At 41.0% G+C, this 72089-nt stretch overlaps 1 protein-coding gene across 2 annotated transcripts; it reads left to right on the plus strand.

Moving 5' to 3' along the window:
* Positions 1-8400: 8400 nt before the first annotated feature.
* Positions 8401-43809, plus strand: LOC139759484 (uncharacterized). Of its 2 annotated transcripts, none has more exons than XM_071681659.1 (7): positions 8401-8571; positions 33123-33335; positions 34585-34738; positions 36905-36983; positions 39840-39935; positions 40391-40563; positions 42806-43809. In XM_071681659.1, the coding sequence occupies exons 1-7, from the start codon at positions 8524-8526 to the stop codon at positions 42916-42918; spliced, it is 876 nt and encodes a 291-aa protein (XP_071537760.1). In that variant the 5' UTR covers positions 8401-8523; the 3' UTR covers positions 42919-43809. The 2 variants fall into 2 exon arrangements, with proteins under 2 accessions (XP_071537760.1, XP_071537761.1); XM_071681660.1 differs by having other exon boundaries at positions 8402-8703.
* Positions 43810-72089: the final 28280 nt, after the last annotated feature.

Raw genomic sequence — 72089 nt, forward strand, 5'->3', positions numbered from 1 at the left:
GAGAGAGAGAGAGAGAGAGAGAGAGAGAGAGAGAGAGATGTTCATGCTATTGCAGGTCTGAACTGAAGTGTTATGAATTTGGCTGTAGAAAATAAATTACATAAGCCAGAAGTTATACGTAGAAACTGCATTTTTGCGCTACCATATTCAGCGTGGTTACTGCTTTCCCATTCTGAGATCCTGCAAGAATTGTCCAAAGTGAAAAGAGGATATGTGCTCAGTGCGAGACAAAGTATGACCATCGGAATGATGAGGTAAGGAAAGAGAGTTAACGTAGATGGAATGGAATTGTAGATGTAAGAGTGAAGAGGGTTTGAGGCTGAGGAGGGATCATCTATGGAACGAGAGGGCAAGTAGTAGACATCTGTTTGTGTCTCCCACCTCAACAGAGCAACGTAAATACATATATATATATATATATATATATATATATATATATATATATATATATATATATATATATATATATATATTCATTTATCATAGATAATCGGTTTCCCGAGTCAGCGAGGTAGCGCCAGGAAACAGACGAAGAATGGCCCATCCACTCATATGCACATATATGTATGTACATAAACGCCCACATACGCACATATACATACACATACGCAGATATTACATACATACACATGCACGTATTCATACTTGCTTGCGTTCATCCATTCCTGTCGCTACCCCGCCCCACAAGGAAAACAGCAGTTTCCCCTCGTGAGCGTGGCAGCGTCAGGAACACATGAATGACTGGCTTTAATCACCTACGAGATCTTGATTGCGAACTTACCGATAACTGTGAGTAATGACAGACATAATGTTCCTCGACTAAAACAAAATGTCGGCGTAAGATACACACATCATAGATGTCAATTTACATGTTTCTCACCTCTTGTATCTTCACCCTATTTCATATTTACGTATCCGGAGTGTCTTTTGTCCTTATCTAAACTGATCATACTTTTTTTTTTACTTTTCTCTGGACTAAATCTCTCAGCTCTCATGACTAACACAGTCAAACAAGTGTGCATTTTGTGCCAAGGTTTTGGTTCACTTTGAGAGCAGGTGTTATACGAGGAAGGGATTGACCTGTTAGCTGCTCGTCGACGCTGTCACGTGCGGTACATATTTACATTTGTTCCTATTTTCAGAGAGAGAGAGAGAGAGAGAGAGAGAGAGAGAGAGAGAGAGAGAGAGAGAGAGAGAGGGAGGGTGGGAGGGACGGAGGAAGGAGAGAGGGAGGAGAGTTGAAAGCCATTAGATCAGCCCTTTAGACTATTGGCTTCTGTATGATTTATGTGACGTCTCACAACCAATCCCCCCCACCTGGGCATTAAAAGAGATCCTCCTTTGTCTCCACACAAACCTTCCTTTAAACTAGGACACCAGCCAATAGCGTAAAGCTGTTTAAACTAGGGCACCAACCAATAGCGTAAAGGTGCATCGTTGCCGCTGAGCGGTAGTGGACGTGTCGGTTCGGTGGTGGTGGTGGTGGCAGGAAGTGGAATAAGAGGAGTAAGTAGCAGAAGCAGTAGTAGTAATAATGACAACATCATCACTAATAGTTATCATAATAGGGGAATCTGTAGTACTAGTAGTAGCAGTAGTAGTAGTAGTAGTAGTAGTAGTAGTAGTAGTAGTAGTAGTAGTAGTAGAAGTAGAGAAGCAGATGCAGCAGCAGCAGAAGCCACAACAGCGAGCGAAGCTATTACCTATCCTTCTCCTCGACACAGTTCGCGTCGTTCTGTTTACAGTCCTTGACTTATTTTTCTATCTTATAACAAGGCGATCTTAAAATGATCTAAAAAAACCGGCTAATATCAATATTTTTTCTTTTTCTGGTCGCACAAGAGTAAAAAGGTAAAAATGAGATTGGAAGAGTGTCAATTAACGCTCACGAATCGTGGGTTCTATGAGGCAAGCCTAATGTTTACACTCATCTAGCAGCTGCATATCGAGTACGAATTGAAATTGAGGCAGAGTGTTTTCGCACGTGAAATATCATGAGAAACGACCTCTAGTTGAAGACCTTTTGTTTCGTCTGTAATCTGGATGGATTGATTATTCAGAATTATTTGCCACGTCAACACCAAAGGTCATAGGAGGCGGGTTTACCTTTGTCGAAGAGTAAAGATATTCAAACAACTCTTTAAAAAGAGAATACAATGGCTTTTGATATGGTGAAATAATAAAACCTTATATTTACAGTTAAAAGTATTTTGAATATATCGTTTAAAATATCGATTTCCACTAAAAAAAACAAAAACGTCATAATCTACTATTTATACACTCACGCAGAAAGAGTTGGGTTACAAATTTTGTGAGTTGCTTCCGTATCTAGACTTCACTTTGTAAAATTTAATCAAATATCATCTTAAAGACTTTAATCTTTACCGGTTGAAGACGACCAACCAATTTTCTACTTTATCAAAATGCTGTATATTTCCATTAAAGCCCCACTTGTCCTTTTTCTTCTCTTCTGATTGTCATTAGGTCTTTAACCTTCCCTTATAGGTTTTGTTTTGCAACCAGAAAGGCGAATTTGGCGGCTCTGTGTTTGATACATTCCAACTGAGTGACATCTCCCTTGCATAAAGTTGACTAGTGCCTGAACAAAGTGATTAAGGTGAGGATAGAGGCATGTTTCATGCTATATCAATTACTCTTTCTATCCGTTGACAAAAAGCTTTCGTTACACACCATAGAACTCTGTTCGCCATCCATTGTTCTTTTCTCTAGTATTTTCATTTTTTTCTTGTTATATCAATTTATCAAAATGTATTTGTGCTTCGTATTTCCTCCTAATATGCATATCCTTAATCGAATTCCTATGTCAACTTTCCAAAGTAAGTTTTTTGACCACTCACTTTACTTGTCTGAATGTTTGTGTAGCAGCATATCATCAATGATCATATTTTTATAATGATATCATTACTTACACAAGGGGCAAAATAGGTCCCAAAGTATCCTTGAGTAAGGGGAAAGAATGATTCGAACACAAAAAAATATGGCAATAGATGTAAAAGGACAGCCATCTGCATCATGTCTCACGGTGCCTAGGTGACAAGAGACGGAGACCCATGTGTATGGATCTATCTGTACACTTAGATAAATAAAAATGGGGAAAACTGATGAAGGTTAGGTCCCCCTATAACCTCACATCTCAAATGAAAATGAACCAACTCATACTCTATAGAAAACGAAATAGATAATCTAATGGATGACTTTATAGAAGTGGTGCCATATCCATTATTGCAAGATTCCTCCGAAACTCATACTCACAGTAAAGCCTTTAGGATATTTTATGTCTAAAGATATCAATAGAAATGCTTTTCTACCTCTTTGCAAGCTTCGGGAACAGATAATTTCTATATCCCTCTCATTCTTTCACTGGCATTCATGGGAAAATATTATGCCGCCTCTTTATCATAAGTGAAGAGTTTGTATACTTCAATCATATATCTACATAGCCGACCACAGGGCATGCTCCAGCATCTTCCAGTCTCCTGCTGTCGTCCATATTTCTAAGGTCTGACTCACGTGTTGTAGCCTATCTTTAGATATTTTCTATGGCTTTGATGTACTGTTTGAGGTGGGGCTTCAGACATCATGTGAAGTTGGGGTAAGACCGAACACACTTTGTGTGTCAACCTAATATCTTCATCCTGCCAGCCACACCATCCAACCACCCGCGCCACGCTGCCACCTACACCCTCCTTACCAACTATGCCATCCTAATAACCGACACCAACCATCCTAACACGTCCATCATCCTAACTCCCACACCATCCCATCCACTCTTACCACCCAAGCCGTCCTATTCCAATCACCACACTACCATCCCTTCCACCCACACTATCCTACGATCCTAACACCCATTGCACCCTCCAGCCTACACCATCCTATCACCAACACCACCCTACCATCCACACCACCTACGTAAACTGAACTTACAAAGTATTCACAACACCCTCTCAACCATCCACACTAACAAAATCTACACACCATCATGCTACACCCTCATCATCAGTCCTCTACCCAAGCCACCACTCCACCGCCTCCTGCCACCTCCCACGCTGCCACTCTCAGTACCCTTCCCCATCCCCTCCACCCCTCCCCGGCAGTGCTGTAACGAGAACCAAACTGCACCGGACAACCCAGCAGTTGACCTTGGGGCTGCCTACCATCAGGCTGCTATTTCACAACAAAAGAATCTAAATGAGCGGAGTAACCTAATTCAATGACTACATGTTGTGCCTGCTCTCCTTTGACTGGAAACAGTTGTAGACAAACGTTTCGTAGTTTAAACAAAATAAATCAGGCGACCTTGAACTTCACTCGACTGTCACTTAGTTACTGAGCTGCTGAACCAAGACAAAATTTGGTGCACGATGCAAAAAACAGAAGAGCCTCCTCAGAAAGAAAGTGAGTGTGTCAGAGACAAGACCATCCTACGGCGCTGGATGTTTTGGGCAGCGTGATGCAACCCCTGAATGCAGGTTAAAACCGGTTTAGGATCCACAGTTACTCCATAGTTGTGCTACGATTTCGTAATATATATATATATATATATATATATATATATATATATATATATATATATATATATATATATATATATAAGTATATATATATTATAAGGTACCGTATGCGTCACCAGTTAAAAATATGATTGACAAAGCCGTAGAAACAAGGATCATATTTGCTTCGAAGCCTCTCAGTTACTTATGTAAAGGGAGTTTATCAAGGACCTTTTTGCACACTCGTACTTGGGGAAAACATTTTTGTGCCACATATGTGTATAGCATCGACTAACGTGATGTTTTCACTGCAATGACATCATTTTTTTTTTTCAGGAGGTAACTCATCTGTTGACACTGAACACGCTCGGCGGTGAGGGCGCCACAGGACAAGCGAGAATCAGGAGCTATATTTAGTCCCGGGGGTCTCCGCACGCAACCTAGTTCAGTCTGTTGCAACTTGAATTGTCATTGTTCTCGGTAGTCTTTCTTTACCATATTTCTGTCCATTTGGATTCATATTCTTCATTTCTTTTTTTTGAATGCCTCCTTCACTTCGCTTGAGTTGATTCGTAAGTTACCACAGCATGACAGTATATATTTTCTCCCTTTCGTTTATCAAGTCTATCCTCATATTCCATCATGGAAATGATTCTGCGATGGAGTCTTCGATCAAAACATTTCACAAGAGGATTAATGTGTGAAATTAATGAGCCATGGGATGAGACCCATTGAGAAGGGCGTTGTTTGATTTAGGTCAGTCTCTTCGTTTAGCGTTCCTATACCGCAGCTGGCTGACTGATGCAAATGACGTAAGTTTCAAACTGAACTTCAGTTCAATATGTGCAAGTATTTCCTCCATGACACACACACACACACACACACACATACACATATATATATATATATATATATATATATATATATATATATATATATATATATATATATATAGTGACTGTGAATGTAATGCGCTCGTTCTTCTCTCTGTAACCCTAACAAGATGACAGCTTTACAATGAGCCTAGTCATGGAGAACAGTATTATCAAACAAGCAACATATGTGGTGAGCGGAACGAGTAAGACCCGCCTAACGACAAGCTCTCACTGGATGTACACACAAATGGGGATTCAGATTTCAGAATGTATATTCTCAAGAGGAAAAGGGATCAAACTCTCTTCACCCGCCATCACTTCATCACTCACTTATTTTCCACACACTTACACTTCCAAGAACCTGATACATCCGACTGCTTAGCTGCATTTATCTCGAGTTTGGACAGTAACTCGCTGCTTCACATGAACGTTGCAAAATCAGGTTCGTTGGAACTTATCGCAAGTTACAATCAGAAGCGTCTCCCCATGACAGATACTTTTAAGACTCAGTTACAAAAAAGAAAAAAAAAAGAAAACGGCCAGGAATAGCCAAGAGATTTGGTGACTATTAAGTGGTGATGTGTGTGTGTGTGTGTGTGTGTGTGTGTGTGTGTGTGTGTGTGTGTGTGAGGAATTTAGCGTTAATGTCAGTGGAAGGGTGTGTGGTGATAGGCGGAGTGGGGTAGTAAAGACGGTAGGTTTCTGTGGCATGGTGTTCGATGGCAGAGAGAGAGAGAGAGAGAGAGAGAGAGAGAGAGAGAGAGAGAGAGAGAGAGAGAGAGAGAGAGAGAGAGAGAGAGAGAATCTACCATGAAAAGACATGTGATAGAGGCGTAACACATCTATCCCAGAATAATGCTGGATGTGGACGTGGGTGTATATGGCAATGCTGCAGCAAACTACTGCCAAGTATGTGTTGGCCAGCTGTCTGTCTGTCTACCTAGCTAGCTGGCTGGCTGGCTGGATAGCTGGTAGGTAGGTAGGCCTTGCTGGACAGCCAGCCTCTGCTATTGGGCCTGTTAAAGTTGGGTGACGGAATGGTTCATTCGTTTACAAACTGTAAGATCGTTCGACAGCTTCAAGGTGGGGGATTGTAAGATTGGCCTTACAGACGATTATGAAATATAACCTTGAGCAAGGCTGGCGGAGTTGAATGAATATAGAAAATATGTAGTTAAGGCATGTGAGAAAATGTAATTGATGAAAGAAGAATGAAAATGAATCTTGATACTATGCTGCATCATTCATGACGACGATTTCAAAGAATAAAAAAAAAAGATCAGGTTCTAGCAACCATCTTTTTTTTTTTTCTTAATTTTCCAAAAGAAGGAACAGAGAAGGGGGGCAGGTGAGGATATTCCCTCAGAGGCCCAGTCCTCTGTTCTTAACGCTACCTTGCTAACGCGGGAAATGGCGAATAGTTTGAAAGAAAGAATATATATATATATATATATATATATATATATATATATATATATATATATATATATATATATATACATACATACATATATTACTTTATTGCCTTTTCCCGCGTCATTTTATCACAAGATTCTTTGAGACCCGTAAGTTCCATAATATGGAGCTTTTAAAAGTACATAAGAATGTCATCTGTAATGTTAGTCGTTACAATTATCAACAGATATCCGCCAGGAGGAAATATTCTAGTTGAGCGGTGTCTGAATGTCATAATTCTATTTCATCTAATTGCCATCCACTGTTTCCGAATAACGAGTTTAAGTACCTTTAGGAATTTGTAGAGCAGCACACACACACACACACACACACACACACACACATTTCCTTTGAACTTTCGTTTTCTGTTATGATTTTTCTGTTTTTAGCTCAAGTTTAAAACTCCTCTTCAGAGGTATGGTTTCCTAAGACAGCTTAGCTGAAATTCCTGACTTCATTTCGAAATCCTTCCATGAAGCTGGGCAAAGCATGTTGCTTCCTTGTAAGTCTTAAGCATCCCCAATGGTTTCCTAGAGAACACTGTCATGTTTTGTAAAGTTACCCCAGGTTTAGTCATCCGGTGAGCAGAGCTTACCGCTGTGGGAATGGGTGGGAGGAGGAAAGAATCGTAGAGTTTACAACTAGCATTTATATTGAATGACTTCTAGCAAAAACTGATGCTTTTTAGGTGTTATTTTGCGTGAAATGTTAGCCCTCAATAAAGCAATGATAAACTTTGGGATGTTCAAAGTCATTAGTTTAACCAGATTATCCAATTTAAGTGTTTAAAACGATTAGAACAATTAAAATGGCATTATTTTATGTTCGTATAAAAGCTGGTAATGACAGGCCAAGCTATTTTAAGATTGACAGTATTAAACTCGTATTACGTGCAAGTAAACAGGAGTAAAAGTTTCTTGAAGAAAATTATGAAAGTAATTGACCTGCACCAAATACCAGGTTGCCTAAAACTCCGTCTAACAACCCGTCAAGGTGGTTCAAAGCCCTGCCGGAAGATTTACTCAATACAGCTCTTACCTAACCTTATGAAAAAAATCTTCACGGCTTCCATATACAAACAAGCTGACAACACAGCCAGTCGCCATGGCACAAGTCCGGCTTGTTTGCCATTGGTTACTGACACATCACGTGTTGCCAGACTCACCGCCGTCTCCTTGTGGTAGGTCATTCCACATATTCAAAACCTATTCTTCTCGCATCATATAATATTTTCTTCTGATAACCTTCAAACTATTTCCATGATAAGAAATATGTAGCAAAGATCTAAGAGACATGTTCGGTACGCTTTTAAATACCTCAAAATGGACAGGGGGGGATTGAATCGTGCGTCCGGCAGCAGCGACATCCACACAATCAGACTTTGTTCAATGTATATCTCATATTCTACGATATGTCACTTCTTTAAGGCTGCGTATTTAAGGTTTATATGACTCTGGGGATGTATACATTTTGTTAGATCATCACATAACCTAATCTAAGGATAGAAAAGTTGTGAAAAGGAGCCCCACCCCGGCACCGACGGCTAAACTCTCCCACGCGACTGGTGGTTGGCTTGAGCAGTCCGGCCGTCGCCCACCTCAGACTTGGACTCGTACGATTTTTAACCTATTGGCAGTGTGTGAAATTTAATATTAGTGGTGTTTGAGAACAGCAGGAGCACCATGGCTGCGACCAACATTTTGTCTACGCTTCGCCGACGTGCTCCATCTGTACGTATTCGTGCTGGCAGGAAAATTGAACGTTGCCTTTTGATCTTTTTCATTTTATTTTCGCAACGAAAGGGTATTATGGATGTGTTATGACTTAGGACGTGGATAAGTGACGTGGTGGCATTATTACAGGTATGATTTTACTTTATGTTGAAAATTACACACTTCACAGTACAGTTACTAGTTAACAGGGGAGCAGCTATTTTCTCCATTTTTAAGAGAATTTTGTGTACTCTCCTTACATAAGGCTTCCGCTGTCACATTGTTCACGTTAGATCAATAACCTTAACTTGAAAATAAATGTTACCCATGAAAACTTCGGGACTGCACATCATCTGGTTCGAGTATTTGTGAATTTGTTCGAAATGTATAAACTGGATTTATTCGATCAGTCATTTGTTAACTTTTTGATAATTAACTTGTAATTCATCTGTATCATGTTTAACATCTTTGTTTTTTTTCATAATCAATGAACACTTTAGGATATACACTATATTGAGAGGCTCATATTGACTGTAGGACATATATTCATTGAGAAGCTGATATCGACAGTATTTGAAAACCGCAGTGGAGACTTCGTCATTAATGACATCTGAAATTATATAGGAAATTAAAGTGCAACCATGCAGAATGGACAGTAAAGGAGTGCTGTTTGAAGTAAATGTATAAAGGCAAGTGTAGCCAGAAAGTGGTAGACGATGTGAAACGTTGGCTCGTGAGGTAATGTACAGAACTAGTGACGTGGTGGGTTTGTCATGCGTTGCTAACGGTAAGTATAGCTGACTTTTTTCACAATTTAGTGTTTTCTTGAGTTTCTGAATAAAAGGCAGACTGCCAGCTATCAAAGTGCTGTTGAGAGAGGCAATGGTAAGACTCGAAACTAGTGAATAATTGATAATGATTTGTTTAAAGTTTCCATATAGTGTTTAAGAAATGAATAAAGAGAAAGCAGAGTAACTTACAAGAACGAGAATGGTATATGAACCAATATTCCATTACATGGTATGGTGTTGGGAGCAAGTGCCCGCACTTTTGATACTACTAGACTCTGCGCGAAGCAACACATTCTAGGTTAATCACCGTTTGACACTAGACAGCGAAAAGCACCACACTAGAGAAGACACCAGCTTAAACCAGGACAGGTGGCACCGCTCTAAGGGAAAGCGCAAACACTAGCCATAACAATAAGCACCACACGAGCAGGCATCTGATGACGCCATACAGAGGTAAACCACACTCGGGCAGACACCAGTCGACACCAGACACAACGAGATGCGCCACACCATGGCAGGCATCAGCTGATACCTTACATAATGGGAGGAACCACAATGGAGTAGGTACCAGTCGACACTAGACACGAAAGGCGCCACCACACCAGAACAGAACAACACTTGGCATTGACACAACGAGAGGCACCACAGTAAAGATACGTTTACTCGATAGTTAAGACGCGAGTCACAGCATAAGGGTAGGTACCTTTTGACACTAGAAACTGCAAAACTGGAATATATTTTTAAGTATTGAACATATAACTTTTTCATACATCCAAAAATATTGAAATGCAAACAGGAAAGATGAGTTTTATATACATGAACCATGAAACAGTGAAGGACGGGCCTGTTGCAAATCCTAACCTCCCTGTGAGACGTCATGCCTGCGGAACGAAAGATAAGTGCAGTATAAACGTTGATTGTTTACAGTATGTTGAGGGATTTAATGTCTGTGAAGTGATCTTTAAGCTTGAATCTGTTTCATATAGACTTACCTTCTATCAAGGAATAATGTAGGCCAAGTGATTTTGTAGATGGAGTGAATGTTGAAGGGGGACGACGAGACTGTGCTGAGGGAAGCATTCTGTTATACCACAACACAACACTTGATTCTGTTACAATAGTGACGTCTTCCACATTGTTAGCAAGGTCTTCCCATTGATTGAGCTGTTTTACAAGACGGGATCACCAGAAATTGAGGTTCCGGTACAGTAAACAGGTAGATTTAACTAGGTACGAGCATACAAGTTTGATGTTCATTCGCACTACGAATATACTTAAATGATTTCGAGTGAGAAAGTTTGGAGGGTGTTTATGCTGAAGATGTTCGTTCACGTAGCCGTATTATAGGGATGTTCAGTATATGATTAAAAAACTGTGGGGAAAGCACTTTGCCTTGAAAATTGATACGTGTATAGAATAGCTCTGCGAAGTCTGGTTGAACACTGATCCGCTTTAAGACACGCGAAACTGAAGTTTATCGACAACTGTTCGATGCAGTAGGTGTTTTCGATATGTGACGATTTTGATAGTGATTTTGACGACCAACATGAATTTGGTAAGATAAAAGATATGACTGATACTTCTGGATCGGTTGGCCATTAAGGTGTATGTAAATTATTCCATGTTTTACCTCGAATGAAATGAAGTGATTTTCTTAAACAGGATTGATAATATATTGAATGGTTTTTTCCATTCGAGTAGTTGAAAGTAGCACCATACATACTTTTAGGCATTGGCTTTATGAGTATTTTGCTTCAAATCCAAGACTGACAATATATGTACCTCTGGGCTTGTTAGTCCTGGTTACACACCTTAAATAACTGAAACCCCTTTCTCCTTTTAACATTTTTTCTGTTTACTCCCAAACCACCATAAACGAAGAAAAAGAACTGGCGTCCTTCCTGAATTAAGTCATTTGTGGCGTTTCAAGTCTCGTTTTCCGGGTTCCGTCATTCGCTTTCTCAGTTCAGTTATGACAGAATTCAAGCTGGAACAGACCAACGGGTCCTAACGAGGTTGTTTGTGATTAGTGGAAGAGGTCAGAGAGTCATTGGTTAATGTTGGAGGGGTAGATTTTATAGAGCTAAGGTGGTGCAAACAATGTTAGTCGCGAATTTGAAGCAAAATATTGATCAAGACTATGCTTGAACGTGTTTATGGTGTTCTTTTAAACCACTTCATTTGAATAGTCCCATATGTTGACAATCCTGTTGAAGAAGAAGCACTAAGCCTCATTTGAGGTAAAACGCTTGCCCACGAGTTTATATGCATTACTACGAGTGAAATCAGGCTATGTAGCACGTGAGATCAATGTTATCGAAATCTTTACCGATTTTAGATACTTTTATTAGGTCACTTCATCCTTTCTTTTTGCTTGATAAATTAGATTTTTTCATTCAGCTCTCATAGGATTTGTTTCTGAGGCCAGGAATCTTGGCAGGTCGCCTCTGTACTCTCTCCATTCTGGCTATGTCCTTCCTCAAGTAGGGTGACCAAAACTGGGCACAGTAAATTGCAGATGGGGATAAACCGGCGAGTTGTAGAGAGTTGGAATGATTTTTCTGAGACTTACAAGTTCGAATGCCCTACCTATGAATACAAGAATTATGTTCGCCCCTTTGGTTTTTCGTAGCTCGCAAGAATTCATAGTATAGGTTGTCTTCATTTTTACTACCGCCGTTTAAAACTATGCATTTGTCAATATTGAAATTCATTTGCCTCCTGTTAACCATGTCCATTAGTTTGTGTCAGTCAAAGGCTGCAGACGTCCAATTTCTGATGTAGATCAATTTCTCAACTTATTTTGGTCAACGAATTTAGATACCTTACAATGCAGCCCATTATCAATATCAGTAATATACATGAGAAAGAAACTGTCCTAAGATTATCCCTACGACACCCCACTTGTTACGTTTAACCATTTTGAGGCTTGGCCATTGATTAATGCTCTCTGTTTACGGCCAGTCAACCAGTTTCCTGAGCATCTAAGTACAACACCATCTACACCATTTGACAGCTTTTTGTTCTTCACGATTGATGTGGAAATTTATCGAATGCTTTTTTGAAACTCTTAACAGAAGACAAATTGTTTTTCTTTCGTCATCCATGTTGATTATTTCTTGATGAAAAGAAATCGAGCAGATTTGTCGAGCAAGCGATTCCGTCGGGAAAAATGCCATATTCTTTTATTAGGCAGTCTTTCTTGAAATGGTTTACATACAATTCTATCGCGAATGATGGCTTCCATCAGCTTGCCAACAACGGAAACTGTGCTTACTCTCGCTAATCTTCAATGATTCTTTGCCGGAGTAGGCTTCATCTTAGAACATGGTACAAAGGAGTACTAAAGTGATTTTTATCATGTAAAGCACACCGGTCTCAAAACCTTGACGTAAAACACGGCATAGGGTGTACTGAATAAAGAAACCTTTCTTATACTTTACGATGGTTTTAAAGGCTTTTTTGAACAATCGCTGCGTGTATCATTAATTCGAAATTTCAGAATGGAGGGTTTACCTACACTCACAATCCCATTCAGTTCAGGTATAGATATCCTGTAAATCTTATATGTTATGCAATGGAGGTTTGGATACGGATATATCCTCTTATATAGCCATGGTTTGTATACACACTGTTTGCCGTATACCGTCAATATAATTGCATCCACAAGACTGAAGAATCAGTTTAACATGCTCAAAATGTCGATATTTTGATATTATAGATGTGTCATTTTCGTCACACGTTTGCATGTACTACAGTGTATTAGTTTTGTTCAAGCTGGGCACGTAGAGACTGTGCAATGCCTAAGAATAGCAAGCTTTTTATAGTTTCTTTATGATGAATGAGTGAAACGAGACGGAACGCAGTGCCTTTAACAGACCGAGTAAACTAACTGCTGCTGATACCTCATGATACATTTTTTCTAGGCTGGTGTGGAGCAGGGAGGAGAAATGATAAAGAATATTAAGATGATATTCTATGCTTTTGTTTACAGAAGTGTTTTTTTTGTGCGAGCGACTTAGAAATGATTGGAACTTTGTTAAATGAATCGTTGAACTGCACCTCTGTTCAGCTCTGTTGTGTTAAAAGCACTGACTTAGAGAGAGAGAGAGAGAGAGAGAGAGAGAGAGAGAGAGAGAGAGAGAGAGAGAGAGAGAGAGAGTATTCTCGTTGAAGTAACATTGCTTAGTAAGCAAAAGTAGAGTTTCAACATAGTGTTTTTTCTTTCTTTTGCAAATTATTACAGCTTGAGTAAAGTCAGGTAAACACGGTACACGATTTTGGCATTACAAGATGAAAGACAGTAATCTGTTACTTGTATGTAAAGGAGTGCTAAAGTTTCATTTGTCTCGTAAAAGTAATGTGATGCTCAGGAATTACCCGAAAATACAGACGTTGCCTAAACAAAGAACATTGACGGTGGAAGTAAAAACTGACGTTGAAAATAAAAAAAAACTACATTCTCTACGAGGTTTTATTTCTGGGATTGAATCTTGTGGCTTAAGCCAGTGGCCAGGGGGACCTGTTCAGATTAAAGAACACCTACAGGACTGGTCACTATTCTCACCTCCCGGGAGCTGTTCATTATAAAGTAGAACACTCGTGATTATTCGCATGTCGGTATCTGTTCATTCGTAGGGCAGTGCACGAATTGGTTCGTTAAGTTCTCTTGCATAACGAAACACGGCATCGTGCTCTATTGGTTCACGTCACGCCATTCGTCAGCCTACGCTGATTGGCGAGTTTCAGTGTGACGTATTGGGCCATGGGATGAGTGCCTTATGTAACTATTTTGCAGTTGCCAGATGCGCTGGGATGTATATTCGCTCGACGCTGTGCCAAGTGTTCCTAGTAGGCTACTTGCATTCGGTATATTTAACCTACTCTAGTAGACTTTCGAATTGATTTTTCGACATAGGATCCCGGGTTCGATCCTGGCTGTTGGAGGTTTGTATGTTCTATGAAGGTGCGCGTTCCTATGCACTTTGTTCGTATATTTATATATTACCCCTAAGGATAGGGGAGAAAGATTACTTCCCACGTATTCCCCGAGTGTCGTAAAAGGGGAGGGAGCGGGGGGATGGAAATCCCTCTCTTTTTTGATTTTCCAAAAGAAGGAACAGAGAAGGGGCCAAGGAGGACATTCCCTCTAAGGCTCAGTCCTCTGTCCTTAGCGCTACCTCGCTAATGCGGAAAATGGCGAATATATATATATATATATATATATATATATATATATATATATATATATATATATATATATATATATATATATATATTCCTATGAGTCCACGGGGAAAATGAAACACGATAAGTTCCCAAGTGCACTTTCGTGTAATAATCACATCATCAGGGGAGACACGAGAGAAATATAACAGTCAGTTGACATACATCGAAGAGACGAAGCTAGGACGCCATTTGGTAAACATGCGATTGTCCAAGACAATCGCATGTTTACCAATTGAATAATAAATAAAAATCTCTAGTTTACCCGTCTACTTCCCCACTGATGATGGTGAAAGTCAAATCTAAAAATTTATCTACTTTGGGTTAACTGATCCCAAAATAAGTTTAACTTATCATCAATTGCATTGAATCCTGGACAATTTTATATTGAATAAATGACCAGGTATTTGTCACTGAATTTATACTTGTAACGGGTTCCCAGTAGAATTTAAAGTCACTCCTGTATGAGGTAAGCTACGGTGGACATAAATAGTGAACCCATGAACTTCCTCTCTACGGATAATAGTCCTCTAAAACATCACAGTCGTAGATTGGTCCCTTGTAAACAGATAAAGAATAAGCAATGCGTTGCAAGTAACAGTGATAATTATGCTTGCTTCTTCCTAATTCCTCTATAATTCCTCTTCCTAATTCCTCTATAATTCCTCTTCCTAATTCCTCTATAATTCCTCTTCCCTAACTCCTTTATAATTCCTCTTCTTAATTCCTCTATAATTCCTCTTCTTAATTCCTCTATAATTCCTCTTCCTAATTCCTCTATAATTCCTCTTCCTAATTCCTCTATAATTCCTCTTCCCTAACTCCTTTATAATTCCTCTTCTTAATTCCTCTATAATTCCTCTTCCTAATTCCTCTATAAATCCTCTTCCTAATTCCTCTATAATTCCTCTTCCCTAACTCCTTTATAATTCCTCTTCTTAATTCCTCTATAATTCCTCTTCTTAATTCCTCTATAATTCCTCTATAATTCCCCCTGAATGATACGGAATGTGTTGGTTTAAGAGTTATTTAACCGGCCAGTTTGATATAAACCCCCTAATTAATGTTGTTGTTGGTGCTTGGACTCCGGCGAGTACGAAGGGGAGTTTTGATCGTCCCCTGGAAGTGATGCCTACATTGTTGTACAATGGATTCCAGTGACTTCGCAGAGGAGGATTTATTCCAGGATTTATTCCATTTACTCTTCGCCGGAGCCACTGTGACCATGACGTGCGACGCGGAGTCTTTACGTAATTTACTTCAATTACTCCTGTCATCCACTTTAACGGTCATGCAGTGGACGAGGCCTTGGAAGAGGGTGCTTCTTTTACTTGGGTGTACTAAAGTTGTGTGGATTTTGAGATTCTGGAATCGCGTTAGTGTGTTTCATCTTATCGTCTGGGTGGCAGTAGTGGACATTACTGGCTTTATGTATCGCCGCAGAAGCATAGGCTTCGATTGGGCTTTTGATGTTTCTTAACACCCCTTAACTACTAGACCTTACTGCCCCATGTTAAGTGTATTGCACGGAGATGACCTCCTCCTCCTCAAACTTGAACCGGGTGACACTCCAAGTCCGCGAAAGCTTTGATACGCTTGCCGTACACACACACATACACACACACACACACACACACACACACACACACACACACACAAAGCTCGTTCACAAAACAGCTGTCAGCTGTGTGGACCCTTCGCCCGAACAGTTCCCACATCTTGCCGAAAGAAAGTACAGGATTTTACTGGACGACCATATTGCTGGTACTTCTTTGCAACGCAAGGGGGGGATGGATGTGGGATAAAGGATCTAGAACTGGACTTATCGTATAGCCAACTGCGACCGTGTCTGAAAAATTTGATTTCCCGAAAGTTAACGTAATCAAGAGGGGGGGGGGGGGGGGGGAGGGTCCTACTTCGCTAGCCATTTTCAAGTTTAGTGATGAATCGATTGGTAATGATTTCCCCCCGTGCGTGAGTTGCCTTACAAATGTCCTTGGTCGTATTCATGACACACATGTTCATATTCCTTGTGTTCCCTTCACGTGACTCCAGTAATCACTATGTGGAACTTGCGTCATCGAAATTGCAAGAAACTTGCCCTCGTTAGCTGTTTTCACAGAAAGTGTGTGTGTGTGTGTGTGTGTGTGTGTGTGTGTGAGAGAGAGAGAGAGAGAGAGAGAGAGAGAGAGAGAGAGTGGGCTTATTTCTCAGAATCACTTTTGGAATAACTGGATGCCACAGGTATATTCGTTACCACCTGTAATAGTCTATATATATATATATATATATATATATATATATATATATATATATATATATATATATATATATATATATAGGTATTAGACCATCATCGGCATTGAACATTTCCCTAAGGATAAACTGTCTCAACGTGGATAGACTAAAAACGTCAGGTACTTGTATGGGGTTGAGTGGCGAAGCACAGGATGACAACCTGGAAGTGCTGGCCCCAGCACTGAGTGGATGGCCAGGCACAGTGTGTGTGTGTGTGTGTGGGTGTGTGTGTGTGGAGAACGCTGCCGCTGATTCACTTACTGTTGGAGAGGAGTGGGGTAAGGAGTGAGGGGTGAGGACTCAACTTGAGGAGGAGGGAAGTTTTGTGATGGAAAGGATGGAGAAGGATGCCTTAAGGATGAAGGGGAAGAATGTGTGAATGTTCGATGCCAGGGAATCCTGTGGAGGTTATGTACCTTTACACACACACACACACACACACTCTCTCTCTCACGTGCCTCTGCGGAAACCAGACACTTGTTTCGGAGTTGACGAAGCGTTGCTTGTTTCAGTAGAGCTTATATCTTCGTCTGAGTCCTCACTACGTTATTATTATGTATCATATTATTGTTTATGATGGCTGGCTGTCAGGCTTCTTATTTCCATGGATGGGGTGCCAGACCATCGTCCTAGGGTAGGCTACTAGGGTGGGTTTCCGTTGTCTTAGGACGGAATGCCAGAACTCTTGTTATCCTTGGACGGGTCTCCTATTGTCCTATGAAGCGTTTCTAGGACTATTAGTGTTGTACAGTGGACGCCCAGGACTCTCCGTCCTATCGCTGGGTGTTGTTAAAAGGCTAATGGTCTGGTGACCCTAACTGATTGGTCTGATAAGCCTCCCAGAGGAATGTTCGTGTCCGGGTACAAATGTCCCTTCACTCAGGCCTAATGAGCCTAAAAGAATTATCCACATCCTGGGACATGTAAGTCTTATTCATAGGCCTACTGAGTTTGCTTGGAGCTGGTGCACATTGGCAACTTTTCGTAGCTGATGATATTGATTGCGGAAAATCGATACGTCTATTGCATCATTTTAGATTGACAGCAGTGTATAGTGTACGGGATCTCGATACGTTTGTGGTGGTAGCTTTGCTGCAGGGCTGTGGTTAAGGCTTTTTCGTGGGTGGTTCAACAGATTAAGTGGTGTAAGAGCCACGTTGATTGTTTCCCGTTTTGGTTAGGGTTGTTTATTTGGGCTTTAGAGTTTATAGTTAGCGAGGGTCAGTAAAGCCTTCAGCGTCAAGTTATAACAACCAATTGATGAAAAAAATAACTTCTGGTGTAGATACTGTTCACTTGACATGGAGAGTATTGGATTCCCTTATCCTGATGATGTCATGGGATTCTGTTGGGTTTTCCCACGTATACGTATCTCCTCTTTACTTTCTTGTCTCGGCAGTAAGGTTGTGATGTGCTTCTGTGGAGAAACTGTGAATTAATGATACGTTCTCGGTAGACAAGACCTTTGTTAATGGTTTTGTCGCGTGCCTGCTACAGTTTGCTGTACACAAGTGTTTACACTAAATGATTAAAGGAAGAGTTTAGTGTACTGTGTGAGCTTTTTTTTTTCACTGTCTTTCCTATGCCCTTCTTCCCTTGTAGATCATCTTATTCTTCGTCTTCTTCATACCGTTATTGCTATTGTAGGTAGGATACTTAGGCATGACCATTTCTGTTCATGGTCTCCATGTTCATTCAGTTCGAAGCTGATGTTTCGAGTCCTGTCCGAACCACTGCAGTGCTTTACTTCATTGTAATGAATAAATTTTCGAGTGTTGTTGTATGTTATCTTTATTATCATTATTGTTCATTCTTTTGTGACAGTCGTATGCCATAACTTGAGCATGACACTTGATAATTAACAGAAGTAGGATCAGATTATCATAACGTACCAAAGATGTTCGGATATATCGAAGCCGAGTAGTGATCGATCCAGTGCGAAATGTGATTAGAACATTCAGACGTTTCGGACAGTGATACTGTCCAGCGTCCGGCTCAAAAGACTTTGATGTAAAGTGAATATTCCAACCTCTTTGTCTCCTCGTCTTCCATCCGGTGGTAATGATGTCTGATTTGTTTTTTTATATTTCAACTTCTTTCTAGGTCAGCTTGTCCGAACCAGTCTTGTGTTCGCCACAGTGATCAGTGTAGATGTGTTTTTATCAAGAAAATATCGGTGAGGGAAACGTACCATTGTAGAGAAGCAGTTAATCCGCTCTGATTATTTCCTTTTTTGTATTGTAATTGTGTATAGAGATGGTGCGTGCGTGTGTGTGTGTGTGTGTGTGTGTGTGTCCATTTACTTACTGGTTCGGAGTTCCATCACTACATGCAGCTTTATGATTTACATATAAATGGATCAATGCACAGCTTTGTAACCTACATTGACGCACACATGACGCGACCCCGTCCCCCCTCTCTATTGTACTGAGGTAATCGAATTACGACGGTGAGTTGGTGGCGTTCATGGAATGTTGGTAGAAAACGGGGACTGTCGTCTGACGGAGAGACGGGACGTATTTATTGATCTGCCTTTACAGACCTCCACCACCATCACCCCTATCTGTGTTGAGCTCATCCCCATCCCTTTCCTCTGTTACCATCCACACTAAAAACCCAGCCCCACCACTACCACCACTCTCCTATACCTCTCCCTCCCACCTATTACCCTGAACACCCTCCCTCCCTCCTACCGCTGGCCAACACGGTAAGAACCACAGGTGAGGGAGGCAAGCGTAACAACAGGTTGAAGCGGTAGACAAGGGGTGGGCGAGTGAGTGAGGGAGGGAGGGAGGGAGGATGAGCGAGTAAGCAACAGTTGTGGGGGCGGTTTGGTTAGGCTGCCCTTGATGGCTAGTTGGTGACTAGGCTATGCATGAAAATTACCATCTTTCTCCCCTTAATTTCCTGTCAACGACATCTGCTTCATTTCCAGCGTCTTACTTTCTTCTCTGTTCTTGTTCCATTGTCGTCGACATCTTTACTCCCTCTGATCCCTTTTCATTTTGCTTCATCTTGATATCTAGCTTCCTTATTTCTTGATGATTTTAACTGTACTTTTGATTTTTATGTGATCCTTCTTGCATGAACTATATTATTGGAGACCTGACGAGTATTAGTAGTTTCAGTGAATAATAGTAAAAGAAAGAAATATATTTATGTATGGTTTACTCGGCCAGTTGGGAAGCTTAGCATGCCTTGGTACTTTGGTAGTGTAAGTAACCCATTGGAAACCATTCCCGTTGAAGCCCTAGTCCAAGATGGTGGTAGAACCTGCTCAGCGATACTGCTGCTTTTTTTTTTCTTCTTCTCCGGAGTCTGCTTGATGCGGGAAAACCACGGCAATCAGATTTGTCTGACAGGTTCTCCTGACCAGTCTGCTGTCTGCTTGCCCCCCAGCCTGCCTGCCTGGTGGCAAGAAATCCAATACCTCGGGTACCTGGAGGGAGGAGATAACCTTCTCGACTTGTGTACAAGGAGGGAGGGGATAACCTTCTCGGCTTGTGTACCTAGAGGGAGATAACCTTCACGGTTTGTGTACCTAGAGGGAGGAGATAACCTTAACGGCTTGTGCACCTAGAGGGAGGATATAACCTTCACGGCTTGTGTACCTAGAGGAAGGAGATAACCCTCTCGGCTTGTGTACCTAGAGGGAGGAGATAACCTTAACGGCTTGTGTACCTAGAGGGAGGAGATAACTCTTTCGGCTTGTGTACAAGGAGGGAGGGGATAACCCTCTCGGCTTGTGTAAGTGAAGGGAGGGGATAGCCTTGAGTGTCCTTGGTGGGATGAAGGTAACCTTCCAAAGGTCCTGGTGTGAAGGGGTCTAACCTTGAAATATCCCTGGAGGGAGGGAGATAACTAGTGTCCCTGAAGGGAAGGCGATAACCTACCATGGTCCTGGAGTTAAGTGGTTCATTTCCCTTGAGCGTAAACCTCGAAGGAGGGAGAGAGTCACCTCATCCATGGTTCTAGTATACCGATTCGGTATTGATTCCCCTGGTGGCTTGATGTTGGTCGTACCCCTGAAACTCGCCTATGTTAAAGGGAACACACTGCTACCCCCCAGCACTCCTCATACCTGTGCATGAGGCGCGCTCCTGAATAAAACCTCAGACATGAAGCTCTTGATCTTCACTTTAAGTAAAACTGTTTAATACCAGTTGGTGTCCGTGACCCACGTTGTAGGTTCCAGCTAAGCCAGGATCTTGACAGTGACCCCCGGCCTGAATAGAGAGGATGGCGAGAGAGCACGCGTCACTAGTCGACCCGTTCTGCAGAAAGACATGCGTGTGGCGGTCGTGTTCTCTCTCCTCCGCCTCTCTTGTCTACAGCGACGGCGGCATCAGTACACGCCACACTTCCTGATATAGAGATTTTGTTTCGGATACAAGAGAATATAATGTTATTATTTTCAGTTGCCACTGGAAGAGAATACGAGCTTACACACATATATATATTTTTTTTATTGAGACATTCCACGTAGGTAAGATCAGCAGCAGAGGTGGACGTCAAGTGTTAGCTGGTGGAGCAGTAGTTGGTAATGTGCAGGTGCCTCATTGATCGTTAGCGTGACAGTAACCTACTTTCGTAACAACCGCTCAAGGGTGGATGGTGTGTGTGTGGGGGAGAGGTTAACCTTAATAATAGATCTGTTTACATTTGGTTATTGTGACTTTCTACATGACGTCATTTTTATCCAATGCTGCTGCTGCTTTTGCTCGTTTAATATGTTGAACATCTGATCATGCGTCAGCGCCAGTGAGTGCCAGCGAGGGGTCAGTCTTGATACAAATTCTTCGCGTTGTTCTTAACTCCTTATTTCCTAGTGTGTAATGAACTGCATTTCCTCGAACTCCACCACACTTCACTGTGCCTTATAGCTACTGTGGAGTCTAGTTTATACTTGCCTAATTTAAGAATAAACTGCATTTGAGGGTTCTTCATATACCAATAGCTGAAAAAGTACTGCCTATATAGATGATTCATCTCGCGTAGACAGTTTTAAAAGCCATAGTGGAGGTAATATGTACAAGTGTGAGCGATGTTTGAGGATGATAATAGATGTGTTCCTGGATTTTATCAGCTGATCTGTTTGGTCTCAGCTCGAGAGCAGCAGCTTGGTCTTGTGTACTGACATTGATAGGCCCGGGGGGTCTCTGGACGTGGCCAAGCCAGGCCAGGCCAGGTCGGGCCAGTGGAAGACACACCCTATCGATAAATTGGCTTGTGCCTGCCACCGTACCTGGCCTGTGTGCAGTCTGATGACCTTGTTGCTTGATTTTTGTTGGTTGTGTTTCATCATAGCGTTGACCGTGTTATACGATTCATTTTCAGGTGTTAGTCAGCGTCGCTGGATGAGCGAGCTTTTAATACCGGTTAGTTGCCCGCCTGTGTTAGTTTCTCATGTAGTTAGTGTGTGTGTCTATATATTACCTAACGAAATGATCTCTGTTGACCAGTATACGAAATTATCTCTATTGACTAGTTTAGTCATGAGGTGGCAAGGTTTCAACATACAGTAGAATACATCACTTCCTTAAATTTTAGGTAATAACAGAGGATCTGACATAGAATCAATTTTTTTTTCCCTAAGATTATTCAAATTTAAGCCAATATTCTTCTTGACTGATTCACTCAAGGTTTACGAAACAACGTAAAGAGAAGTTGGCAGTATCATCTGTGTCATGATAGAGCCACAATGTTTTCCTGGTAGCGGGGGGTGAGGGTATTTCAACACCACGCCATGTCGAGTGACGTCGGTGCTTTTGTGACACCCCTGTTGTATTAGCAGCAGAAGAGGTGATCTCCACCCACACATGTTGCCGAAGTCTGGTCACGGCTCGACCCTCCGTGTCTGGACGGTCACCTTCGCCGAGTCAGGATGGTTTGTGCTTCACCTTCCCTCCGCAGCCTCGTCTGCCGCTTACCAAGGGCCTCGCCCCGTAAGAAGACACTCCCTCAACGCTGCTACCTCCTTCCCCCACACCCTATTGTAGCTCCCCTCCTCCTCGCATGGCCGCAGACAAAACATCTTTCCTCACGCTGACCGCCCTCCCATGCCCCCAAGCTTCTTAACTCCTTAACTTGATATCCTACGCTCTTCCCGTCACCTAACTTGATATCCTACGCTCTTCCCGTCACCCTCCTCCTCATCCTACGCCGATGCTTAGGGAGGCTGGGGGAAAGGAGATGTTGGAGAAAGAAGGTTAAATGGCTGAACGTAAAGGCAATTACCTTATTTAACCACTTTACTTACTTGCCTCCATATTACGGCGTGAGGACTTCTCTGCAGACACACGACAAGCGTGTGTGTGTGTGTGTGTGTAAAGTTTTACAAATGTGAGTGTATTTTATGCAGATGAGAGTTAAAGCTGGGGGTCCTTTGTATTCAGTACTTACACACCCTGTGCAGGGTTAACGATGATGCAGCCTCGCCTGTGGGGGATGACTCTTCGCTGGCGGAGTCTGGTAGCACCTGTCCATACATAGGGCACGAGAAGCACCGACTTCAATAAGTCTTCATAAGCATTATGGATACAGTTTGTTACTTCAATGAAATATTTACAAAATGTATAAATCCTAAGACTTGGAGGCAGTGAGTCAGTGAGGCAGTGTATTCGTAGCGTACACTACATATCTTGCACAAGAACGTTTGATTCTGCCTTATGTACATGTAAATCCCCTCTAATCTCGGCTGTTTACATTATCAGGGTGTGTCTTATGTCGCTGGTGTTGTGCGTGCTGCAGGAGTGCCATACAGTGCCATAATTCTTAATAAGAATGTTACCTGGTCTCATAATATCTCTGAATAAAGTTTTTGTTGAAGGTATCCCAAATTATTATGGACTTCGGAAAACCATTAATTCTACACCTGGCTTAAGACGCCTGTCTGGTCATTTTGTCAACATGATTATGATGCTTATCTGATCTGACACTTGTTTGGTCTCATGTCTTTGGTGGCATTAAGGGCATTAAGTAGGCTGTGTATGCGGTTAACAGTAATCTTACATACTGCCTAGGAATCAGGCACACAGGCTTGTGATAGGAGATGGGACATCAATGCCTTCTCGATCCTCCGTGAAGTCATTTTTGTGTTACGCTACCCAGCCCCTCGCTCAAAGTTGTTTCCAGACCAACGCTGGCGACATGCACACATCCGCCTCTTTTTACTAAGTATGACACACAACTGGATCTTCCATTCTAATATCAAGAGTTACTTAACAGTTCAGGGTCTTTGTAGGTGTTCGTGCTTTCTTATCATAATGATTTTTTTTTTTTTGAACTCTTCACCTTCGGCATAAGGTGATTTTTAAACTGTTAACTGACGTGATTCTCTTTTTGGGACACTTGAACTTAGTGTATCCTATGTTTAGTGGTTCATCAGGGTTTGATTTTGATGGAGAGGATCTATAGTTCTGCCAGGGTTGAAGTGTAGGCTAGGTTTAGTGGTTCATCAGGGTTTGATTTTGATGGAGAGGATCTATAGTTCTGCCAGGGTTGAAGTGTAGGCTAGGTTTAGTGGTTCATCAGGGTTTGATTTGAGTGAGGAGAGGATCTGTAGTTATGACATGTTTGGTAATGTTCTCGTTTGTTCTATCATAGGTACTCACCTTCCCTAGGTGGAACAGAGGCTGTTGCTAGGTCATGTGTGAAACGGGAGGCAAGGGTTGGTGTCATAAAATGGTAAGCCTCATGGCTTATCATGGCTACGCTATTGTAGTTAGTGACTCTTTTATGATTGTGGCATTACGTGATAGTCAATAATATCATCTGATGTATAGGATAGAGAGAGGTTTTTAAACTATGGTTTAGCTCACTGCATCATTTTTACCTACAAGCGCTTGCAGAGGTTAAAGACAGTGTAGGAGGCGTTCCTTCATAATTATAACATACACACCTGGGTGTATTACAGAGGTTGTTGCGACACTTTGGTTACTCACAGTTAAGGCATTGTTCACCTGGATTATCATGTGTAAGGCGGGGATTTCCGCCAGACTTACCGCAAATGTGTTACATATCAGTTGAGACGTCTAATCCGCTCCACAGTGAGGACGTGGTACCGTGTGAGGAGGTCTTGCAATCGTTGTGATGTCTACATAATTGATAGCTCTTTCCTCACGTCCTGGTGCTGCCTCCCTTTCGAGTTCATGCCTCAGTAAATCGATGAACGGCGCTGGGTACTGTGCACTGCTCTTTGGAATTCCAACTTTTAGATTATTTGTTGAATAGGTAGCCTTATTTACATATGTATATATACTTTGCCGCTGTCTACCGCGTTAACGAGGTAGCGCAAGGAAACAGACGAAAGAATGGTCCAACCCACCCACATACACGTGTATGTACATACACGTCCACACACGCACATATACATACCTATACATCTCAACGTATACAGATATATACACACAGACATATACATATATACACACGTACATAATTCATACTGTTTGCCCTTATTCATTCCCGTCGCCACCCCGCCACACATGAAATAACAACCCCCTCCCCCCGCATGTGCGCGAGGTAGCGCTAGGAAAAGACAACGAAAGCCACATTCGTTCACACTCAGTCTCTAGCTGTCCTGTATAATGCAACTAAACCACAGCTCCCTTTCCACATCCAGGCCCCACAGAACTTTCACATGCCCTGGTTCAATCCATTGACAGCACGTCGACCCCGGTATACCACATCGTTCCAATTCACTATTCCTTGCACGCCTTTCACCCTCCTGCATGTTCAGGCCCCGATCACTCAAAATCTTTTTCACTCCATCTTTCCACCCCCAAGGTGGAAGATGAAATCGCACTTCAGTGGGAGTCCATACAATTTTATTTAGCATTTCATTTTTCTATACATATGGCACGACATGTTTCGTTGAGGCAGTCCACCTCATCAGATACCAGTACTTAACAGAGTTATTTAGATTCCAGCTGAAGAGTTCCCAAGTAACATCAGAAGAGACAAAGTAGATAAACTACGATGTCTTTCATAGCACTGTCAAACGCACCCTTCAGGGCGGGTTGACGAATGGGCAAAGCAAAGTGTCGGATGCTTTTGTGTGGTACTGAACCACACAGATGTGAGGAGGATAGTTTAGGAGATACGTTTCGCACCTCTAGTGAGAAGAACGAGTGTTGAACATTTGCTAAAGCCAGACGTTATGATAGGATTGGTGAGGTTGTCACATTTTGGAAATAAAGCATATATTTGTTACGGGATGCCTAAATAGGCGATGAACTTCATAGAAACTGGTAATGTTGTAGTGCAGCATACTGTAAATGGGATCTTCGATTCTTTTGAGAATGAAACTTGTGAAATTGAACGCTACACCTAGCAGCCTCATATGTATATATATATATATATATATATACATATATATATATATATATATATATATATATATATGTATATATTTGAAAGGACCACAGTTTAGCGCGTGATCAAGTATATTCCTACGAGTCCACGGGGAAATGAAACGCGGTAAGTTCCCAAGTGCACTGCTGTGTAATAATCACATTTCTTCTACAGACAGCAAGATTATCTTCAACATATTGACGTGAGTGGACTCTTATTATAAACATTGGTGATGTGATTACAGATGATTACAACGAGTTACAGAGGTTCACGAGCTTGCAAACCTGGATCATAAGAAATGAAGAACGAATCGAAGTACCTTTCTGTTTCACTGAAGTAGTTACAACATTTATAGACCTAGGGAAAAATGTTATTTAAAGCGAGTTCAGACGGCACGGGGATCTGAATACCTTAATTAAGTCAATCCTATTAACGTTTGATTATATAGCCTAGACTGAGCTTAGTACTTTTATATACCAACCCCATGGGGAGGATAAACAGCTGAGTTAAGTGTGGACCAACTGCCACAACCAGGATTCGAACCTCTGCCCTCTGTTGTCTGTGTATTTAAGATTCGTCACATAACCTGCATTGTTTTGCCTCCTCTAAAACAAGTTTTGGCTCCAGACATAACTGTACCTTATTTTTTTCCTTCTTGGTGTTCGTCTCAATCATTATTTCCGGACTCATCTTTTATAAAAGGTTTCGTTCTCCTCATCTTCATGGTAGATTATCGTCATTTATCAGCAATGCACTAAGGTTAGGCCTACTTCTGGTAAACTTGTTATGCTTTCGTTGCCAATCTGGCATTTCTTAACCACACTCTCCTTCTTTCTCTCTTTTAGAAAATATAGATTTGCGTGCTTGTTTTATCGATGCATTTAATATTAACAGTACCTTCATTAGATTCAGCTGAGGTGTCTGAATCGCCGGCTGAAAATGTTTGAAAAGTTCTCGAGGTGAAGAGCAAGTGCCAGGCACTCTGTCATCCACAATGATAACATAGAGTAAAACCCTTGTATATCTTCGGCTTCTATGAGTTTTGAGTAACACTCAGGAGCAGTGTATTCCGGCTCTAGTCAGAGATTTCATTTCTCTTTGCACAATGTAACCTAACGTCGAACGTAAGACATGAAGTGCTTGCCACAGCAGAAAAGGTCAGTAATTGTGCAAACTGTGGGTTCCATATCCGTTTCGAGGAATTAGATTAAGAACTTGATTGCTACAGACGAGTCATGACGATAGTTTATCTTACTTAATGAGCCAATAAGAAAGCCTACTAACAGAAGCGAAAATTTATAAGTCGTGCAAAACGGCTGGTTGTGTAAATTGCATCACATTAACACAAAGCCAGACGTAAGTTCTGTACATCTATACCCAACTTTATCGCTTATATTATTGGAAAATGTAAGGTTTTAATGTCAGGTTAAGCATTGAAATATGGATCAGATCCTACATTGTTATATAAACCCCGTACGTTTGGCGCTCGTCGCCGTAGTAACAGCTGGCAGGGGTTTCATGCAGCGGATAAATATAAAATGTTCTCTATGTGGGAGTAGGGTTCTTACAGGAGATTTAGCTCTGTAAAGGTCAGTGTAATGATTACAGTGAGTTCAGAAGCCTTCAAGTGGAACATGAAGACATGTATATATATGTATTTGTGAAAGAATATGCATGTTACCCACCGAAAAAATAGTTTAACTGTTTGTTGAATGTTATCCATTGAAGAATTTGACGGCATTACTGGAAGTCACCTGTATGGGGTTGCCTTGCGAGGTGGTAACATCACCAGTGAGCGAAAAGGAGCACAGTTTGTTTTTTTTCAAGGAACTTCTCCCTGCAAAGAAGTCCACCATTTCCCTGCTACTGATTGTAGTGCAGCCAAGAAGCTGCAGAAGTACTATAAAAATGGGTCCTGGTGTTGTGTAATAAGGAGTTTGGCAGAGGTGGTGTTGGCAGATTCGCCAGGTGTTCGGCCTGGCACAGGTTCTTGTCTTTTCACCATCCAGCTCTAGTCGGTTCAGGAGGTTGGTGTGTGGCGGTGGGTCTTGGGTGGCAGGTGTGGATGTGGCCGGAGGGAGGGAGGGAGGGATGGTGTGAGTGCATGACGAGGCAAGCCCCGCCACCCACCTCTAGTAGGTCACGGTGAATAGTGCATGGCTGTTGCCGCTGCCTTTGTGTCGCTTTAGAAGTAAAATAGAACGAAGGTTACTTTGACAGATAAGTTGCTATAGGTAGTGGGTTGGAGGGGAATATAGAGGAAAGTAGGAAGCAAAGCTTTAAGAATAATTTAGAGATAGGAAAATACTGAAAATATACATGTATAAAAAAAAGAGCGCAAGAATGTTGCCACCTTCAATTGACATTTAAACGTGTACATTTTTTTTTTTCCTCCTGAAAGTGGCAGCGATATAGGCACCGTTGATACACCTGAAGCTGATCCTGTAATTCAGGACTGTACTACTATTGACAATCGATGATCCGATAAATAATGAGCCATCGTGTCTACTTAATCTACCCTTTGAACCATTGAGGTTCATGTTTCTCTACATTTCACTTTCTCTTTGTAATATTGACTGGCTGATCAATCTGATGAGGAGGAGTTTGTAGCTGCCACCGGTGTGGGTACTTGATATTAAGGAAAACCTGATGAAGAAAAAGAGGTGTGTGGCGTCGCTGGAGGAGGAGGAGGAGGAGGAGGAGGAGGAGGAGGTTTAATCTCCCTGAAGAGAGAATGACGTATGCATCACATTTCCTAAAAAAAAACACTTCCACGAATTTCTTATTACATGGCGGGATGTAGGAAATAAAGTAAGGTCTCCCTGTATTTAAGTATCATTAAAGATTAGTGAGAAGTCGTATGCCCAGTATTTCCGAAGCATACAGACAGAGGCCAGCCTGCTACAAGTTGACTTGGAGACTACATCCAGTACAAAAGCTAAATATATGTCTGTACATGATCTTATACTGCCTCACTGGTGTTGAGTCGTCTGACGGGTGGTAACCTTCATACGAAATGCCCACAATTGTGATCACTAGTCTATTACATAGATAAGGGAGTGATAAATGAATTCATTTATTCATTCATTTGCAAAGAGTCCTGCCTACGTAACTCCTGCTTACCGTAAGCATCTAAAAGAGAGAGCAGAGAGGGTTCTGATATATTGATTTCGAACTGTTGGAACAGAGGAACGGGCCAAGCTAATACTCTTCCTTTACGGTTCAGTAGCATTTTCCCGACGCTACCTTGCTGAGGCGGGGAACAGTAATGGTATGTGCAAGAGATGCATGCGGCATGAGAAAGTTGGGAGGTGAGCAGATTTGAAAGGGTAGTGAGTGGTGGGATGAAAAAGTAAAGTTAGTGAATGAAAAAAGAGGGGCGTTTGCACGATACCTACAAGGAATGAGTGCAAATGACTGGGAGATGTATAAAAGAAAGCGAGAGAATGTCAAGAGAAAGGTGCAAAGGTTGAAAAAGAGGGCAAATGAGAGAGTTGGGATGAGAGGGTATCATTAAACTTTAGGGAGAATAAAAATGTTTTGGAAGAAGGTAAATAATGTGCGAAAGACAAGAGAACAGATTGGATCATCGGTGAAGAGGACAAGGGGGTGAGTGATAACGGGAAGGAATAGTAGTTCCAATAATATTATATGGTTGCTAGGCATGGGCTATAGATAGGGTTGTATGGAGGAGGGTGGATGTGTTGGAAATGAATTGAGGACAATATATAGTGTGTGGTGGTTTGATAGAGAAATGAAACGGTAAGAGAGATGTGTGGAAATAAAAAGAGTGTGGTTGAGAGATCAGAAAAGGGTGTATTGAAATGGATTGGACATAAGGAGAGAATGAGTGAGGAAAGGTTGATAAAGAGGATATATGTGTCAGAGGTAGAGGGAACAAGGAAAATCTGGTGACCAAACTGGAGGTGGAAGGATGTACTGAAAAAGATTTTGAGCGTTCGGGGCCTCAACATTTAGGAGGGTGAAAGGCGTGCGCAGAATAGAGTGAATTGGAACGATGTGGTATACTAGGGTCGACGTGCTGTCAATAGACTGAACCAAGGAATGTTAAACGTCTGGAGTAAACCAAAGAAAGGTCTCTGGGGCCTGGATGTGGATAGGGAGCTATGGTTTTGGTGCATTACACAGGTAGAGACTGAGTGTGAGCCGATATGGCCTTTTTTCGTCCGTTTTCTGGCGCTACCTCGCGGACGCAAGGGGTGGCGATGCTGTTTCCTGTGGGGTGGGATGGTGCAGGGAATGGATGAAGGTGAGTACATGTGCGTGTATCGGCGTTTATATATATATATATATATATATATATATATATATATATATATATATATATATATATATATATATATAGAATTACGAGTCTCGGCACGAATCATTACACTGGTAAGGCTCTTTAGATAAGATGTTTAGGTAAATCATGCAGATACACTTTCACCCTCCCATGACGAACATTTTGGACTTGTTAAAGGTCCCTGACTTCTTGGTGATACTTGAGCTAGTTGCGTAACCTAGCAAGCCTCCGTTACCTCGGGAATCGTCGAACATTTTGACTTCATTTCCAAATTGTGAACCCATTCACAGCCTGGTCTTCACGCGGTACGAATACGTCTTATTTCTTGAGTTGCACAAAGAATTCTGGATGAGTTCCAGGATCTACTCAGTATACCGATCCACCTTTAGGAAGTATATACATTGTCACAATGTTTATGGATACGACATTTTCCACAGTCTCAACGGATTGTGTCCATCAACTTATGTTTATGATCACTGCGGTATTATAACGTTTGCCTTTATATTCCTCACACCTCGAATAATGTAAGTTATATGTGGGTTAACAATTCCTTTTTTGATGCGGAAGAATAACTGGCTCTCACGTCATCCAGTCGTCCTACCTTTGGTGTTATTCTTTCCAAACATTTGTGGCTGTTTTTTTTTTTTCTTACCTCTCGTTTGTGTCAAGAGGAAGAACTGTTGAAATTCCTTTGACGTCTGTGTCCATTTCCGCGTATGCATCCAAACCTTGGTTAAGTATCGGGTTTGAATACATCTCAGCCACTTTAATCTGTGGTGGTGTAACTTCATATGCCAGTATACTATTAGAGTAAGTCACCTTGATCTACGTCATATGATTTAGTGACTGGTTAAATGACTGTTCTTAGTTCAACTTCACCTTAAAGGTTTAGGTTCGAATCTAACTCAGCCACTTTATGTTAACGTACCAACCGCTGAGCAGAAATAACAAGCTTAACACTACTTCACACTTCAGCAACCATTATTTACAGATCTCTCCTTCGCCAGCAAACACATGACTATTGAAACTCACCCACACTGTAATGAACCAACAACCACTGAACAACCGCCCTCACAACCCAGCTTTGAACTCTACCCCACCCATCTGAAATTACACTCCCTAGGTATGTACGATTTTTTTTTTCCTTCATATTTTCACAGCCGTTCTGAACACCAGTAACCTCTCCAACATAAGAAACAGTAGTTCACCATATCTCAGAATCCCTCATGCCCAAGATGCGATTTCCGTAGTGAAAAAAGAACATTTATTCCTTAGCTGTTCTACTCTCGCCCACGAACATATACAAACAGTATCACTTACCTCCTTGACCTGGGGTTCCGCAGCCTGGAGGACGTGGCCAACTTTCTAAGTATTGGGAGAGCTCCACAGAAAAGAATGCTAGGACAGGAAGGTATAAAGTATTGATGAGTGCATCAAAATCCCACTAAAAGGTTACCCTGATCTACTCGGTGACGTATCCAAGGGGGAGGAGGTCGGTACTCCCTCCCTCGAGCTATACAGTATACAGTAAAGCTGCCCAATGATAATGATTATTGATCCACTTTTACAAGCCGTAAATCATTATGTGGTTCATTTATCTAGTAAATGGACGATCGTGGTGTAACTGTCAGCGTCTCTGACCTTGACGCATTCACGGGCCGCGCGGGGTCAGTTTGCATTGGTTCGAATCCTGATTGCGACAGACAGACCGGCTGTTGATCTTCTTGTAGGGGTTGATATGTATATATATATATATATATATATATATATATATATATATATATGGATGGCGTTAATTAGGACACTCGGTTGCCCGTGTCGTCTCAGCTAACAATAAAATTTAGTCCTTTTAGTCTCCCGAAAGAAAATATATATATATATATATTTCTGTGTATATTCAACTGATTTAGGTATTCATACTAGCCACCATGAAGCAGCCTTTTCAGTTTCACCACCTTCCCAAAACCATTGCCCAAGTTTATTAACAATGCCAAATTTTGTTCTACCTACGAAAGCATATAACTGTTTCATTGAACAGACCTCCCGTGATTATTGCTATCAGGTGTTTTGTGTTATCAAATATCACGAATCAATTTTCATTCAAAGCTGGTCGACGGTCTCATGAATAAACTTTCTTCACAGCTATATTGTTTTATCATAACTAGCATTAGTTAGAGATTGCATTTAACATACGAATAACACAAAACCACTAACTCCTTGAAGATACAGTGTGTTCTTGCATCACGCTTATTTCGAACTTTTTCATCTTTCTTTGAGCGACTTCATAATTTTCCATCCTCCCCTTGACCTAATTTTGGATACACGCTTGAACCTACTACGTTAATACAAGTTTCTTCGAGGACTTCTGTCAGTCACTAAAGAAAGTCAGTGTTCTTTTACTAAAGTCCAATAGATTAGTATCATGTGGTGTTACTCACCTAAGCACAGGTACCTAAGCATTGTCTAACATGTTTTTATTTGGTGTTTTCTACTATTGTGTTGTTTCATTCAAGGAATGCTTAAGAATTCTGCTTGTATTGCCTTCTCTGTAAGGATTTGCTTCAGTAGTATATCGATTGATTTCTCGCTTACAGGTTATAGAGTGCTTCAGGAATGCCCAGTTTTATCAACGGGATAATGCAGCTTCCTCTCAGCCATTATCTGAGATGGTAGTGCTGTTTACATGGCTAGGGGCCAAGCAGAAGTACGCCCACAAGTATGCTCAGTGCTGGACTCGTAGGGGGTATGATGTGCTCCATGTTACCACTACTGTAAGGGACCTTCTCTTCCCAAAGAATGGATCAGAGGTAGGTTGATAACTTTATCAGTGACGTTCTTCCTTATGCCTCTGGGAAAGCTTTCTTATTTATATGCCTATGAGGAGGGCTAGGGATGGGAGACTATGTAATTTGTATGACTTTCAAAGTAATTTTGGGATGGTTTATTGAAAAACATTAGATATCCACAGCAGTTAACCATACATCATTATTTCTTATATTATATTATACTTTGTCGCTGTCTCCTGCGTTAGCGAGGTAACGCAAGGAAACAGACGAAAGAATGGCTTAACCCACCCACATACACATGTATATACATACACGTCCACACACGCCCATATACATGCCTATACATCTCAGCGTATACATATATATATATATATACAGACATATACATATATACACATGTACATAATTCATACTGTCTGCCCTTATTCATTCTCGTCGCCACCCCGCCACACATGAAATGACCATCCCCTCCCCTCGCATGTGCGCGAGGTAGCACTAGGAAAAGACAACAAAGGCCACAGTCGTTCACACTCAGTCTCTAGCTGTCATGTATAATGCACCGAAACCACAGCTCCCTTTCCACATCCAGGCTCCACAAAACTTTCCATGGTTTACCCCAGACGCTTCACATGCCCTGGATCAATCCATTGACAGCACGTCGACCCCGGTATACCACATCGTTCCAGTTCACTCATTTCCTTGCACGCCTTTCACCCTCCTGTATGTTCAGGCCCCTAGTCACTCAAAATCTTTTTCACTCCATCTTTCCACCTCCAATTTGGTCCAATTTGCCAAGAAATATTACTTCTTGGCTTTGTTTATTATGAAATTTTAACTTTGGATATAAGGAATAACAGTACTTGCACATTTCTGCATGTTAGAGTAGGCAACTAAAAGGGGCAGGAGTGGGCTCAAAAGCCTGGCCTTGATGTGGACTTTTGTCCATGACTGGGGCCTTAAAAAAAAAATCTAAAGTTATATATACATGCTGCCTTCACATTTTGTAATAGTTGAGGAGGTTTATTTAGTGAATGTTAACTTTTCCAACTGACACAAGAAGTCTGTAGGTTAATAGGTAGTCAGTGAACATAGGTGAAATGTACTATTTTTTTTCTTCTCAAGTTGAATGTGTATATTTCAGTAGTTTATGCACTTAGCAAAGGTCTGAAAGTTTTTGTGATAAGACATTACTCTCATTCCGTGTAAGATGGATTTTGGGGTAGCATTTACTTTTATGATGTCACTTCTAATGAGTGAATGATATAAACAGGTTACAGCATCTCGTGTGGTGGACTTCTTGGACAAAAGAGACAACAGTGTGATAGTTCATGGTCTGAGTGTGGGCGGCTACCTCACTCAAAGGGTTCTTTTGGCTGCACGGGATTCCACGGTGCGCATCTCACATCAGATATTTGATAGTATGAGTAAGTACAAGTTAAAGTTTAGATAACAATGAGTAAGTAAAAGTTAAAGTTTAGATAACAGAGGTCTTATGATGCATACATACATGAATAATCTCCCATAATTTTTGGAATGTGTAAAAATTACAGAAATATGTCTCTCCTCTAAAGGGAACATCTTTGAAACATTCTCATGGAGCTTCTTAGAGTTTTCACCTTTTTTTTCATTCCTTTTTTCACTGGCATCTGGTGTAAGATAAACAGCTGTTTTCTCATAGATTTTCTATTTGGTCTTAATTAGCAGAAATGTGGGAAATAGATTGTGTAGTATTATGGAGTTACTTTAATTTACTTGTAAAAGTGAATAAGAAAAGAGAAAATGTAATTTTTTCAAATACCTAACTCTGTGTAAGCAATAAACAGTATAACACAGGAATTATAATCTTAGGAGGTACTTTGTGTGCATGAAATAGTTTTGAAAGTAGTCATAAACAATGTCAGTAGAATCATCTCTGAAAAATAATTTTATACACACAGAATTAAAGGTGTTGTGGTGTATATAGAATATATTTGGTTGTATTCAGAATTTTAGAAAATTTGTATCTGCACTACATGCATGCATGGAAGGAATGCAGGTGATTGGGAGATGTAAAATAGGAAGCAACAGATCAAGAGGATGGTGCAAGGGCTGATATGATGGAGAGGGCAAATGAGGAATGGGGTGAGAGAGTAATAGCAAACATTGGGAGAACAAGAAAGTGTTTAGGAAGGAGGTGAATACAGATGCTCCTCGACTTACGATGGAGTTACATTCCAACAAACCCATTGGAAGTTGAAAATGTCATAAGTCAGAATTACATTTAATAGTGTACATCTAACGTACCGAACATCGTAGGTTAGCCTAGCCTACCTTAAACATTCTCAGAGCACTTACAGTAGCCTACAGTTGGACAAAATCATCTAACACAAAGCCTTCTTTTATAATACAGTAAAGTGTTGATTATCTCGCCATCGTAAGTTTGAAAAATTGTAAGTCGAACCATCGCAAGTCGGGGGGTCATCTGTACTTTAGGACAAGAAGACACAAATTAGTGCATCAGTGAGGAGAACAAATGGGGAAGTGGTAGTGGGCAAAGAGGAGGTAAAAGGGAGATAATGAATATTCTGAAGGACTCTTGAATGTGTCATATGATAGGGTGGCAGATGTGCAATGTTTGAGATGTTGAGGCATGTAGAGTGAAAGCGTCATGGCAAGTGGATTGGTGAAAGAAAAAAAAAAGATGGTGAAAGTCTTGCAGTTGAATATCTAAAGAAAGGGGTGACAGTGTTGTTGATTGGCTAGTCAGAATTTTCATTGTACTTATGGCACAAGATGAGGTGCTTGAGAGCTGATAGGCAGAATGTTTGCAAAATGTCATTATCTGAAGGAAAGGGGATGAAAGAAAACGCTTGATTTACAGAAAATCTTAGGAGATTTGGGAAAGATGAGTGAAGAGAGACCGAGAAAGATATATGTATCAGAAGTGGGGGCAACAAGGAGAAGGGGAAGATTGAGAAGATTGAAGGATGGAGTGAAAGAAGCATCAAGTTATAGGGGTCTGAACATGCAGGAGGATGGGTGATTTGCATTAGATGCAGCAAGTTGGAATAATGTGGTATACAGGGGGTGATGTGCTCTCAGTGGGCTGAACCAGGAAATATGAAGTGGTCAGGAGAAACCACAAAAAAGGCTAGTGGGGCCTAGTTGTGGATAGGGGCTCTGGTTTTAGAGCATTGTATGTGAAGGCTAGAGAGTAGATGTAAGCAAATGAGATTATTCTTCATATGTTCCTGGTGCTACCTTGCTGTGTGGGCATTGGCAAGCTAGTTTGAAACCTTAGGCAAACAAGATGCGAGTATAACCAAGATATTAGAATGGGTCAGGTTGGGACCCTGAACTAGTTTTCTTACAATACTTTACATATTTTGCTGTGCTTATCAACCAGCTTTTGATAGAGTCTTTGTGGGCTTCATGATAATTAATGGATATCGTTTACATTGTGTAAACTGAAAATAACTGAAAACAGAAGATAAGAGCCTGGCCTCTGGGTAAACTCTACTGTTTATGCCTCTGTGTGTGATATATATGAACAAAGAGCCTACTCTGAAATGTGTAGTGCAAATGTTACATAATGAAATGAATCATTACAGCAAATTGTGTGGGGATGGAGGCAGGAGTGCAGAATGCTGTGCATCCCAGGTTTCGCAGCTTGGCCAAAGCAGGTGTAAGGTAAGCACTTAGATTTTCAAGAAGAGGAAGTTTGTTTGAAAGGTCTGTAGGTAGGAGGAAAGCTTGTAGACACAACACTGATTTGTGGAGGAAATCTTCAAAATGTTTGTGATATGTAAGTACATGTTGTACCTTAGAGAAAGAGTTTTTTAAATATTTGGATGTTAAATCTAATCACTAATATTAGTCAGATTCTCATAAAACTGAATACGGCTGTTGTAGGCATGTAGAGTTTATTATGAGACTGCTGGACCATTACTGAGTAAAATTGAATTTATTTCATTACATAAGACTGCTGATAGCATTACTCAGAGTTTTTTCAATGAAACAAATCAATATGCTTTTGCAGATTACATTTTATTATAACCATGTGTGTGTGTTTTAGAAATATGTTGAAATGGACATGGTTGTTTTCATTGGTCACTGAAAGATTAGTAGATCCACATATACATATGTTTTTCCTTTCAAGGAATTGAGAGGGTGTGAATGATTGTAAAAATATGTAAATAATTATTATTGTTTGTTCTATACTGTATAGACCAGTGGGGAGGGCGACTCCCATGTTCGATATGCTTCTGAGTACTGAAGTGATATAGACTTTTGGAATGCCCTATTATTAGTGTAGAAAGTACGACCATTTCTTAATTCATTTTACTGTATAAACCCACTTAAAACACTTTGGTATTCCATGCATGGTCACGTTTGGGCAAATGCTTTTCTTCATGTTTGCTTCCATTAAAAGAAAAAAATCCTCATTTTCCCAAAGGATCCTGTCACATTCCTTGCTAGGGCAGCTCTGTTTTATTTCCAAATCCATTGTGCCCTATTTTATGTAATAATGAATCCAAATTCTTAAATTCTTTGATCTCTCCCAACACTCATCCTAACTTTGCCCTTCAACTATTACTAAGTATAGTATTGCATGGTGAACCACATCATTTGCCCTCTTTTCACAGTCCATCACTTGACTTGCAGTGACATTTATTTACCTTTAACGTTTTATTTTATGCTGTGTACATTCATTCTTCACCTAGAATTCTTCTTTCTCAGCTAGTATTACTGAATCATCAGTACATATTGAAAAACTTTAAGTTGATGGCTAATAGCCTTGTCTTACACTCGCATGTCTCTCATCAGTTTCACTGATCTTACCATCCACTTGAAAATAAAGCTGAGACAATTTGGGAACTGAAGCCCTAATTGAGGCCATCTCATTAATGATATAAATATATATTCCCTACCTTGAGCCAGGTATCCATTTTATCAACCAACACCTAAAGGTGGGATGAATAGTTGGGTTGACTGAGGACAGACTTCTGCAACCAGGATTCGAACCTGTGTGCTTGACCCTGGGTGACCAGTGAATGCATCACAGCCATGAATACTGACCACTACATATGTTGTATTTTTGAAGAGTAATTCTATCGTATATGGCAACTTTATTCTTAAACTAGAAATTTTAGTATCAATATTGGATTCCAGTGCCCTTTAAGGTTTTTGAATGCTGCATACAACTTTTTACCTTTTGCTGTATACTTTTCTACTACCATATGCTGAGATTTAATCTACTTTTCCTAAAAACTCCCAACTCTTCACTTACCCATCACAGAAACAGTTCTCCATTTACCTTCCTTCTCTCTTTGGCCATCACCAATAACAGAAATGGAGAAGTGCTCCTCAGAGTCATGTGAATTTAGTCATTCTTAGTATTTGGGTTAGACAATAATTAGCTGATAAATGATTTCTAGGGAAGTTTAAAAAAGAAAGTAAATAACTAACAAATTATTCAAAACAACATGTTAAAAGACTAGTTGAACTAGTCTGCCAAAATATGTGTAATCAGTGTATTAATGAACGCCAATTCTGTAAATCAATGCACTCGACTACTATCACATAAAAATATCCAGTACTTTTGGAAGTTGATAATGATAAATGAAAATATGTTGCATGCCCAGTAATTTGAAAAGCCCCAGAAACACATATTTGAATTTATTAACAATCATAGCTGCCTTTTGCCTTCTCAGAAGCTGGTGATAAGTAATCATTCTATCAAGGCTGGATAGACACTGCAGATATCTTTTCAGTATCAATGGTAATTCATCACAAAGGGGATGTGTGGTGTAGGTTTTGGATCTTCATGTCATTCATGTGGGTTCCTTTTTAGTTTTTTTATCTCATATTCTGATGTTAGATAAATTAATAGTACTGAGTATTACAAGTGAGTGAAAATGTAGTGTTAAGTGATTATGGAAAATGTAGGGTTTAAGAATAAAAATTTATCATATAGTATAATGATGATTGTTAGAATAAAAACCATGTAACAAAAATCAGATTGGTACACACACAATTTAGACTATTATTAATCAAAATGTTTTGACAAGTATAGGGTGATTCCTGATGATTAGCATCACCTGAAGTTAAAGCGCCATCCTCTAAAAGTTTGAATTTATCTGCAGAGTATGTAAAATAGCTAGATGTTTGTTATTGTGGTGAATTTTAGGGCAACTGAACTATTGAATTTTTGGCTCTTCTGTTTAATTTGTGATTCAAAATAAGTGTGTCTGAGCATGGTATAAGAGGTGCTGTATCCCAAGTTCACCCTCTGTGGACTCGGATGAGTTTTCCGACTCAAAGTTGTTGCTTACAGTCACAGTTTTCTGACTCAAAGTTATTGTTTACAGTCACAGGTATGCGACACTATAGGAGGATATAATATCTATTATATTTCTGTACATTTTTAGCTACTCTGGTAATAACTGAAGGACCTGTGTGTAATGTCTGTGTAATTACTACTCTTACAAAATCTTATAAGCATGAGGGTAAAACACAAAGAAACAATATTCTGATGTTTTGCAGGTTATATTCCATGTGCGCTGATCTGTCAAGTATACGCGAAGCAGAAAATTGTGCTCTTAATTGTCCTTATCCCTCCCCAGCTACATTTATTCACAGGTAAGAGCAAATTTGTGTCATTTCATGTTTTGTACTGAACAACTAACCCCATGGGAATTTGCTTATAATCATCTGAGGTAACAGACAATAATGATCTCATAAAATAAAGCACATTGTCACCTTTTTCCTGTCAACAAGCCACTTATTGTTCTCTTCTGTCAAGATACTGTAGTGGAATTTTCACTTTCAGTAGTTCTTTTATTACTGGATTAGAAATAACTTATGCCTGCAACTGTGCTGCTAAATGGTGTCCTAATTATCATGGAAACTACTCTGTTGAGATTCTTTATTGATTGATAGAATCATGATCTTCACATCAGATTCTAAAACTTACATCCATAGTATTAGATAAATCGAGAAAGCTTTTTATGCTTTACATATCTTTGTATTCAACCAACTGCAGACTCTCATTATCAATTTTTGGCATAGCTTATTGAAGAAGATTAATTTTGCAGTATGGCTGATAAAGTTGCAGTATTCCCCGACACGGAGCCACTCATAATTGCCCACCAGAAAGTTGCTCCCGTCACCACATACTTGATCCCTGAAGAACTTCAGGTACCCCATGTTTCTATCATGAGGTACCTTGGAGAAGATAAATACATAAGTTTAATCCAAAGTGATATAGGTAAGAAATATTATATATTTGTTCATGAATTCGTATTTTGATGCAAGTAAGAGGTATATACTGCACTTCTGTGAGCCAAATCAAAATGCAAATTCTTCAGCAGATACTGTGAGCATTTGTCAAATTTTCTTTCCTTGAATATGGCCATTATCCAAAACATTTGGATAGTTTTTTCATGAATCATTCTGCTTGGGATGATAGCAGAGGCACACATGACATGCACAGATACAATTCAGTTGAATGGTTTTCTGTTATTAGTCAAGCCGTAAACTTTTTTCATACTTGCTTGTTGTTTCATTAGCGAGGTAGCACCAGGAACAGATGAAGAAAGGCTGCATTCGCTCATGTCACTCTCCAGCTGTCATATGTAATGCACCAAATCAAAAACTCCCTATCCATAGCCAGGTCTTGCATACATTTCATGGTTTGTCCAGGCCACTTCATATAGCCTGGTTCAATCAGAAGTGAGTCATAGGGTGGGTGAGGGGGTGAAGATTCTGGGAGTGCTGAAGAATGTGTGGAAAGAGAGATCGTTAGATACGAGGGCAAAAATGGCTATGTTTGAAGGAATAGTAGTTCCAACAATGTTATATGCAAGGCATGGGCTATAGGTAGGGTTGTACGGAGGAGGGTGGATGTGTTGGAAATGAAATGTTTGAGGAGAATATGTGGTGAGGTAATTTGATCGAGTAAGTAATGAAGATGTGTTGAAATGATTTGGACATATGGAAAGATTGACAAAGAGAATATATGACAGAGGTGAAGGGAACAAGAAGTGAGAGACCAAATTGGAGGTGGAAAGATGGAGTGAAAACGATTTTGAGCGATTGGGGCCTGAACATACAGGAGGGTGAGAGGCATGCAAGGAATAGAGTGAATTGAAACGATGTGGTATACTGAGGTCGACCTGCTGTTAGTGGACTGAACCAGGGCATGTGAAGCATCTGGGGTAAACCATGGAAAGGTCTCTGGGGCCTGGATGTTGATATAGAGCTGTGTTTTTGGTGCATTACACATGACAGCTAAAGACTGAGTGTGAATAAATGTGGCTTTTTTGTCTGTTTTCTTTGCGCTACCTAGCTGACGTGGGGGTAGAGATGCAATGTTGCTGTGTGGCGGGGTTGTGACAGGAATGGATGAAGGCAAGCAAGTATGAATATGTACATGTATATATATATATATACATGTATGTATATGTGCATGTATGGGTGTTTATGTACATATATGTGTATATGAGTGGATGGGCCATTCTTTGTCCATTTCCAGGCGCTATCTTGCTGATGCTGGAAATGGAGATTAATATTAGGTTCAGTAGGGTTGAGGGACAAGTTAATTGGGAGGTAAGTTTGAATGGAGAAAAACTGGAGGAAGTGAAGTGTTTTAGATATCTGGGAGTGGATTTAGCAATGGATGGAACCATGGAAGTGGAGGTGAGTCACAGGGAGGGGGAGGGGGTGAAGCTTCTGGGAGCGTTGAAGAAGATGTGGAATGCAGAAATGCTATCTCAGAGAGCAAGAATGGGTATGTTTAAAGGAATAGTGGTTCTAACAATGTTATATGATTGTGAGGCATGGGCTATAGATAGTGTTGTGCAGAGGAGGGTGGATGTGTTAGAAATGAAATGTTTGAGGACAATATGTGGTATGAGGTGGTTTGATCGACTTAGTAACGAAAAGTTAAGAGAAATGTGGAATAAAAAGTGTGTGGTTGAGAGAGCAGAAGAGGATGTGTTGAAATGGTTTGGTCACAGGGAGAGAATGAGTGAGGAAAGATTGACAAAGAGGATAAATATGTCAGAGGGGGAGGGAACGAGGAGAAGTGGGATACCAAATTGGAGGTGGAAGGATGGAGTGAAAAACAATATGAGCAATCAGGGCCTGAAAATGCAGGAGGGTGAAAGGCATGCAAGATATAGAGTGAATTGGAACGATGTGGTATACTGGGGTCGATGTGCTGTCAGTGGATTAAACCAGGGCATGTGAAGCATCTGGGATAAACCATGGAAAGTTTTGTGGGGCCTAGAAGTGGAAAGGGAGCTATGGTTTCGGTGCATTACACATGACAGCTAGAGACTAAGTGTGAACGAATGTGGCCTTTGTTGTCTTTTCCTAGCACTACCTACCTACCTAGCACTATATATAATGTTATTTTGTTATAAGCTTTGTAATTTTTTTTTTTATATTTGATCATTATAGTAGTTATGAAACCTTGATATCTAATGTGATGATTTATTACATTGCAGAGAAGCACAGAGGTCTGAGCTCAATGGGAGTTGAAGAATTCTCACCTCCGGATGTGATGTCCATTCCTGCTAACAGTTTCCCAAGCTCAGAAAGAATCATAGTTTCCCTGTAGACAAGTTTAGGTTTTTATCTATTGCTTTCAGTCATGTGCTTACTTCACACCTTCAAAACAGGATAGCACATACAGAATATCCTTAGGCATATCAGTTATTGACCATCTTCATACTTGCAAGAGATGACAACCCAAGAGCAATTCTGGAAATATGCTTGATGAAAAACGTCGCAGGATTTTGTCATCATTTAGTGACCACCAGTGCCATGTGATGGTACTAAAACTTCATGCTAATTCAGGAAAGTCATGATTACAAGCTGGGACCATGGGATACCAAATCTTTAAATGTTTCTTCCCGATTTACATAAGAATTATTTGTGCAGTAGGTTTATCCAACCTGTTGAAGCTTAATAACTTCATTAATCATGCAAAACCAATTATTCAATTTTAAAGAGGTTTGAGATGCTATGTTATATGCTAGAAGAGTTGATCTTGAATGGCTTTACTATACTATTTAAACAAAGCATTTTCAGAAATTACTTTTATATCATAGGCTTTGTAACTGTACTATTAAAAGTGTATAAAGTACAATTACTTGTAAGAGAAAAGATATTGTGATTAAACTTTAATACACTACTCAAAATCTGAGGTTTAATTTGACAGTTTTTTCTTTTACTGTTGCTTTTAATTATGGACCTGGCAAAACAGTGCTACCTTCTGTATGCGGTGGTTCTAGTTAACCTAAACTTCAATTGAATAGGAAACAGTTTCTTGATTATGAATATCCTTAGCTTGTACAAAAAATAAAATTATTGTATTTCTTTTGAGTTCACTTATATTTTTCATTGATTTGTATTAAAAATTGCATACCTTGAAATAAGTCTTATTCGATTACTAGATGCTGAACTAAGCAATACAGCATGATATTAATCAAGTTTGTACAACCAGGGCTTTTGCTTTTTTTATTTTCCTGAGTTATTTTTCATTGGAATGCATGTAAAGTTCCAGACCACTTAACTTATTCAACTGATATGTAAATAGTTACAGTATTCTTATAAAACATTTGTGTATAAAATATAAAATACAGATTATGCAAGCCTTTTGTAATGCAACATTACTGCTTCTGATGAATTAGAGCTCATCTTGAAGTATAGAATGAGAGTCAAAATTTAGGCTGGCAAAGATTTTCTACAATTCAGGGAATTGTCAACATTAGCTTCATACTTCGTAATTATTCAAAAATACTCGAGGAAAGATTAAGCAACTGACTGCTCATATGCCATGTATGGCATGGGATGCTTCTAGCAGTTGACTACGAGTGTGCCTTGCACAGTCTGTGGTATTCAAAAATCACAGTCCCAGTAAATAGTAATGAATCTGGAGGCAACTGCTAGCAATGCTCATAATGTTTCCTCCTTTGTCCATATTCTTTCAATTCAGCTGTTAAGTAACCATTAAAATGTCATATGGGTAATACATCATATTTTGTGCTGCCCAGTTAGCAAAGAATATCTTAAACAGCATATCTAAATAATGTTTCTTCTTGATAGCATGCTTTAAACATCCCATCCTTGAGAAGGGTGACTATTCTGATCCCTCTAACTATTGTCCTACTGCTCTGCCACCACCATTTCCAGTGTTTGAATTCCACCTTAACCCCCATATCCTTAGACATCTTGAATCTTGCAGTCTTCTCTTTGATCACTAAGACGAGATCCACTGGTGATATTCTTTTCTATTTTACAAATGCCAGGTCATCATCCCTGAATGATTTTGGAAGTCTTGTGTAGTTGCCCTTGACATGTCCAAGCTTTCAACTGGGTGTGACATCAGGGTCTTATCCATAAGCTCCCCTCCTTTGGATTCCCTTCCTCACTTTGCTCCTTCATATCTAACTTTTTCTGCCAATCTATATTTGTGGATGTTAATTGGATCAGCCTCCCTCCTTTTCTCTGTCAACAATGGTGTCTCTCAAGGTTTTGTCCCCTCCCCTACATATTTTCTCTTTTTAATCAACAATTTCCTCTCTTCCACAAATTACCAAATGCACTCGTTCACTGATGACTCAACACTGCATTTTATCCTTGCTATTTAATTCTACTCCTTGTCTTACTTGATCTGCATCTCATCTTGACATAGCTTCCTCAATAAACTGAGATTTGGACAGGATAGGCAAAATCTAGTTAGGTTAATGCCTCCAAGACCCAGTTTCTACCCCCTCTATGGACAACTTCTCACAATTCTGGTCTCTTTGATGGTTCTGTAATTCCACTTTTTGACTCTATGAACATGGCATTATTGTAACATCCACACTTTCTTGGAAACTCCACATTATGGCAGTAACCAAGTCTGCCTCTAACAAATCGAGTCCTGTATAGATGCTGAAATGTCTTTTCTTCTGAACACTTCCTCCGTTTATTCAAAGGATTGATTCATCCTTGCATGGAGTACTGCTCTTGCATCTGGAGTGGTTATAGTTCTGCATCCTTACTTGACAAAGTTGAAGCAAAAGTGGTCTGATTTACAAACTCTTCCTGGCTAACTTCAAAACTTGGTCCTCTTGCACTACTCTAGTTTTTGTTCCTGGGAGCTAGCTTCTTGTGTGCCCCCAGCACTAGCTAGACCATGCAATCCTTAGGAAGCTGTTACATCACATGATTACTATGTGGCTCTTGGTAATTCAAGGGTTGACCGTTTTGATAACTTTCTTGCCATACACCTAAAAGCTTCGAAGCTCTTTTTTCGCTTGTTTTCCCAATAAGTACAACCTGGCACATTTTAAAAGACATTTTTCACTAACTCCAAAATTCGTAAATACTTTCCCGTGTCTCTTCTCCCTTTCATAATCCTTTCGAAATTACAGTTAAGGTCCAACCTAGATGTGGATTTTTGTCCACGACTGGAGCCTTCAGCATAGAAAAAAAAAAAAAATATTATGTATATTACTTGAAAATATGACATGATAGCACTGTAAGAGGTGTACTTACTATACTCTTGGTAAACCTTCATATCTGCAAAACAATATAGATTTTGATCTGTAAAAGAATCTACAATGCATTGTAAATGTTAGCAATGACAAGTGCTTTTGGCAAATAAAAGGGGCAAGTTTCTAACTTTAATGGTAGTTGTGTTTCAAAGGTTGACCAAGGTCAGCAAATCTTTTACTATTATTTACCATAATTATCAAAACTATGGCTGACTGTGAACTGATATTTATGGGGTCTTTTGTTATTAGAAGAATATAGCCATCATTTTTATTTTTTTAGTCATTAAAGCATGTACTGCATAATGGACAACAGCAGCAATAAAAATTAAGGCTTGGTTTGTGTAAATCCTTAGATATGGACACATGTAAGCCTTTCCATAAGTAGATGACCTCAGTTACATAAAAGCAACAATAAACAAACAGCAATACATAAAACAGAACACTATCTTCTAGAACAGAATGTCTGCATCCCTAGAGGTATCTACCACCACCCTCTTAACTCCAACAGACACGAAGCCAACCTGTACCTTCAACATAACATTATGTGATCAACCAACTACAAGACATCACATAGAGCAAATCACACCAAATACATCGAACGAAATCTACAGGCCAAATAGATATCCTTAAAAATGACAATGGCACAACGAAAAGGACTTTATCGTTTATACACTGTTCTATTAACTATGAACTGTCACTTTTGAGGTCATCCACTCTTCTAAGGGTAAACATAAAGGAAATATAAACCATAACTGAGTAATGGAGCTCTTGCCAAAGGATGCAGGATCCAGAGCCAAAAGGAGCTGCTACTGTTGATGGCAAACCCCCATGGAGTTCCTGACTCTGGATGTAAAGTGAACTAGAGTCAAGTGGCAGGAGAGCATTTCCTGAGACAGGCAAGCAGGCCTAATTTGAGCCTTACATCAAACAACTGATTAGACAGGGTTCATGAATTATACATATGGCTATCTAAGGGCAGGCATGGGTCACCCACATTAGGGGTATTAATGTGATAGGCATGGTAATGACTGTGGTCCCTGAGGAACTGTAGAACAACATTCATCGGCAAGAGCTGGAAAACTGAGGGCACCCAATGTCCCACAGGGTTAGGCCTACCCTCTTGTAAGTCGTGCAAGATTAATGTGCAGATAATGTTACGTCAGTGAGTCATCTGAGTTTTATATTACGGTACTCCTACTGTACAAACATGCCAAAACAGAATAATCATTTACTATACAAACACAACACTTGCACAATATAACATTAGGACTTCCAATCTAGTCCCACCTCAACATACTTAGCACCCAATGCCATGCAACAGTATCAATCCCCTCCCATCCAAGCCATTTCATAACCATCCAGCAATTTTCAAGAAGAAATGAAAGGGTAATCCCATCCTCACAAATCCCCCCCCACCCCAAGCAAACACCACTTTGTCTGACTCCTCCCATATGTCTGTCTTTCTAACTAACCACTACACTTCAAGCAGCAATAAAAAGCTCATCCCAGCCAACATATCACTCATCTGTACTCACAGAACCCCTCACCACCTTAACAAAACATATTTCACACATACAACGTTACAGACACTAAAAACCAAAACCCCAAATCTGATTTTGAACTTCTCTGTAGCTACACTCCAGACAAACATGAGTCACTTGCATTCCTGTGCTCTGGACACTACCCATCTCTTCAGCATTACAACCATTTATTAAAGTCAGGACACCTAATGTCTGAGATGCGACTTCCACAACAAAGGCATTAAACACCTACTTCTCTACTGTTCAGACATCACCTGCTGTGGTCCAGGCCAGTTTATGTGGCTGATTTCCTGACCACTGTGAGAGCCTCATAAAAGGGGTCCTTAAGTTGCAAATTGAGAGTGGAGAGCAAACTCATTGCATGGCAGGTCCATGAATGCATTGCTCAGTGACAACTATCATATTGACAGGTTAATGGAATTTTTAAAGCAAATTCATTTTTATAAATTCTAATGTGTGAGAAAAACTTAGAGAAATAGATGGATTTGTATGTGACTTTTATGGATTGGGAGATGGCATATGATAGGGTGGATAGAAATGCTTTATGAAAGGTCTTAAATGTATATGCGAACAACAACTGACTCAGTTCCCAAGCCCTCTCATCCACAACAGACTGCATACTTGCCCCTCTCTTCAAAACTCTTGCATTCACCTCCCTAACAACCCCATCCCTAAACAAATTAAACAACCATGGAGACAACACGCACCCCTGCCGCAAACCGACATTCACTGAGAACCAATCACTTTCCTCTCTTCCTACTCGTACACATGGCTTACAGCCTTGATAAAAACTTTTCACTTCTTCCAGCAACTTACCTTTCACACCATATACTCTTAATACCTTCCACAGAGCATCTCTATCAAATCTCTCGTATGCCTTCTCCAGATCCATAAATGCCACATACAAATCCATTTGCTTTTCTAAGTATTTTTCACATATATTCTTCAAAGCAAACACCTGATCCACACATCCTCTGCCACTTTTGAAACCATACTGCTCTTCCTCATTCTGATGCTCTGTACATGCCTTCACTCTCTCAATCAATAACCTCCTACATAATTTCCCAGGAATACTCAACAAACCTATACTTCTGTAATTTGAAGACTCACCTTTATCCCCTTTGCCTTTGTACAATGGCACTATGCATGCATTCCACCAATCCTCAGGGACTTCTCCATGAACCATACATACTTTGAATATCCTCACCAACCAGTCAACAACACAGTCACCCCCCTTTTTTTAATAAATTCCACTGCAATACCATCCAAACCCGCCGCCTTGCTGGCTTTCATCTTCTACAAAGCTTTCACTACCTCTTCTCTGTTTACCAAACCATTCTCCCTGACCTTCTCACGTCGCACACCACTTTGACCAAAACACCCTATACCTGCCACTCTATCATCAAACACATTCAACAAACCTTCAAAATACTCACTCCATCTCACCACTACTTGTTATTACCTCCACATTAGCCCCTTCACCGATGTCCCCATTTGTTCTCTTGTCTTACGCACTCCGTTTACCTCCTTCCAAAACATCTTATTCTCCCTAAAATTTAACGATACTCTCTCACTTCAACTCCCATTTGCCCTCTTTTTAACCACCTGCACCTTTCTCTTGACCTCCTGCCTCTTTCTCTTATACACCTCCCGGTCATTTGCACCATTTCCCTGCAAAAATCGTCCAAATGCCTCTCTCTTCTTCTTCACTAAAAATTTTACTTCTTTATCCCACCACTCACTATCCTTTCTAATCTGCACACTTCCCACCTTTCTCATACCACAGGCATCTTTTGCGCAAGCCATCACAGCTACCCTCAATACATCCCATTCCTCCTCCACTCCCTTACGTCATTTACTCTCATCTTTTTCCATTTTGCACTCAATCTCTCCTGGTACTTCCTCACACAAGTCTCCTTTCCAAGCTCACTTACTCTTACCACTCTTCACCCCAACATTCTCTCTCCTTTTCTGAAAACCTCTACAAATCTTCACCTTCGCCTCCACAAGATAATGATCAGACATCCCTCCAGTTGCTCCTCTCAGCACATTAACATCCAAAAGTCTCTCTTTCACACGCCTATCAATCAACAAGTAATCCAACAATGCTCCCTGGCCATCTCTCCTACTTACATACGTATACTTATGTATATCTCTCTTTTTAAACCAGGTATTCCCAATCACCAGTCCTTTTTCAGCACACAAATCTACAAGCTCTTCATTTCCATTTACAACACTAAACACCCCATGTCCACCAATTGTACTCTCTACTGCCACATTACTCACCTTCGCATTCAAATCACCCATCACTATAACCCGGTCTCGTACATCAAAGCTTCCACCACACTCACTCAGCTACTCCCAAAACACTTGCCTCTCCTGATCTCTCTTCTCATGACCAGGTGCATAGGCACCAATAAACATCTATTTCTCTCCATCCACTTTCGGTTTTACCCATATCAATCTAGGGTTTATTTTCTTACACTATCACATACTCCCACAACTCCTGCTTAAGGAACAGTGCTACTCCTTCCTTTGCTCTTTTCCTCTCACCAACCCCTGACTTTACTCCCAAAACATTCCCAAACCACTCTTCCCATCTACCTTTGAGCTTCTTTTCACTCAGAGCCAAAACATTCAGGTTCCTTTCGTCAAACATACTACTTATCTCTCCTTTTTTCTCATCTTGGTTACATCCACACACATTTAGACACCCCAATCTGAGCCTTCGAGGAGGATGAGCACTCCCCGCATGACTCCTCCTTCTGTTTTCCCTTTTAGAAAGTTAATATACAAGGAGGGGAGAGTTTCTAGCCCCCCGCTCCCGTCCCCTTTAGTCGCCTTCTATGATATATATATATATATATATATATATATATATATATATATATATATATATATATATAGGGGATAGGGGATTAAGAATACTTCCCACGTATTCCCTGCGTGTCGTAGAAGGCGACTAAAAGGGGAGGGAGCGGGGAGCTGGAAATCCTCCCCTCTCATTTTTTTTTTTTTTTTTTAATTTTCCAAAAGAAAGGAACAGAGAATTGGGCCAGGTGAGGGTATTCCCTCAAAGGCCCAGTCCTCTGTTCTTAATGCTACCTCGCTAACGCGGGAAATGGCAAATAGTTTAAAAGAAAAAAATATATATTACTATAAATTTCCAGCAATTAAAAGTTTACACAATATTAAGGAGGTACTCACATAGTGCTGCAAACACACCTAAAGTCCCGATATTCTTGTGCTATTTCATTCCCTGGTGTGACCTACTCACATCCTTACAATCCCTGGGGATGATCTCTTCCTGTCATTACACTCCCTGGGATGACCTGCTTCCGTCATCACAAGAATCCTTAGGGGTGATCCTCCGTCATTATAATCCTTGAAGGTGACCTTACCGACCGTCACAACGGATAGCTAACGTTTTTCTCACCCGCACAAGAACGTTTCCTGTAAAAAGAGAGACTTTTTTTGTTTATGCGACCTCCGCGACCTAAGGTTCTACATTTCATACCATCTGGATATAATGATGACACAAGCAATTTCACTCTCAATGGTACGAAACGAACCTGGTGCGTGCTCTTACATTTCTCCTAAATGATTAAACTCTCTCTCTCTCCCACCGTTATCCGAGTCTGTTACCCAGGATCTGTGTGTGTGTGTGTGTGTCACTGTACGCCTACTGCTGATGCCAAGGTGGGGAAAAAAAAAATAAAAATATCAATCCACATCAACACCCACTCGGTAACTTTGCTTGCTCCACTTTCTGTGAGGATGTGGGAGGCTTTATGGCGCCACTAATGTTTCCGTTAGGTGGACTGGCTGCTGAGGGAAAACAGCATCCCGAAGGGAGCATTAAAAGCGTCCACAGGTGTAGCCACCTCGCTCCGGAAGTCAAGGTCCTCCCCTCCTTCTGGCTCTGTAACTTCTTGTGGTCTGACGAGCCGGGAGGGCGAGTTTTTGTGCCTGACGTCACACGCTCTGGGGGAGAGGCAAGGGGGACACATCTGGGGACAAGGGGGGAGAGGAGCTGAGCTAAGGGGAGGGGTAGCTCGTCAATGCTCTCCCTCTCTGTCAATGTCAATGCTCATGTCTTGTTTTTCCTGCTGTGCAGGGGAATTATAAACTCCTTCTAGGGAACTGGGACTGCCACACAGTGAAATTAATGGTCAGTAAAGCGCGGTGCGCCCCCATGTGTGTGTGTGTGTGTGTGTGTGTGTGTGTTCATAATAATAAAAACATGGTAAACACTGTATTCACTAGGTTAAGACCTGAAGCAACACGAGTTTAAAACTTTCTCCCTGAAAGACACAAATAGTAATCACACACACACACACACACACACACACACACACATTTAGAGAGAGAAAAAAAAACGAGACATGGTTATGCCTCCTATCTTGCTGAGAACTCAAGAACTGGCATTAACCCGCCTGTCGTATAAATACTCCTTCAAGCACAAGGATAACGTGTTTATTAAACCAAAAGTGTATCACTAGTTGCATCAACCCCACTTGACGTATAAATCAACGAGCGAAGGTTCAACGAACAGATCTGCTAGAGAAGGTCCAACGCACAGATCTGCTAGAGAAGGTCCAACGCACAGATCTGCTAGAGAAGGTCCAACGCACAGATCTGCTAGAGAAGGTCCAACGCACAGATCTGCTAGAGAAGGTCCAACGCACAGATCTGCTAGAGAAGGTCCAACGCACAGATCTGCTAGAGAAGGTCCAACGGCAGTTAAATTCTGTACCTACAGTACAGTAGGTGAGCTATAGGGTAAGGTAAGTAGCCATGGAATTATACAAGATGAAAGCGAGAAGGAGAACGGGAGATTATAATTCGAACCGATTATAGAATGTCGACATCAAGAAGTTCATTATAAAAGAGACACCAAACTGATCCATGACGAACAAAACGAGAGAGAAAAATAAATAAATGTGTTAAGAAAATAATAATGAAACATTTTGATGGATACATGACAACGCTGAAGTGAGAAGGCAGTGAACATATACAGTGTAAGAAATCAACAAATTGTGTAATTGTACAGAGAGTTTATCAAACAAGTCAAGCGAGAATATGATGCCATCCCACACACACACACACACACACACATACACATACACACACACACACACACACACACACACACACATACCAAATTATTCACGCGTTTCTTTATTCTCTTCTCCTGATGTGGAAATGAACTGCTGCTTCAGATTTAACGTTCAAAAAAAAAAAAAAAAAACCTAAATCACCACGGCTTTCTCTTTCGTCTTTGGAATAACCCCCACCTGGCATGACCCTGATGGTCACACCGAGGTAATTTCCCTTTCATTATCATGATAGACGTCCGTTTGTGTCACACAATTGGGCGAGGTCAACTGGTATCACGTGAACCACCTCCCCCAACCCCAAGTGAACCCATTTCGTCTCCAAAGGGGAAAAAAAGACCAGACCTTGGTACTAGACGGTCGAGGAACATGCTACCGGTTCCCTTACAAGTATGTGAACTGAAACTGTTTGTGCTGAAGGTTTGGAACATGTCAAAGATTGGCCTACAGGGTCGTCCAGAATGTGTGAAATATGTGATCGGTTAGAGTCTCTTAGAACGACAGGGCACGATATATATATATATATATATATTGGAAAAGATCACAATTGGACTCGTGATCAAGTAAATTCCTTCTAAGCCACGGGGAATGAAACACCCGAGTGGAGGTCGTGTGCGTTAAGTCTGGCAAAATGCGTATCGTAATATTCATTATAGAGACAAGAAAGGGAACTGTTCTCAAATCTTATCAACAATAAAGATATCTAATTTGCATAGACCTTCACTAATATTAATGTTACAATTCTTTGTGTATCTAATAATGGAAGATTCAATGGTATTTCTTGTGGTACAGGAGTTAAGAGTTGATAACTGAGATGGCATTACTCCAGTCAATAATCATAGTTTTTAACATAATTAAACAAGGCATTTGATTCTTGTCCTGTTCTTATACTATATTCATATTGCTTAAGTCTAACAGAAAGATCCCTACCATTCTGCCCAACATAAAACATATCAATCTTTACATAGTACTCTGTAAACATAGCCTGCAGAAGTATCTGGTGAGTTCCTGATCAAGATGTTCTTATAGTAATGTTGTTGCTGAAGGCAACATTTACATTAGAGAATTTAAGCAACAATGAGAAGTAATGTAAAATTATCACTAGGAGGGAGAACTAAAAGGTTCTTGGTGTCAAGGTGAGGTTTGGGTTTAACTCTATAAAAAGATTTCTTTGGCAACTTTCTTTTACCTCCCCCAATGATGTAACCATTACACAAAAGTGCACTTGGAAACGTGTTATATCTACCTGTGGATTCGAATATATATATATATATATATATATATATATATATATATATATATATATATATATATATATATATATATTAGCATAAACCACGTACCCATTTTATCGACCAACCTCTTGCACAGGATGATCACTAGGGTTAACTGCCGTGACAGGGATTCGAACATGCGAACTCGATCCCTGGCAGTCCGTGAAAGCTTCTGAGTCAGCATCGAACGCTGACCGATACAACGCAAAGACATACATACATAAAGCTTTAAGAAGAATGTGTAGTATGACCCATTAGTGCAGCTTGCCGTGCTCCGTAATACAAATATTACCTTATATCGAAAAAAATACACTTTACATACAAGAAGACCAACATACAATATTTACTATTTGGCTCCTCTCGTTGGAAAGGTTCAGTGATTCGGAGTTTTGAGCTTATGCAAGTTTAAACGAAACATCAACAAAACCCTGAACCAGATTCACGCCAGGCTTTTCATGGAAGTCTCTCATTGGTCAACCAGACGTAGCGCCACACACCTATTGACGTCATTGATTATACGAGGCAGGATGCAATCAAGCATAATGTAGGGGACCTATGTTAAGCAAGGGTGACAGGCGGAACACTGATTAACTGTATAATATCACACAAAAACACTTTATAAAGCAGCTCTATGGGCAACAACCACGAATATGCTAACGACCCCCGGGGTAGTTAGCGTCATTGAACAAGCTTCCAATCATGAAACGCTGGCGAAAATCCAGTTCAAATATTGTTAATGTATAATTCTAAGATTGTTCCTTCTCCCCCCCGTCACCCTGCTATCATAGAAAGCCTCCCATTTTCATGCATAAACTATTAATAATCTACGTCTGACCCTTGCAGGATAGGTCCAACATCATACTCATAGGGTCATGCTATAATAGGGCGATAGGAAAACTCAGAGCAGAACTTTGTAAATGTAAACACGTCTTGTCTACCACTTACTCACCCATACACTTCCTTCCGCACCGTAACGAAGCTAACCTAACTCCCGTCTAGGATACGCATCTCCAGATTCCCCCAACCTATAGTTCATGTACACATTACGATACTGTAACTCACCAAAGCACAGGAGGTAACTAAGACCTGATTATCGATCTGCTTTCTTCAGTAATTCCGTATATCTCTAAGGGCTAGCTAGGGTCCAAGGCGTCCGAGCGGTCACGAGCACAACTCACCGTGTGGTTTACAAAACACTGAAGCAAATGACTTGTTTACGGTTCACAGAACAAAGAAAACACTAACTCTGTCTCCCTTGGTTAAAGCGTTCCCTCGCGTTTTCTTTGTTTTATATCATCAAAAAGATAGAATTTCTGCGTGCCGTAGGAACCTTATATACTTTGAATATTTTTAGGATATGGTTAAGCAGATTTTGCTCGTTGACCGAGTTAACAAAAGTAGGCAATTCATTAAGTGCTTAATTAAACATTTAAAGACGTAAGTTGCCATGAAGAAAAACAAATTCTTATAGTCTTTTTATCAACAACAAATAAGTTATAAAATTATTGCTAAAAAACATACCTAATTACGATGATTAATATGCAAGATACAGTTTGCAGGATGAATCACTGAAATATATTAAAATCAACAGTGGGTAAAGAGCGTATGAACATAGTGCAAATCAATACAGCTTTGGCAAAGTAGTTTAAAGGAAAAACCAATTATAAATCCGTATTATTACTGGCCTACTGGATTCTTCAAATGCGTCAACGACACTCCTCATCTCAACTCACAACACTGATGTGAAAGTCATACGAAGACGTATGTTGAGGTCGCTTATACATATAATCAGGTACAGATGAAGATGCAACTGTGACTATGTGGGGAAAGACAGATAACAGGAGAATTGACGATGCATAACTTATGTTTAGAAAGAGGAGAGTAAAGAAGATTAATTAATGAACTGTCTATGGAATCATCAATGTCCTATGTTCGAACACATTTATATCATTCATAATGCTTTACGCAAGCTTGAATCATCTATGTGTTCTTCGTTTACAGCATTTTGGATAGTCATTAGCACGCTGTCCAACAACAAATACCACAAAATAGCAGATGCCTTACGAAGTAGAATCACTTCCGCACTCACCTGGTAAGGAGAATGCATCTGTCCTTCAGAGATAAAGTCTTTCTTTCAATTGCGAACTTCAGATGGCATTTCCAAACCTTAGCAAACTGCGAGCCAAATAAAACATCATGAAATATCAAAATAGATTTCAATGAATTTATATGTAATGTTAGGCAAATAGGCTACCAAAAATATACGGGAAGACAAATCATCGTGATTTATCTATAAACGAATATAAACTTACAGATGTATATAGTTCGAATATCAAGGTATTTAGGGTGATAACGTCATAATTTGGTGTGATGTTTACCAAACACAATACCGGAGAGATAAGGATGATCCACACTAACGGCTGTTATTCAGCGAACTGGCAACTTAAAGGCGTATTTAGGAAGATCATTCTAAACAGGAGACGAGAGGGTTCAGTCAGGGTCGGGCGTCGCCTCTTTGTTTACCAAATCAGACAAGACGATGGCGAGGGGTCTCAGCATCGTTTGAAGAGCGGAAAAGACCCACCCTTCCTTCGTCCTCCACCACTTCCCCCAAACATGAGGAACGGTTAAGTCTGTTCCTACGTGTATATAAAAAATCAAGGGATAATTTTACGATTCGCCTGTAGCTAATTCTCATTTATACACTGAACTGTGAAAAATCATAAAAGCCGATACGGAAAGGGCAAAAATCATGCGCAATTCATGATCACTTCGGATGAATTATACTACAACAGGTATGAACAAAACGGGAAGAATAAATTTAAAATTCTTAGATTTTTGCAAACACGATTTCTAAAGGTGGTAAGGTTATAAGAAGAGAGAGAGAGAGTGTTCAAGTGAACATGGTTGAAGGTAGGAAAAAAAAAAAAATCTTTTATTGAGGGAAGAAAGATGATAGGCGACAGAACAGAGCCCTTTAGGATGCTACTGTTGATAGGGTAAGTGGGTGACTTCACCTCATTAACGTCTACCGTAGGGGAACAGCGTGACAAGAGAACTTCGCCACGGAGAACAGGGAGAAGCAGAGAAGTCCTAGGAAGGAAATGAAGTGAGTAAAGACCCACTGTGCCACAGTCTATCAAAGCCTTTGCAGAAGACGAGGGACGTGATCAACGGTTCATCAGAAATGAGAACCAAAGGAGCAGAAGAGAACATCACCAGTCGGTCATACAGGAGAGAACACCATCAGTCGATACTGCACTGTAAAAACCGTATTAGTGATACGAAAGGAGAAAATGGGATTCTAAGTGCTCAGTAAAGTAGAAGTTTAAGGAGATTTTCAAAGACTTTGGAGAGAACAGAACTGAGGGCAATGGGATGATATAGTTGGAAGGCCTAGAGAGTTCTTCTTTCTTAGGGATGGGCTGTACCCAATGTACCTCCACCCAGAAATAAGGACTGTTTGTGTTTTTTCTTTTTTGAAAACGCGAGGGAAGCGGGCTAGGATCGAAGTCATTTAAGAGTTACACTCCTGGAGAACACGAGGAGGTATGGACGTACGTATAGCATCCGGTATATACGCCTTGTCCATCTGTACCTGTGAGAGAACTCAAGTGGAAAAGATAGATGGGAAGGAATACGTTCAGTAGGGAGAGAGAGAGAGAGAGAGAGAGAGAGAGAGAGAGAGAGAGAGAGAGAGAGAGAGAGAGAGAGAGAGAGAGAGAGAGAGAGAGAGAGAGAGAGAGAGAGAGAGAAGAGCAGAGATGGAATCATCCACCAAAGTGGAGTCGGAGGACAATGACATACTTGATTCCTCCCATCTTAAAAAATAACTATGTTAATACTACAACTATTGCTATCCCCTACTGCTACTACTCCTACTACTACTACTCCTACTACTACTACTCCTACTACTACTGCTCCTACGACGACTACTCCTACTACTACTACTCCTACTACTACTACTCCTACTACTACTACTCCTACTACTACTACTCCTACTACTACTACTCCTACTACTACTACTCCTACTACTACTACTCCTACTACTACTACTCCTACTACTACTACTCCTACTACTACTACTCCTACTACTACTACTCCTACTACTACTACTCCTACTACTACTACTCCTACTACTACTACTCCTACTACTACTACTCCTACTACTACTACTCCTACTACTACTACTCCTACTACTACTACTCCTACTACTACTACTCCTACTACTACTACTCCTACTACTACTACTCCTACTACTACTACTCCTACTACTACTACTCCTACTACTACTACTCCTACTACTACTACTCCTACTACTACTACTCCTACTACTACTACTCCTACTACTACTACTCCTACTACTACTACTCCTACTACTACTACTCCTACTACTACTACTCCTACTACTACTACTCCTACTACTACTACTCCTACTACTACTACTCCTACTACTACTACTCCTACTACTACTACTCCTACTACTACTACTCCTACTACTACTACTCCTACTACTACTACTCCTACTACTACTACTCCTACTACTACTACTCCTACTACTACTACTCCTACTACTACTACTCCTACTACTACTACTCCTACTACTACTACTCCTACTACTACTACTCCTACTACTACTACTCCTACTACTACTACTCCTACTACTACTACTCCTACTACTACTACTCCTACTACTACTACTCCTACTACTACTACTCCTACTACTACTACTCCTACTACTACTACTCCTACTACTACTACTCCTACTACTACTACTCCTACTACTACTACTCCTACTACTACTACTCCTACTACTACTACTCCTACTACTACTACTCCTACTACTACTACTCCTACTACTACTACTCCTACTACTACTACTCCTACTACTACTACTCCTACTACTACTACTCCTACTACTACTACTCCTACTACTACTACTCCTACTACTACTACTCCTACTACTACTACTCCTACTACTACTACTCCTACTACTACTACTCCTACTACTACTACTCCTACTACTACTACTCCTACTACTACTACTCCTACTACTACTACTCCTACTACTACTACTCCTACTACTACTACTCCTACTACTACTACTCCTACTACTACTACTCCTACTACTACTACTCCTACTACTACTACTCCTACTACTACTACTCCTACTACTACTACTCCTACTACTACTACTCCTACTACTACTACTCCTACTACTACTACTCCTACTACTACTACTCCTACTACTACTACTCCTACTACTACTACTCCTACTACTACTACTCCTACTACTACTACTCCTACTACTACTACTCCTACTACTACTACTCCTACTACTACTACTCCTACTACTACTACTCCTACTACTACTACTCCTACTACTACTACTCCTACTACTACTACTCCTACTACTACTACTCCTACTACTACTACTCCTACTACTACTACTCCTACTACTACTACTCCTACTACTACTACTCCTACTACTACTACTCCTACTACTACTACTCCTACTACTACTACTCCTACTACTACTACTCCTACTACTACTACTCCTACTACTACTACTCCTACTACTACTACTCCTACTACTACTACTCCTACTACTACTACTCCTACTACTACTACTCCTACTACTACTACTCCTACTACTACTACTCCTACTACTACTACTCCTACTACTACTACTCCTACTACTACTACTCCTACTACTACTACTCCTACTACTACTACTCCTACTACTACTACTCCTACTACTACTACTCCTACTACTACTACTCCTACTACTACTACTCCTACTACTACTACTCCTACTACTACTACTCCTACTACTACTACTCCTACTACTACTACTCCTACTACTACTACTCCTACTACTACTACTCCTACTACTACTACTCCTACTACTACTACTCCTACTACTACTACTCCTACTACTACTACTCCTACTACTACTACTCCTACTACTACTACTCCTACTACTACTACTCCTACTACTACTACTCCTACTACTACTACTCCTACTACTACTACTCCTACTACTACTACTCCTACTACTACTACTCCTACTACTACTACTCCTACTACTACTACTCCTACTACTACTACTCCTACTACTACTACTCCTACTACTACTACTCCTACTACTACTACTCCTACTACTACTACTCCTACTACTACTACTCCTACTACTACTACTCCTACTACTACTACTCCTACTACTACTACTCCTACTACTACTACTCCTACTACTACTACTCCTACTACTACTACTCCTACTACTACTACTCCTACTACTACTACTCCTACTACTACTACTCCTACTACTACTACTCCTACTACTACTACTCCTACTACTACTACTCCTACTACTACTACTCCTACTACTACTACTCCTACTACTACTACTCCTACTACTACTACTCCTACTACTACTACTCCTACTACTACTACTCCTACTACTACTACTCCTACTACTACTACTCCTACTACTACTACTCCTACTACTACTACTCCTACTACTACTACTCCTACTACTACTACTCCTACTACTACTACTCCTACTACTACTACTCCTACTACTACTACTCCTACTACTACTACTCCTACTACTACTACTCCTACTACTACTACTCCTACTACTACTACTCCTACTACTACTACTCCTACTACTACTACTCCTACTACTACTACTCCTACTACTACTACTCCTACTACTACTACTCCTACTACTACTACTCCTACTACTACTACTCCTACTACTACTACTCCTACTACTACTACTCCTACTACTACTACTCCTACTACTACTACTCCTACTACTACTACTCCTACTACTACTACTCCTACTACTACTACTCCTACTACTACTACTCCTACTACTACTACTCCTACTACTACTACTCCTACTACTACTACTCCTACTACTACTACTCCTACTACTACTACTCCTACTACTACTACTCCTACTACTACTACTCCTACTACTACTACTCCTACTACTACTACTCCTACTACTACTACTCCTACTACTACTACTCCTACTACTACTACTCCTACTACTACTACTCCTACTACTACTACTCCTACTACTACTACTCCTACTACTACTACTCCTACTACTACTACTCCTACTACTACTACTCCTACTACTACTACTCCTACTACTACTACTCCTACTACTACTACTCCTACTACTACTACTCCTACTACTACTACTCCTACTACTACTACTCCTACTACTACTACTCCTACTACTACTACTCCTACTACTACTACTCCTACTACTACTACTCCTACTACTACTACTCCTACTACTACTACTCCTACTACTACTACTCCTACTACTACTACTCCTACTACTACTACTCCTACTACTACTACTCCTACTACTACTACTCCTACTACTACTACTCCTACTACTACTACTCCTACTACTACTACTCCTACTACTACTACTCCTACTACTACTACTCCTACTACTACTACTCCTACTACTACTACTCCTACTACTACTACTCCTACTACTACTACTCCTACTACTACTACTCCTACTACTACTACTCCTACTACTACTACTCCTACTACTACTACTCCTACTACTACTACTCCTACTACTACTACTCCTACTACTACTACTCCTACTACTACTACTCCTACTACTACTACTCCTACTACTACTACTCCTACTACTACTACTCCTACTACTACTACTCCTACTACTACTACTCCTACTACTACTACTCCTACTACTACTACTCCTACTACTACTACTCCTACTACTACTACTCCTACTACTACTACTCCTACTACTACTACTCCTACTACTACTACTCCTACTACTACTACTCCTACTACTACTACTCCTACTACTACTACTCCTACTACTACTACTCCTACTACTACTACTCCTACTACTACTACTCCTACTACTACTACTCCTACTACTACTACTCCTACTACTACTACTCCTACTACTACTACTCCTACTACTACTACTCCTACTACTACTACTCCTACTACTACTACTCCTACTACTACTACTCCTACTACTACTACTCCTACTACTACTACTCCTACTACTACTACTCCTACTACTACTACTCCTACTACTACTACTCCTACTACTACTACTCCTACTACTACTACTCCTACTACTACTACTCCTACTACTACTACTCCTACTACTACTACTCCTACTACTACTACTCCTACTACTACTACTCCTACTACTACTACTCCTACTACTACTACTCCTACTACTACTACTCCTACTACTACTACTCCTACTACTACTACTCCTACTAGCTTCGACCAGTGCCTCGGGGAACATACCTGTAAGGCTCCCGAAGGCTACGGTCGATGAGAACCTTCGTCAGGAGTCATAAAACAAGGAAAACCTGACATGCTGTACAACGTTACACAAGTATTACCAAATATTTCCTGTTGATCTTGAACGCTTCCCTTTAATATTCTGTACACTTTATTTAACACGTTATAACTTATTTATCTAACCGTACAAATAGTTTTAATAATAAAAAGTTAATGACCTCCTGATAACATCTCTGACCTTAAGTGAATGGATTTGAATTCCAGACTGGAGGGTTAATGATGATACTGATCCACGATTACTACAAGTGAAACAGATGGGAAAATCTGTTGGTAGTTGTCTGGACATATTTCTATTCCAGTCACACATTTTGACGATAGATAATCATCACATATCACATGGATGATATCTGGACATACCTGTCGTAGTTAAGATCCAAATATTTTGTTTCTGCGGTACGAAAACTTCGATTCTCAAGGGCTATTAGCATTTATTCCTACTTGTTTTCAGGTTGGTTACAAGTGACTGGGAAAAAAAAAAACATTGAAAACGATATTTGATTACACAAGTCCTACATACTGGATCATTCCTTTCTGGGATTCAACTACAGTTTTTCGTTGGATAGGCAACCTATGCTCACGAGAACCACATACACCGTGGGAAGTGTATGTGGTATGAGACTTTACCACCGAACTTGTCGAAGGTGTTAAAAGCTCTTCCGGTTGGTTGACGTAGTGTCTTGATGTTGCTCGGCCGTCATTAATGACCCAGGCAGTTAATAGATAGATTTGAGGGCCTAGTAGCAACTAATAAGTCATCCATTCCCACAACTACCTTGGCCTTGCGTCGACACAACAACATTTACTGAACTTGCTCACATGTTCGTCCCCTTCCGCTAATGAGCTCACTACACTCAGGCACAAGTCATCAGGTGTGTTTCTATGGCAAGTGGGCGACAATGAAAGACAGAAGGGAATGATATGTGAATAGCCAGTCACACGATGGGTTCTCGATGTTAATCAACCAGAATTTTCTCCCTAATGACTTTCTATGTTACTGGAATTGATATCTTTTTTTTCTATCCTTATGTAAATGATATGATCTTAAGGTCGAATGAGATCCTTTGATTCTCTTAAGTGAATCATTTCGTTTAAATGAAAAAAAAAAAAAAACTAACCTCCAAACGCTGAAAGCAGAAATCGCCAATCCACGAACACAATTTATATTTGAACGGGCAAGTATTTAGGTCACACACACACACACACACACACACACACACACACACACACACACACCATCTGTGGGGATTAATATTTGCAAGGCGAGGTAACAACCCCCTCCTCTACCACCACCATCACCACCTCCCCACCAGTCCAAGCCCAGCTGTCTGGCAAGGACAGGGACGACTTGTATCGAGGAGGGTGGAGGTCAGTTTTGCTTGTCTGCTTCAACGCACGTTCTACTGAGGCGAGAAACCGCATCAGACAGACCCATGCCATGTACCAGAGCTGGGTGGGTTGGTTGCACAAACCCCGCAAGAAATATCACAACACCTTATTGGTGTTGATAACAAGATACAACACCTTCTTGTTACTTAGATACAACACCTTATTGTTAATAACAAGATAAAACACCTTATTGTTAATAACAAGATACAACACCTTATTGTCAATTAGATACAACACCTTATTGGTGTTGATAACAAGATACAACACCTTCTTGTTACTTAGATACAACACCTTATTGTTAATAACAACATACCTGAATTTTTAAGTTTGTTTCCAATTCTTTATGGCATCTAGTCGATAGAACTTACAGTATGTAACTAAGTTATGTATGTAATGAAGCTTATATAATGAATCAGCTCCGTAACATCTTATGTACTATCAACTGTACTTGGGGGTCTGACTCTGAACCCTTTGTGACCGGTGTAATCCTTCTGCGCTACCGCTCACGGGATGAGCGTAGGGACGCACGATGAATTTGCCGGAGTTACCGTCACAAATCAGCCACCTCGGCTCAACATACGTCGTGTGTACAAAATGTCTGTGACGTTATGGAGGAGAAATGCAGAACTGTGGCACAATAAGGGTCTTTTTTTTTGCTGAAGGTCCAATTCTCGGTCTGTATCATTTCTGGCGCCTGGGGTCGAGTCCCGGATAGGCCAGACTACTCACAGTCATTGTAGCTGTTCATCCTCTCTTGAGGCTGGCCGATAAACGGGTACCTTGCGTAGGCTGAAATATACATATATATATATATATATATATATATATATATATATATATATATATATATATATATATACATATATATATATATATATATATCCATGTATCCCTCGTTTGGTCACTTCAAAGTGGTACACAGAGATGCTAGATACAGTGCAATGTGGATGGCGACCATAAATTGTACCTGAACGGAGTGTTTTGCGCTACAGGGAGAAGATGGCAGCCTTTGACTTCCCAAAAGAGGAAGGCAGAAGATCAAGGAGGGACATGATTATGTACACTTGCCAACGTGAGAAGGTCAAGTGTGTGTGTGTGTGTGTGTGTGTGTGTGTGTGTGTGTGTGTGTGTGTGTGATTACGTACATTTACCGTTTTTTTTTTCCTCTTTATGTAGGAGGTTCCATTCACGGACAGAAGTCCACATCAAGGCCGGACCTTGATTGGAAATATAGAAAGGATTATAAAATAGAAAAAAAAAATGCGACGAAGGGAACCATTCACGAATTCTGGAGGAAGTGAAAAACCTGTCCACTAAAAATGAGCCACGAGAGGGCAAAGAGTTCCAAAGCTTCGAAGCGTAGGGGAAGAAACAGTTATCAATACAGACAGGCCTACGTAAGGTTATGGAAGTGCATGAGTGACCACATTTACCTATGCCAGAAGGTCAAGGGCGTGGATGATTAACCAGACCTGTTCACACAGAGTGTCAAGGAGGAACAGACCTACACTTTCGGTAGTCAAGTAGTGTGTAAAATGCACCTAACATGCAGGAATAGTGAGTGACCTGGGCGTACAATCACCCGCAGCGAGACAGCAATAATAATACTGTCAGCAATGATGTTTCTCTGAAACTGTGTCAGAGTCCGTTTACTTATTGGTCCAAAGAAGACCCTTAACAAGGAGACGGTGCAGGAGAGTAAAACTGTGTCAGAGTCCGTTTACCTATTGGTCCACAGAAGACCCTTAACAAGGAGACGGTGCAGGAGAGTTTGCGTGAAGAGAACAGCAACCGAGGAGTGGATACAGCAAACAAACTTAGTGATAGAGGGGGGGCGAAGTTAGTGACGATTAGAAGATTAAGAAAACGTGTGGCGTAGAAACAGCAAGCAGAGATTAGGCTCGATACATACATATTCCATCTTTATAAACGAACAACTGAGTTAATAATTACACACACACACACACACACACACACACACACACACACACACACACACACACACACTCACACACACTACTTGTAATCACACAGGCACAGATGCGCGCGTGCACCTTCCCCAGTGTCTTGAATACGACAGTGTGATCCTTCAGAGCGAAGGTACACCCTGGCATATCGTGGCATGAACTTTGACCTTGATCCCTATGGGATTAGGCGGAGGGCCAGGCCATCACAACGCAGACTCGTATCTTCGTATTCAAGCGTCGCATCGTTGTTCTCAAGGGTCGTGTATAAGGGTCGTGCTCAATGGGTTAAACAGTGTCTTCGTCGGTCAGTCAGTCATTTACCCGTCCAGGAGCGTACACAGTGAGAGAGAGAGAGAGAGAGAGAGAGAGAGAGAGAGAGAGAGAGAGAGAGAGAGAGAGAGAGAGAGAGAGAGAGAGAGAGAGAGAGGAGGGGGTTCTATCGTCCTTGTCTTGTGTTATAACGAGTAACACATTAAAACAAAGTATTGGTCAAGATTATGATCACTCACACGACAGATGATCAATGCCATCAAAGGTTATATACATATATCTTTCATACGTATTCGCCATTTCCCGCGTGAGCGAGGTAGCGTTAAGAACAGAGGACTGAGCCTTAGAGGGAATATCCTTACTTGGTCTCATTCTCTGTTGCTTCTTTTGGAAAATTGAAAACGGGAGGGGAGCATTTCCAGCCCCGCGCTCCCTCCCCTTTTAGTCGCCTTTTACGACACGCAGGGAAGACATGGGTAGTATTCTTTCCCCCCTGTCCCCAGGGATATATATATATATATATATATATATATATATATATATATATATATATATATATATATATATATATATATATATATATATATATATAGTTATTTTGTTACTAGGTATATGAATTTTCAGGTGTCTGTATCTCGATGTATTTCTTTTCTATCTTGCTTTACGTCATTCTTGATGATGTGTATCTTATAAATCCCTTCCAAGTATTTATGCATGGTACAAGGATCTATCTCAAAGGTATGATGCTTTGGTATTGGATCTGTGCCCTAGTGTTCTCGTGTCGGATCTGTGTCAAATGTACGGGGCTTCAGTGTCGGATCTGGGTCAAAGATCTGCCTCTCTGATATCGAATCTGTGTTAAATGTAGAGCGTTTTGGTGTCGGATCGGTGTCAAAGACATGCGTCTCTCGTGTCGGATCTGTGTCAAAGGCACTGGCTTCTCTGGTGTCGAATGATGGCTTTCTGGCGTAAAAGTCTCCTAACATGACCGACATTCTGTTATACATCGTGCCAGAGATATGAGCCCTCCCTTGTGATGCGGGCTGGGCGTGTAAAAGGAGTTGAAAAAAAAAAACGAAAAAAACACCTTACAGTTGGACAGACAGAGGAGAGTGAAAGTTGGGAAGCCCCAAGTCCGTCCGTCTCCCCCTCTCCCCCCCAAACCACCCATTCGTCTAGCACCCAGACGGGAGGGGAGGCCTTGAGGGGGGGATACCCAGGTTGGGGGGGGGCCTAAGGCATTGGGGGGAGAGGGGTGGGTGTGTGTGGGGGGGGGGGAGACAACCTTGCGAGCGTACTCTCGTATATTCTCTGACATTGGAGAATCATGGCCGTCATTAGTCTTCCAAGACATCAAAACAAAAAGCAGTGGATCTCATCGGAGGGTAGGATGATCCACTCCCACCACACCTCCTTAGGTCACTCAAAGATAAATGGCAGCGAAGGGGAGGTGGATTATAATGAGCGTTCCAGCAAAACCTGGATCTTATTCACCATCGGCGCAACTACAGAGTTAAGGCAGACTGGAACAGAAGGTCGTAAAGGGTGTGGTATTATTAGGGAAACGGAGACAAGGTTATGAGTCAGGTTGAACGAGAAGAACAGATCATAACTCAAACGAAATAATGAGCCAGAGACAAGTAGGCAATCGCAAGTTTAGCCTGTATAAAGCAACTTAGATTTGAGAAAAAAAATCTAGAAGAGTGAAATTTTGCATTGGGCTGACTGTTAGAGGCTCGTAAGCATCAGTTATGAACACACATACATCCTCCTGGCATCTGACACATTATTAAACATTTACATCAACAGGCGAATATTCTGGTCAGGTCGTCAACATAACCCCCTGGCTGAAATCCTGTCATAGATTGATGCCAAGGTTCAGTAGTGCTGAGCTTGCTTGGGTGGAACACGACCCCATCACACAGGGACAAGTTTTCCCGGTGTGACTCATTTAAACCATAACAACTCTCGCTTTAAGATAAGCCATCCCATAATGAGGTCTGAGGTACGTGGTTTGCACGGACAGTGAGAACAATACGAACAACGACGGTGAACCATTGGTGACGACTACGTTAGGGAACAAGTTCACTTACGTCTCTGAACGTAAGATCCTTGCAACCAATGTGTGACTATCGTAAAATTCTCTTCGGAAGACGTAGAGATGGTTAACGATGTCTGACTTTGTAGCTTATACGTACACAGGATCTTTCATAGTTTTGACAAATGCATTCTTCTCTTGTAGCATCAATGCCTTGAAGGAGTCGAGAATCCCTTTCTCTAAGGTCCACATGCGAATTCCTAAACAGTCAGTTAGATAACTGGATAGATGAGTCGATAAGGTAAATGAAGAGGCATCAACCAGGTAAACGAGAGACGGGTTAATGCATTTTTTTTCTAACATTCTGTAAATAAGTCGATAAGGTAAATGAAGAAGCATCAACCAGGTAAATGAGAAACGTGTTAATGCATTTTTTTTTCTTCTAACAATCTGTAAATAAATCAACGAAACTATGACATGCAAATAGGTCTATATTTAGGAAGCAGAGGTTACGTGTGTCACTACGAAGTTCTCGATATGATCTTCATGAACAGACTTTATGATGGAGTTTCGTGACTCGAGCTCTGTAGGTGGTGCTCATAACTGGTCTCTGTGTGTGGTTTCTAAAACTGGTTTCCGTAATGTGAAAGGCAAATAATATGATAAGGGTACCACATAACCAAGACGCTCGACCTTGATATAGACACACACACACACACACACACACACACACACACACACACACATATAGAAAATGGAGACAAATGGAGGTAAAGACTAAGTTTTTTCCCTTTCTTTATAATAAACCAATGTCGCGCTCTTTCTCTCTCCTTCGTGAGCTCTGTTTCTAACTCGTTGTTGCTATTCGCTTGTATTCTTCAATCCCTCTCTAAAGACAACCTCCAAGATGACGTGTTACATGTGGGAGAGACAGACAAGAAGACGGACACCTGTTGTGTGAGGAGCTCCCACTGGAGGGAGGGAAAGGGAGGGTGACCCTCACATATTCAGATCATCCTGGTTGCAGGAAGTTGGCCAGTGTCGCGCGCGCCATTACCCGGGCAGGAGGGCAGAGAGGCGAAGGAGCCGCCATAACGACTTTCACTCGGTAATCCATGACAAACGAGGCTCCCATAAGCAGACCGAGTTAGGGGGAGGAGGAGGAGGAGGAGAGCGTATGGTGGAGAGAGAGAGAGGTGGTGTGGGATCGTGTTTAACGCCTTGGCTCAATCTAGACCAGCCGGAGGGGAGGAGGTTCTTTACCTGGCTATAATTAGAGGGACAGTTGGAGGAAGAGAGGGAGGGGATTCCTTCGCTGTAATTAGAAGAACAGTCAGACACTAATTAGAAGAACAGTCTAATTAGAAGAACAGTCAGACACTAGTTAGAAGAACAGTAGGAGAGGAAGGGGGAATAAGTTCTCTGTTCAGGTGTGCAGGGAAGTGCATGTCAAGCGTATGCGGTTCTTTCAAAGGACATGACTCTCCTATGTTGGGGTGAATGATGGGGAGATTAGGAGAAATTGGGTTCCTAATGCATCACAAACCTCCATCAATGACCTCTTCTGGGATGTGGGTGTGGGGAGGTTGTACGGTAGAGGGGAAAAGGAATCCAGATATCTAGGCTGCAGGGTTTGGGAGGACAAGACATGAGCCGAAAACCTCATAATCTCATGACACATAAATCATCCTACTGAGATTGGGGTGGAGGTTGCAAGGGTGAGGGAACCTCTTGAAATACATAAACTCCTCCTGGGGGTGGGATGGAAGAAGAGGAGTAGGAGTAGGAGTAGGAGGAGGAGGAGGAGGAGGAGGAAGAGGAGGAGAATGAGGTTGTGAAGGCATGGGAGGGAAAAGTTCTACAAAAACACTCTCATGAAGTACTGACAGCAGAGAGATACAGATGTTCACATGAGTATATACTACATGTCCGTGGCTGCATTTACACATTTACTCACCCAGTGTAAATGTGTAAGTGTGTAAAAAAAACCTCAGGAATGCCAAGACTTGTCAGGTTGTGTCGTATTTACAGGTCGCCATATACTTTGAAACATTTGAAAGCTTTTATCTGCCCAACTAGCCGCTTTCTTAAGCTGTTATCTGCCCAACTAGCCGCTTTCTTAAGCTGTTATCTGCCCAACTAGCCGCTTTCTTAAGCTGTTATCTGCCCAACTAGCCGCTTTCTTAAGCTGTTATCTGCCCAACTAGCTGCTTTCTTAAGCTGCTATCTGCCCAACTAGCCGCCATCTAAAGCGATTATCTCCTCTAGTCAACCAGTATCTAAAGCTGTTCCCTGCCAAACTAGCCACTATTCAAAGCTGTTATCTCCCCAGCCAACAGCTACTTAAAGCTATTATCTACCCAACTAGCCGCCATCTGAAGCTATCATCTCCCAGGTAGCTTCTGTATAAGCCTTTCATCTCCCTAGTTAATGCTAAATGAAGCTATTCTTTTTCTCAGTTATCTCAGTTATCGAAAACTGTCATCCTCCCCCCAGATATTCTAATTTCAGGGGAGGTGCTAAATCTAGCCGCCACTGGTTCGTAGGACGACACTACACACACAAACACACACACACACACACACACACACACACACATCCCTTCACGTCACGAGACCTTCACGTCACGAGACCTAATTATCACACTGTCTTTGTTCTGGAACACCTGGACTACAGCAGCCCTTCCTCATCAAGGATAAAGGGCCGTAATCATCGTATTTAACGCGGCTCTGAGCTCTGATCACAGGGGGAGACAAGTCATACGTCCAATACCCAGTAATCAACCTACAGGCGCTGACCTACTGACCTACTTCCACCAAGTTCGGTCTGAGGACTTGAGTTAGGAGCATCCACTCTATAACTTCGACTCCTCCAGGTTCCCTGCGAGTGACTGAGGGAGCTCTTGTGCTCCGTAGGTTCTCATAATATTAGAAAACTAAGACCAGAAGTCTGTTTTTGTGGATTTATTTAATACATTCCGGGTTATTCAGGCATCCTCTCTCTCTCTCTCTCTCTCTCTCTCTCTCTCTCTCTCTCTCTCTCTCTCTGGTCCCCCATCTTCTCGATAAATCTAGCAGGAATTCTGTCCACATCCCTCATCCGCCGCCGCCTCATCCTGAGTGGCCCATCCTCCTCCTCCTCCTCCAGCAACTTCCGTCAGTCGACGCCACCCTCCTCCCAGGAGAGTCTTGTTCACCTTCCTTCCTCACTCATCCCGTCACCCTAGGAGTAGCTCTCCTCCTTCCTCCACCCACCTCCCTCCCTCCCTCACCCTCAGTTGCCACCGTCATCACAGGAGTCCCTCCCTCACTGCCCTGGCTTTCAGTCTGGGTCCTCCAGTCCAGATCTCGTCCCGTGGAATTATAAGACATCTACCTGGCACCAACGAGATGTCATCAGTCAGACGACCATCATCATCGGATGACCCCCGAGTGGCCCAAACAGGTACTGCACACTTCTGTTATGGTAGAATTGGTGATGGTAGTCGTGATGGCGATGGTGGTGGTTGTGATAGTGGTGCTAGTGATGGTAATGTTGGCAGTGGTGTTAATGATGATGTTGGCAGTAATGGATATGTTGCCATAAGCAATAGGAACTACCAACGCTCGATCCTTCTATTGACTTCACAAATATATAGCAAACAAACTTAGAAATTATCGAGTAAAAAAGATGAAAATACTGAAAAGAATTCACACACACACACACACACACACACACACACACACACACACACACACACACACACACTATGAAGGACAACAGACCAGCAGCTGATAATATTCTCATAAAAACACTCAGCCACCAGGAACCATCCACAAATCTACGATCCTTCAGTCTAAAGGTTAGCAGTGTAGAATGTAGCAGTCCTTATCAGTATACAGGGGGCACTCACTCACCTCGATCGCTCATATTCTCCATAACACACACACAAAGGCAACTACAGTTCCACATCTCAACTGACCAGACTCACACAGAACGGTCTTGTCTGTGTGAAGATTCGCCAGGCCGGTCCTGGCACGGGCTCATGTCAATGACAACCCCTCCTTCTCCAGGTGCCACTACTAGCACAGATCGGGCGTGTGTGTGTTAACGTAACCCTATGGGTCGTGTGTGTGGGGGGGAAGGGGCTCTCTTTTACAAGTGGATGTGTTGGTGTTGTGTGTATGACATGTGGGAACGTCTACTTCACAAACTACAACCTCCACATGTCAGTCCCTATGGAAGACTAGTAGGAAGTGTCAGGTACCAAGTTACTGCA

This window comes from Panulirus ornatus, chromosome 33, assembly GCF_036320965.1.
Source record: "Panulirus ornatus isolate Po-2019 chromosome 33, ASM3632096v1, whole genome shotgun sequence".
Classification (NCBI taxonomy): domain Eukaryota; kingdom Metazoa; phylum Arthropoda; class Malacostraca; order Decapoda; family Palinuridae; genus Panulirus; species Panulirus ornatus.

What these genes read in the sequence shown, in the direction of transcription:
- LOC139759484 (XM_071681659.1), top strand. Translation starts at nt 8,524, where the DNA reads ATGGCTGCGACCAACATTTTGTCTACGCTTCGCCGACGTGCTCCATCT. An exon ending in TTGGCCAAAGCAGGTGTAAG is followed by an intron (nt 36,984 to 39,839) that starts GTAAGCACTTAG and finishes GATGTTTTGCAG; the next exon opens with GTTATATTCCATGTGCGCTG. An exon ending in TTTAATCCAAAGTGATATAG is followed by an intron (nt 40,564 to 42,805) that starts GTAAGAAATATT and finishes ATTACATTGCAG; the next exon opens with AGAAGCACAGAGGTCTGAGC.